This window comes from Aplidium turbinatum, chromosome 7 (genome assembly GCF_918807975.1).
Source record: "Aplidium turbinatum chromosome 7, kaAplTurb1.1, whole genome shotgun sequence".
Lineage (NCBI taxonomy): Eukaryota > Metazoa > Chordata > Ascidiacea > Aplousobranchia > Polyclinidae > Aplidium > Aplidium turbinatum.
In genome coordinates, this window is record NC_137478.1 from 3,143,912 (window position 1) to 3,216,000 (window position 72,089).

The window sequence follows — 72,089 nt, forward strand, 5'->3', positions numbered from 1 at the left end:
CATTGTTGTGTAGCCGCAGATCTGGATATGTGCTATCAAGTTCATCTAATAATGAACGAAACTGTCGGTGGTTTAATCCTTGTGCAATTATTTTGTTTAATACTCGAATGACGAGATTCATCATTTCATTGCACTCTCGGGGAAATGTTTGAGTGCACAATGCCTCCTGATGTAACATACAGTGAACGGATTTGTAAGTCATAATTTTCAACAAAACTAGTTTAAACTATAGCCTAGAGCAGTTATTAATTTACAACAAAATTTTTTTGTATTGCCCAAGCTCGCAGTGTTTAAAGTCACGGGAGCCAGAGCAGAGGGCTGAAAGAGCCGCATGTGGCTCCGGAGCCGCAGGTTGCCGACCTCTGAGCTAGGGGAATAACACACATCACTGGAGCACCATACCATCCAGCTACGAATGGTGCTGCCGAGCGTTTGGTGCGCACTTTCAAGCAGGCTTTAAGAAAATCATCGCTACCGCCTAGAAGTGCGACCACTCAATTCTTGATGCAGTTTCGCCGTACGCCTAATGCTAGTGGTTACTCTGCCAGTGAGTTATTAAACCACCGCCAATTACGTACTAAATTAGACATTTTACTTCCTTCTTCAGCTCAGATCACGAAAACGTCGACGAGTTTTCCGCCTCGGAAACAAAACCGGAAAACAATTAATTTCGACGTTGGTGATCCGTGTTACGCTTTATACTTTGGGTCCAGGCAAAGCCGAAGTCCTCGTTGGGTTCCTGCCGTCGTGGTGAAGCGAAACGGGAGTCGGAGTTTGCAGGTTCGAGTGGACCCTCGAGGTCCAATATGGAGACGCCACATCGACCAGCTACGTCCGAGGTACGTCTCGCCGGAAGACGGGGACCCAGGGAAGACTACTTTCACGTCGTCATCGACAGCTGACAAGATTCCCAATTCATCGACGCCGAACGCGACCGAGGATTCATCGACGCCGATTGCGACCGAGGATTCATCGACGCCGATTGCGATCGAGGATTCATCGACGCCGATTGCGACCGACGATTCATCGACGCTGATAGCGACCGACGATCCATCATCGTCATCGCATCAAGAACAAACATTAAGGCGATCAAAAAAGATGCCAACCACCCCTTCGTTATGGGTGGTCATAAAAATTATTGGGGAGGTGCTATGTATTAGTTTATTTGCATTGAAACGATGTACTTTTTTTTCGTTTCCCAGGTCTTCTCTTTTGCTTTGTATTCATTCGCATGCTTTTGTTAATTGGCACTTTTCGTTTTGGGCTTACTTTGTAGGTTTCACACTATATCTTGGTTGTACAATTTTATAATAAAACAGAACTCCAGTACGACTCTGGTTGAATGAGTTAGAAACACAACAGTTATATAAGTTATAGGCTATCACCGGATGTGATAAGTTAGGATATAAGTTATCTGCTTTTTCCTTTATAAATTAAAACATCTAGAATTTTTGTAAAACACAGCTGTGTTAAGAATAGAACTGAAGTGTTGATTTCAACACCCAGGTCAAATTTAGTTCGAGAGAACTGGTTAGCAGTGGACCAGCAATCAAGCATAAATATGTTGAGCTAAACAAGCTCAACATTTTTGTTTTGTAAACGTTCGCATTTTTGAGTTTTTTTTTATTCAGCTGTTGGTAAAAAAGCATAAGAGAAATATATTGCTGTCGACTTCGGCACTCGACCTCGCAGTGAAGCCCAATTGGCTGCAGATAAGCGCTGAAGTCTCATCAGGGTTCATGCAGAAAGCAGTGCATAACAATAAGTTCTTTCAATTGCAACAAAAGCCGACTAGAAGTAATAGTCTACGCCTTAGGCTATAGCTTTTTAGCCAATGAGTTTATTGTATAGTTACTATCACTTGACGCAAGTAGGCTAGCATAGACGAAGTAGAGCAGGACTTCTCCAGCAAGGAGTTTCTGTGGCCACAATTTACATTACAAAGCGTGCGTTTGATTCAGCGCCGGCGACAACACCCGAGCTTATTTTAGACCTCTGCTATGTTATGACAACTGACTAATATTCGTTTTCGCTTTGATGGTGGGAAATATAAAACGCAGCTTAAAACCGGCCTTATTATTTCTCACAGATTCTAAGTAGGCTATCGAAGAATTAAAAAGTAAATACCTCAAGACTATGAATTGCATTGCGTATAACAATCAACTGATTTTGCGTAAAAATTGACACTGCATTGATTAGGGCTTAGGCTATAGGCTATACGCAGCTTTCTAAACTAAACGTTTCTCATCACAACTGATAACACGGTTGAGATGACAATAGAAAAGATACTGTGGGATTCTTTTCCAACTCCGCCTGTGGTGCTTTCGAGCCCCTCTGTTACTTGTTGGGTTGGTTGGTCGCTGTTGGGTGAAGCTGTTCCCAAGTCAGCGCTTGTGGACGAAGTTGTTTTTGGTTGCTGGGTGGTCTCGCTTGACTGACTTTCAACAAGTGTTTCATACAAGACGTCCAACGACCCGTTATTTTGGGCAGGGGTGAGGCCCAGTAGGTGACACATTAGTGGATAGATGTTTACATTTTCAAACCCTTCCACTGTCATTCCTTTCTGGAATAAAAGTGAAACGATTTTTAAAGTAAGAAACAAATAGGTTATAATTTAGAAACTTTGCAAAAGCGTTTTGCACACAACTACCTTATTTCAAAAATCGCTGTGTAAACTGAAAGCTGTTGACAGACAGCTTATATTTTTGCTTCAATATTTAAGTCAGATGCCATCACAGAGTCAATTAAAATGTTTGTCTCTGAGGCGTTTACCCATCAAACAAGTGATGTAACTTATGTTGTGGGAGATGTTTCACCGGCGATCATTTTTTACATACTTGTTTTCTCCCCTTTATGCAAAGCTTATGCGTCCTCTTTTTCTGGAACAACACTAGGCCCCATACCCTGGTATAATCAGCCAATTTTTTCTTTTAATTTCCAACTAGGCCTACTAAATGCCGAAAATTAACTATTAAATTATTGAAAAAAGTGGCCCGTTGGCCAAACCAATACAACAACCAACAAGCCACTGCTATTTGACCAATGGGTCACTTTTACATGGCAAAAAGCTGATGCAATGGAGCTTAATTTTAACTATTTAATAAATGAGTAACATAAAAACAACACAATAACATAAACAATGAGCTAGTAGCTTACACTACAAAAACGTTGGACTTTAATATGAAATTCAAGTGTATTTGGTGTTCATTTTACTTCTTTTAAATTCCATATTTTTCTAAATTTTTATTAAACTTTAAAACATCAGTCAAGCGTTTAGTAGATGCCACAGGTTAGTTGTGCAAAAAGAACAAACAAGTCTTTTCGACTGATAGAAGCAATCTCTTTCATATCTGTTCCCGACAATTTTCACCAAATCAAACGTCATATAAAGACCGTTCAAGTCTACTGAATATTACGTCATGGAAATTCCTAAAGCATGTGCCAAAATTGCACCAGCGTTCATAAGAATTGAGTCAAACCTGTTTGGGCCTGTTTGGGCCTGTTTAAACAGGAAATATTACATCAGCTTTAAACACCTGTTGGAATGACTTCATAATTGTCTTTCATTATTGCGTCACAGTACTGCATACGTGAATTTGAGATATTGCTATCTATTCTGGTCATTCGTAAAATGATTGTTTGAAAGTTGGCCGCACCTTTAACTGTTGGCTTAGTGCTTGCTAGCTGGACAAAGGTTCCGTCTTTTATCCAAGTAATCTGTTGTGTAGTGACAGTTTAAGTGGTGTAGGCGTTGCACCCCCTCGTTTTCGGTAGCCTCGGGCTAATTTTACAGGAATACACTGTTTGAAAAGAAGTTCAAGTGTGTGTTTCTTCGGTCATTATATACAGACGAACGGATTCGGGAACTTTATGTTAAAATTTTCCCAAGAAGAGATTATGGTTTACCGCTGTGACCAATATCAGGAAACACAAATCCATCTTCAATAATTTGTTTTCTGATATTTTCATGAAGTTCGCCTCGAAATCATCTTCATCTGAGCCATTCGACAGGAGTTCACCAAACCTCTTGTGGGATCTTTCCTCAGAGAAAACATTGGCAACAACATAACAGCCTACTTTCAATATGAAAGCATCATGTTGTAGCCACCTCATTCTTGTCCAGCACAACTGAAGAATTGTTAATTTTTATTTTAGCGTTATCATCTAGCACAGGGGTCACCAAATGGCGGCCGCGGAAAGTATCAGCGTACAAGTATAACCAAAAATACTTTTCTTGAGGGAGTTAAAGAGCACGAAGGCAAAAAATACTTTCCTGGAAGCATATTTTCGCTTTGCATACGATTCCACCGACCGACCAATCAGATTATAGTTCTAGGTGGGGGTTGCTTAAAGTTATTCCAATGCGATGTCCAGCCACACTGTCCCAGTGGTTGATTAAAACGTTTGTTTTCGAATTTTGAAATTGTCTTTGATCATAGGGTTGCTTATTTTAAGTTTGCAAATGTCATGTAAACACTAGTGCGAGTTTCACCGTTATTGTGTTTCACGAGCAGTGTTCTCTTTATGCAAGTTTTTGTTGGCAAAATGGGTCGGTGTGCCAACTCAATTTATAATAAATTGGCAATATATTACATATAAATTTAAAGACTTTTTCTGATTGTATTATGAAAATATTTAGCTTAGTAGGCCTACTACAAAACGTTTTTTTTTTTAAGAAGTATGGAACGCTTCACGATTTTGCGTGTCATCCTTGCGCAGGAGCCATGCTAATCTGTATCGTTCCAATTATAGTATATGTACTGCCGAAGCAAGTACTGCAAAATGTTGTTAATCAACAAATTCTTGCCACGCTGATGAGCACCGCAAGTGACAGTTGTCTATAATAAAAGAAAGACGGTTTTATAGATTCTCACAAAAAGGATGAAAAACCAACTCATTGCTTTTTTAGAGGGAAGACTGTTCATAAATTACGATTTTTCGGTGATTTCCACAAGCGTTTGTTTAATGGTATCTGGTGTGATGATGTCTAGTTTAGCGTTGGTGGTGCCTTCAACATTTAGTTGCAGAATGGTCACTCCTTGACCTACAACAGCTGGTGTTGGTCGCCCTGACAAGGACGTTGTGCTTGGTCTGGGGGTGCCATTCTGATGACTGTTCTTCCGCATAACTTTATAGCGACAGTTGTAGCAAGTTTAGTTTCCCAAAGTCAGTACTTGCGGGGCGGCCACGTGGAGGTACTTGCTTTCGTCGGCAGAGAGTGCTGCTTGTGAGTGTGGTGAAATGCAGACGGCAGCACACATTATCAAGGATTGCCGGCTATACCGACCTCCTCATGGTATGGAAGGCCTAGTTTTCATCGATGACGACACCAGGCAGTGGTTAACCAACGGATGCCCTGACATATAGCGACAACACGAGAGAAGAGAAGATGGTACCTGGTTTCTTTTTCCTTGTTATTGGAGCCTATTTTTCGCTGATATGTTTGCAGGTCACTATTGTTGCCTGTATTGCGATGTGTCAAACATTTCCTTGTTTACTGAAACTGTTAATTGCAAGATATCTTTTGCGAAGCGAAGTAACAACACCACTCTTGCTTGGCGATGAATATTCTGATGAAACTGCTCGCCTCGCTATAAGTGCACAAAACAAGTGGCCTCTATTTATTAGGCATTGTTAAAAAAGTTAAAAGTGTTGTAAAAGAAGCTTGGCCTGGCAGTAGCGTTGTTCGATTAATTTTGTTGCTACGGTATTCTAACATAAATATGAACAACATGTAACGCTGGATACTGGGTACGAAATGCGTTCTTTTCTAGCATAAGAGTCAACCTACCTAACATTTTATTAGTGCGCCCGCCACAGCTCTCCTTAGTGCCAAAGTGGCCCGCATGCAAAAAAGGTTGGTGACCCCTGATCTAGCATGATAGAAGATTCATCCTGGCTACTAAAAGAATGCAGTTTAACATTTGGCGCTTTGCTATTTTGGATTTGCATAGATGAAAGATTGCCCCAGTGCAAAAATGGCCGTTTGGCATATTAATAAAGAAATTTAGTTCTCACAGCGTAGGCCTACCACAAGCTGCATCCACCTCTGAAACAATTCAATCCAATGGAGCCAAGCGGCAGTGAATCAAAACTGAGCATACTGTCATACAACTGCAAAAGATTGAATTCTTCAACACATGATATCCACACACTATGCCAATCCTATGATGTAATATTGCTTCAAAAAACTTTGATGGGAAATCAAGATTTACACAGCCTCTCGTCAATCAGTAACTGTTATTATAGGGTAGAGTGGGGCTAGTCGGAAAGTTTTTTTTTTAAGTGAAATTTAAAAAAATTGGTGCATAACCTGACAACTTGAAGTGGCTTAAATTATCACCTATGGTGTCCTCTATCATGCAACCAAAAATAAGTATTGAGTCAATTAAGCTTTTAATAAAAATTTAAAATAAACAAACATACAATTGATTTTTCAACTAACCCCATTCCTGGGGTTAGTTGAAAAACGTCAGTTTAATGCCCACTAATGAACTGGATACTCTTTTTTTAACCAACAAACATTTACATGGGGTTGTAAGCAAATATGTTTACTTGCTTTAAAATCAAAATGCAATGAATTCGACATCTGATCGTCGTAAAAACATTTTTTAATAAACGCATTGATAAAACTTGTGATGCCACATATATAGCACTTTCCAAGTTATTCAAATTAAAATTTTACAATGTATGTCTGCTTAAAACAAGTACATTGGAGCTTATACTACTTATTATCATACCACGACGATATACTCGTATCATACTTGTTCCCGACAATTTTCACCAAATCAAACGTCATATAAAAACCGTTATGGTCTACTTAACCTAGCTGGCATCTTACGTTATGGAAATTGCTAGAAAATGTCCAAATATTGCACCATCGGTCGTAAGACCTGATGAAATATTGCATTAGCCGCTTGAACACCTGTTTGAATGACTTCATAATTGTCTTTCATTATTGCGTCACAGTTACTGTCTACGTGCATTTGAGATATCGCAAATTATTCTAGTCATTCGTAAAATTGTTTGTTGGAAGTCAGTCGCAAGTTTAACTGTTTGCTTGGTGCTTGCTAGCTGGACAAATTTTCCGTCTTTTATCCAAGTAATCTGTTCTGTAGTGACAGTTTTAGAGGCGTACGGTGTTGCGTTCCATTTTCGATAGCAGCGGGCTAATTTTACAGGAATACACTTTTGAATAGACGTTTCAAAAGAGTGTTTATTTTTCGGTCATTACATGCAGACGAACGGATTTGGGAATCTTATGTTACAATTTTCCCACGAAGAGATTATGGTTTACCGCTGTGACCAATACTACATAGTCATACCGTTATCAAAACATTTTCCAACTAACCCCACCCACAATTTTCCAACTAGCCCCATTAGCATATGACAAACTATTTTCCTAAAATATTCAAGCATGGTGCATTGGACTAAAATTTTTTTATTTCTTAGTGTTGTAGAACACCTACAGATGACACACACCAAAAAACTTCTGCCTGTCTTTAACGATATCGACGCATAAGATGTTTTTTAATACGCCAAAAATTTTACTTCGAAAGTAAGAAAATACAAAATTGTCAGCCAAACAGGTACATTTTGACTTAACAATTCGAAACTAACATGGATTATGTGTTTTTATAAACTACTTCACATGTTGGCAGTAAATATTTAAAAAAGTTATCAAGAGTTAAAAAAATGATCATTTTTCAACTAACCCCGCCTTCCAACTAACCCCACTCTCCCTTACTTATAGCATTTCTGATGTAGACTACTCAGAGAAGATCCTGTCAGGTAGACCACATGGAAGCTCTGCTATTTTATGGAACAAAAATATTCAGGCTAGTCCACTCAAACGTCGACAATACTATTATAGATTTGAAAGTTAAAACCTATGAATCTCATCTTTTTATTATAAATGTAGCCTATATTTTCCATACTGCTGTGAAGCCAACAAACTTGGTATTGTATATTGAATACTTAAGCAAAATTTCCCATACGTATGATGTAATAGGAAATTCTAATGTGTGTATTCTTGGAGATATCAATGCTAGAATAACCAACACCTTCCGGAAGCTTCTGAACGATTTCTGTAAAGATCAAGACTCAAGAGCTTATTGCTGCTAATAACTAGTGGATCACATGGTTCAAAAAGTTGGATAGATCATTGTGTTAAAACCAGCTCTGTTTTCCATCAATCTGTCATATGTCAGTAGTGCACAATTGCATTATATCACACAACAGACCCATCTCTGTATGCCTTGACTGCAACTTGCTTCCAAAGTGTGATATTGATGATAGTCCCCATCAGCACATCCAATTTTAACGGAAAAACGTATCACATCATCAAAAACAAAGAAATTTCGAAGTGACCAGGATCTTGTTCGTGTTTCCGAGAAAAATGAGAATAGTGTGTCTGCCACTTGGGGTGCAGTTGAAAAAGTTATTAATCGATATAAAACAAACATATCAAAACTGAGCGCTGATGTTTTCATTTTCATGGTTAATGGGTTCACCAAACAAAGCTAAAATATGTCTTTTCGTTCCAACCCTACGGAGCTGTTTTACTAGTTTTCTCTGGCTTGGGTAACAAACCCTGGTGGTAAACTTAAAGTCTACCTGGGTGATGTGCTAACACATCACTAGCTAATAATATTAATATTAATGCAATGATAAAGTAGACGATTTGAATAACATTCTATACAAATAAGGTACTGAAGAAGTCGCCTTTATGATGGCGTAAGTTTATCAACAAATTAAACAAGTTGCCAAACCTGGCTGATTTGATTTACTTGATTATTACGTGTTTTCATATAGCAGGTAGGCTATTATTACCCAACTTTCAACGCTTATGACGTCACTTCATATCAATTGCTTTTCTCTCTGGAGCGAAGAACTCCACTCACCTTGAAAGAAGGCCCAATGCTATAGTACGATGCACGCATATTTTCTAAAGTATTGTCGTAACCATGCTCTCCGGCATTGATATGAAATCCAGGAAAAATCTATAAATTAAGAATTAACAAACTTTAAGAAGCAAAATAAGTTGGCTACTTAAATTATTCATGTTTATGATCAGCCAATAAGGACTTCTTTAACTTGTTTATTGTGCAACCCCATTTCAAAAAAAAAAAAATTACAGAGTAAACTACCCGCTGTAGGCCCATTGGTGACCCTAAAATTACAATTTGAGACCCTTTTTGAAATTCAATTTGGGTAGAAAGGTAACTCTTTTAAACCATAAACAGACATAACTAAGCAACAACACTACATTTAACATTATAAAAACAAAAAACAACAAGCGAACGTTTTCGGCTAGTCATATAGCCCTTTTCAAGCCTATAAGAAAAATACATTATTGAAAGAAATGCTAAAGAATCATATAGTATCACAGCAAAAATATGGTCAAATCTAAACATTTGAGAAACTGCCTCGCTCACACAAAATGATAACTGAAAATTACACAGCGCAACGGGTCAAGTATTTCAGAGGTAAAATTAATTGATTGTTCAGACAAGGACTCAGGCAGATTACGCAAGATTACTCTTGTGCTTCTGTCTTTCTTGCGTAATCTGCCTGAGTCCTTGTCTGAACAATCAATTAATTTTACCTCTGAAATACTTGACCCGTTGCGCTGTGTAATTTTCAGTTATTATTTTGTGTGAGCGAGGCAGTTTCTCAAATGTTTAGATTTGACCATATTTTTGCTGTGATACTATATGATTCTTTAGCATTTCTTTCAATAATGTATTTTTCTTATAGGCTTAAAAAGGGCTATATGACTAGCCGAAAACGTTCGCTTGTTGTTTTTTGTTTTTATAATGTTAAATGTAGTGTTGTTGCTTAGTTATGTCTGTTTATGACTTTTTGAAATTGTGACCAATAGTTTGAGAAGCCCTGCTCCAGATGGCGCCAAATACAGTATAACTTAGTTGTTTGAAGTTGTAACGGTAATATTGATGACCCTGTACCTGTATATCACCAACCTCCACCAAGCATATGGCTGTGTTCTGTTTAATAAGGCAGAGAAAAAATCCGGCACGTTACACATAGGCCTAATATTGTTGAAATAAGTTTTAGTCAACCAACTAACCGGATAGACAGAATATCCTGGATCGGATAAAATCACAATCGAAGTAATTCGATCATTGTTTTTGTAATTGAAGCGTTCTGGTAAATCTTCTTTCAGGTAAACTTTCATGTGAGGATTTCCCTCTGTAAAAGATTTTAAGCAAAATGAATAAAAACATTGATTAGTTTTGATTGTGGAAATTGGTATTCTCCGATTTACAAAACATACCTTAGGTATTGCAACCACCAAAGCTCTTTTCTACATTTTAGGTATCTTAAAGTAATGCAAGCAGTAAGAAAATAATTTACGTAACCAAAACTTGAGGCAAGTCTAGCTAAAAGTACAAGCTCAGTCTGGCCTTGAAAATTTGAATGGTTTCACTAGGGCTTTAGGCGGAGGGCTGTGGTAAACTTTTCAAGAGTGAAGCCTTCAGGGATTCCTTAGTCTTGCAGTGTTTCCTCTCGCCACATGATAAACACTTCCTTTGCAGATTAAATATTTAGATTAAAGAAGGCAAGGAAGCTACGCTTAGAGTCCACCTTTAAGCATGCCCTTAAGTGTCCTGCTGCAGACACAGCCGCATGCTCTTAAGTGGTTGCGAACCGGCGCCCTTTCGAATGCCGTACCAAGGCTCTCATCTCTTGGCTATGCATTTGACGCATAGAAAAACGAATTGTGACTCACTTGCAAGCTCTGCAGCAACATATTCAGCTTTTCCTTGAACTGGTTCCACAAGACCGAGAGGCCCGTAGGAAAACTGAAAGTTTACGTAACTTTGATTGACATAACGGGCGATGGAAATGGCATCTTCTCCTCTCACCGATGTATCAATAGTTTGAAATCCATGGTCGCTGGCAACAATAGTAGGCTATCTAGTAAGGACATGATCACAAGAAGTCAAATGTTTTCATAATTAAAATTAAAATTGTTTTAATTTTTAATTGTTTAAAATTAAAATTGTTTTAATTTTATCACATCAGAGTCAACTCTCCTTTCAGAATCATTGATAAACTATTGGACGAAATAGTCAATGGCAAAGTTTGTTTTTGTTGCCAGCACAACTTCATGTTTTCAATCACCATCACTAAAATTGCGGTGCTCTTGTAGAGTCACTACTTTCGCCTATTCAGTTTACAAAGGTATAAAATTGCTAAAATCAAGCTTCAGAAAGGGATTCTTTCTTTCGAAAATTAATATTGTAAAATCTCTAGAAGCTATGCTTGTTGCCGACAAAATATCATGATAATTACCTGACGAATATGATGTTGAGGTTATCCGTCAATCCGTAATCTTCCACTTTTTGCAGCAAATACATTATTGTTCGGTTTACCAGTGGGAGGGTTGACGTAACAATTCGCTCGTCATCTGGTCCGTAGTCGTGGCTATCCACGTCCGGCTTCGAATATATATCATAAGTTAGGCCGACCTTATTTTCATCTCCAAAAAAGAGAACAAGTTTAGTTAGCAAATAAAATGCAAGTATAGTTTTACGTTTGAATTTTTTTTTGCATCTATTTAGATAATTGGACTAATAGTTTCTAATTCAATTTTTTGGACATAAATTATTACACTCCTCAGAAATTCCTTGAAAATCCTCTACGATGGCTCAGTTGGTTAAGCGTCTGACTTTATACACAAAGAAACTTAAGATCAAGTGGCACCGCTTCATCTCTCGAGGTGTATGCTTGAGCAATGCATTTTAAGGACAGCTCTCCATTCAGAGCAGTCCTTAAAATGCGTTGCTCAAAAGAGCTTTCTTAGTCCGATGGTAAAAATTCCCACAATCGCAATCAATCAGAATTACAACCAATGACGTCTGCTGATTAAATAATTCACTTTGTCTCACAATGTCGGCAGCCGTGGCCGAGTGGTTAGCGCGTTGGGCTCGCAGTCGAGAGCCTGCATGTTCGACTCCAGCCACCCGCACTTGCTGTTGTTTCTCTGGGCAAGAAACTTAACGATAATTGCCTCTACCTAGTGATCGATTTCGAGTAACGGGTAGTACCAAATTTAAGTCATAAGTAAAGTAGACAACCAGAAAACAGACATTGCCGTCGGCTGCAGCGTGGGTCAGGTGTATGTCGGAAGGCGTACACCGATGCATAGCGCTCAAGTCCGCTTTCCCGCAATGCAGGATAAAGATAAACAAACAAACAAACAAACTTTGGCCACTAGAAAAAGCATTGATGGGATTATTAATATTTGTGGTGTCATTGCAAAAAGAAAATTTGCACTGTTTCAAAGTTGGTAGGCTTAAAGCCTTAGAGCTTAGACTGATATTGGCGTGCTTTAGAAATCATCAAGCCTTTAGAATTGAGTCACTCTCAAGGATCTAGCCTATTCAAGCTTGGCATTACTTTTTAATTACTGTACTTTTTAATCAATATACTTGATGAATATCTCCTGGATAGTGATCTACCTGTTCAAAATACAGCGCCACGATATCTAGGTCATTTGTTGTGAACCATTCCATGGTTCCATCAATCCTGTCTCTCCAGTCGCTTTCCTCTGTTGGAGTGGCAAGAGTTTCCAGAATTTTCATAGTGGCTCCAACTCCACTCATGTTGGCATAACTCCCAGGAAACAGGTAGCCTCCACTTTTCAAACCCTGGAAATTAAATTACACAGAGATCCTCAGTCAACAAAATGTGTCTTTTTTACATTGTTTCAATGTAGGCTATACAGATGATTGAATGTTTCACTAACATCAGTTTTTTCCTTCTTATCAACATAGCGTTATTGATGCAGGCTATTAAGAATTTACATGACTTCAAGTTGAAGCATACTTTTAGATTTTTAAATATACTCATTTTTATTCAATAAATTGAATTTCGCTTTTATCAACAAGATCAGGGCCATTGAGAGAATATATTGGGCCAAGCACTAATGAAATCCTTAGACCTCAAATCAAGACATTTATAAGAAAATCGCGCTGCATCCATTGTGTCTTCATGTTTCCAGGCCCCTTGAAATAGTTCGGACCCTTAAAATTATTTCGGGTCCGTGTTCAAAAGTGCCCCTTTGGACTCCTCTTTCAACGCTACTGTTCATGGTTGTTACTTATTTTACAAATGTTGATTGAACTTGTAGATTGTGTAGTGTAAATTGACCAGTCATTTGCACACGACTAGGAAACTGTTTCGAAAGCTGGTAAAAAAACACCATTACCACAGCAAACCCGCAGCATTATGTTAAAAAGAACGTTCAGTCTACACTTGTGAAATATTAAATTTTTTTCTGTTTTGGAGGCTCCAGAGATTTCATTGGTACCGACCCCAAGATATCCTCTCAATGCAACTGCTTTTGAACTTAATAGACATTTGAAACTGAACTCCAGCGGAACTTGAACCACTCGAAAGAAAAGTAGCTTGTGAAGATAGACACACAGACGGATGAGTTGACTACGGTACTCTTCCAAGCAGCCGACAGCTATGACAGAGGCAGCTTAGATTGATAAGACACATCATTAATATTTGTTTCGAAATGGGGTTATCCAAGGGTCACGATGGCGTACAATACGATTTGTTTGCTGAAGCAAACAGATGAGTTTATAGAATGCTTTACTAAGTAGGCTAACATCGTGGACCGTTTTCACCGAGATGATCTTATCTCAATGGTAACACAGGGGCTTGTACAGTAGATAGGTCATGTTGAAACAAGTGTGTCAACGAACAAGCTTAACTTGTCGGTTCAGAGTTCAGTGTGGCGACACAAAGTAAACCAATAATTGCTTGTTTTTTTAGGAATCTAAGTCGTTAGCCTATATTTTCGTATGGAAAATATTTGCATCAAGTCGTTACTTCTTGTAGCAAATATTTTCCAGGTCAATATTATCCTAATTATTAAGGTTCACCTGATTTACAGCGGTTATCCAAATTGGTTCTGCGCCGTTGTCCCACCATTCATTAACTTGTAGAGTGCTGTAGAATGTAGATCTCGGTGGCCCACCAGTAATGTTGTAATTGCAATTGTGCACCACACCATGGGATTCAGTGTACAAGCCTGTGCATTGAAGAAACAGCCTTGCTTCACTATGCTTTGCTACATTCACATCACAAAACAAGTTAAAATGTAACTAGTCTAGAGCGATTTAAACGTACAACTAAACAAGTTCGCTATAAAGGACTAATTTTGTAGTTTTCTGCAATGCACCAGTAATGTTGCCTGCAGCTGCACACTTGACGACTCATTCTCTCAAAACTATTGTTTGTTTGTCGTATCCAGGCTTACGCCAGTTGGTTGAAGATTTAGTTGAAGTGGATGAGAAGGCAAGGAAGCCAATCTTCGTGTCCACCTTCAGGCATGCCGTTAAGTGCCCTGCCAAAGACACAGCCGCATGCTCTTGAGCGGTGTCCAACCGGCGCCCTTTCAATTGCCGTTCCCGCACTCTCACCACTCGGCCATGCAGCCGACAAAACTATTAATTATCGCAGGAAAATTGGAAGTTTTATTAACTGAAAAATTTTGTGTATACTGAAAAGTTTGGGTGTTCATCAGGACAATTATCGTTTCTAGCACTAGTTGCAACGTTCATCTAATAAAATTGAAAGTAAAAGCAACAGCAAACAGGATGGTTTATTGCTTCACTGACGTTTCCCGCACCATGATAATGCGCATCCTCAGAGCGAATAACATATCATACAAAATAAAATTTCACAAGGTTATATACTGCAGTGCGATTGAAGGCAAGAAAAAATAAAACACACAATATTTTAAAACATTTGGCGAACGATGTGTGGGCGGTTACTTTCCACGTTAAATTACGTAAAAACTTCCAACAATAAACATAACATTCGAAGCAGTGACGACCAACAGAAAAAATGCGATTGAAGGCAAGAAAAATAGAACACAAAATTTTAAAGATTGGCCAATGATGTGTGGTTACTTTCGACGTTAAATGACGTAAAAAACTTCCAACAATAAACATAAATTCGAAGCACTGAAGACCTCTAGAAATTCGAGACAGTCATATGGTTTATTGCTTCACGTAATAATCGCACATATTACATCAAAACATTGCAACGTACTCAACCGGAACGACGGGAACCTTTTTACCAAAACCTTATAAATCATTATTGTCTCGACGTGCAGGCTTCAAGCCTACTTAAACACACTTGGAAATGTTATTGCAATCTAATTTTGTCTCGAATTTCTAGTGGTCATCACTGCTTCGAATTTATGTTTATTGTTGGAAGTTTTTTACGTAATTTAACGTCGAAAGTAACCACACATCATTGGCCAATCTTTAAAATATTGTGTTCTATTTTTCTTGCCTTCAATCGCATTTTTTCTGTTGGTCGTCACCGCTTCGAATTTTATGTTTATTGTTGGAAGTGTTTACGTAATTTAACGTGGAAAGTGACCGCTCACACATCATTGGCCAAATGTTTTTAAATATTGTGTGTTTTATTTTTTCTTGCCTTCAATCGCACTGCAGTAAATAACCTTGTGAAATTTTATTTTGTATGTTATTCGCTCTGAGGATGCGCATTATCATGGTGCACAAAACGTCAGTGAAGCAATAAACCATTTTGTTTGTTGTTGCTTTTACTTTCAATTTCATCAGATGAACGTTGCAACTAGTGCTAGAAACGAAATTTTGTGTACTTGAATTTCCAAACCAATTTATTTCTAGAGCACTTGCTAGTGGCGTAGGCCCGGAACAAGTAGGCTAACTGTTGCCGGATGCTCAGACACACAGGGAGACTTTTTAGTGTAATACTGTAATGTGTATTTATTATCGTCACATCTGATGAAATTGATGGTGATTTGTTGTAGATATCATTCTCTCACCGGTTGCAATTGTGAAGTGATTCGGTGATGTTTGGGTCGGAAATACACTTTGCATATAGTTTGCTTTAACGCCATTCTCTTTCAGATATTGAAAAGCCTCCATATTTCCTGCTTTGTCTGAATAATCCCATCTTAAATAAAACATCAAATAAAATGACGTATTAAATGACATCTTACATAAAATGACGTAAGACCTGCTCAGTGCTCATAACCAGAAGCAATGATAAATTGTATCCTATCCGCCCTACAAGCTTAATAATGATTAAAAGACGATGTAATTGAACTAAAACAAAATTAATTATGAATTAGGTTATGAAGTTCGATTATATTATGAATTATCGTATTGTACTCTTTCGTGTATTGTAGAATTGTTGCGAAATATTCCATCTGCTATGGGTTCCGTTAAATTGGGAGTAAAGGTAAAGTGCGTTGTTCAAACCTACACGTCAAGATTTGAACCCTCGTTATATAATCTTGGCTTTTTCTTTCGAAGGATAGAATGTTTATCTATTGTGAGCTATCAAACGAACGCCAAACTTTATTGTTCTGACCCAGAAAAAGGGGAACATTGCTATTCGATTCGATTTTATTTTAAGCATTGCAACAACAACAATAATTGAAAAAAAGCTCAGAGAAAAAACCGCAAACGCGAACATGAAGATTTAAATAATGAAATAATGAACAATTAAATTAATATAAATCTTAAGCTTTTGAGGTAAGAAGTAGGCTAATCATAGCTATTGTCCTTCGATGTGTTAGTATGGTGGACATCATTGAAGGTAAACGAGAAATTATAGTATATACGCTGTAGTTTTGACTCCTTTTGTCGTGTTTCAGAACACTATTTGTAAAATATATTGCTTACCTACCCACCCCTAGTCTCAAGCCAGAACCGGACTGAACTCTTTTAATGGCCCTGAGCACTTAAGACTTTAGAGCCCCATATACGCGTGATATAAAACATAAAGCCTTTTCTTAAAGCTCAAAGGATAAGATTTTTTGAATTTATGGTAAGCCCAGCCCTACATTGAGCAACAAATCTGGACTTTAAAGTGTCGATTTATTGAAAGATAATACAACTGACCGACCGTGGATCGAAGTCGATTGGAGCGCAGCATTCATGCGTCATTGGGTTGCGCTGGATCATTAATTGTTAGTGATAATTAAATATTTACTAACCTCAGTCCATCAAAGGACACAAGGAGTAGCTTATGATGATCTGCCTTGCTTTGTTTGTTGACCACATACGAAAGACCATTTTTGAAACAAAACAACCACAAACAAACCAAAAAAGTACAGCTTTGTCCATTCAGTTTCATTTTTTCACAATAGTTTGCAATTCTCTTATTAACAACTGGAGAAAGTAAGGCATAGTATTTAAGCCTTCAACTTCCAAATGTAAATAAGCCACAAACTCATTCAAGGTTATCCCCAGCTGTTAAAAATTTAGATCAACTGGCCGAGAAGGTGGCATGCAGCAGTCGATATGCGTAAGCCATAGTATGTCTTAGTGAGATAGAGTTCTTATAGTGGACAAAACTTTTTGTCGGAGGCAATAGATGTCCTTTAGCACTTGGTTGCCTATTCAACTGCACTTTTCAGGAAACAGGTAAAAATAAACCCAAATCCTGGAAAATTCACTGCAATATCTTCTGGTGCTCTTTTTTGGTTGCCCATTTACAAGAAAAATAAGTATTTACCGTTACATTAAAATTGTCATCAGAACAGCTCCGGTTGTTCTCAAGCACAAAGTTCTAAATGGGTCAGGCTGATAGGCCTATCAATGTTATATGTATATCTCTTCATGGTTTACAACTATCGGCATTGCCAAAGTATAAGTCTTATCGTTTGTCATTTTGTCAGAGGTTTGTAGGAACTAAGTTTCATAAACAAGACTTAACTAAGCATAAAGACATAAACAAGCCATAAAACATAAATAAGACCTTGTTCTAAATCAAATTTCCGCAAAGGTAAGATTGCACATAATGAAAGATATAATTTGGAATGCTTAAATGTTCTAAAATGCTGAAACTAAGCAAAGAATAATCAAAAAAAGTAAAACAAATTTGATTCACATTATCGCTGAACAAAAGTTCTCCACCAATATTGGTCCTTGTAGCCTAATAAGCCTACTATAAATCTATGGAAGAGTAGACTGCTGTAACTGATAGACAACTGTGTCGACCTGACAATCCCAAAGTATACTTTTTTTCTACTTTTGATTGCTCAAAATAATAAAACTAATAAGATTATAATATGACTAGACTACTGAGATAAAAAAAATTGTCTTGTTCCTATCATACTCTACAACCGCTTTTCCAAGAATCTCGCCAGTTGCGTGGGTTGTAACATTTATTGCTGTACAATCATCAAAATGTTTTTCCAAGAGTTAGCATCAGCCTAATGATCGGTCGTAAAATTACAACAACAAGGCAATGTTGATTTTTTATAAAAATCGATTACAATAAAAAAACAACTTCCACCGCCTGGAACTAATTGATTGCGAAAATTTTAATTCTCTGACTGAGAAAGTTTTTTTGAGAACTTAATCCTGGCAGTTTCGTATATTTGTGAAGGCACTGAACCACTGACTCATGTCAAGTCGAGAAGTTTGACAGAGTGAAGTTTCTGATTGCTGTTGAACTGTTGTCTGTGAATTATGCCATCCACTAAATGCCGCTGAGAGAGCTGCCCTTGAAATGACCTGCTCAAGCGCACACCCCGAGAGTCTAACCAAAGCCGCTTGATCTTGAAGTCTCTTTACTCGAAAATCTCATATTTTTCCTTTCCTTAAAGTAGACTTTATTCTCTTTCAAAGTTCTTTTTTGTTTCAAAAATGTATTTTTTGTGTGTTCGGACGCCGAGAACTAAAAGGTGCTTGGCCCAAATTGCCCAGCACTCAACAGCCCTGCGTATTCCAAGCAGATGCTTATCTCAGCCGACAAATCAATCCTTTTTTGCATTGATTCAACGTCTGTGGAAATGGGATTGATTTATGCTTGGAATTATGGAAAGTTTAACTGTTAAACTATTTGTAAATATGTAAAATATATTGTTATAATGCTCAACCCTGTTGTATTGTTGTGTCTTGCTTGTGTTTGCTACAAGAAAGCAAATTCTCTCCCTAAACTAAATTATGGAAAGCTACTTCATAAAATTATCGGGGCAATGCTAAAGAGGATAAAATGGGCTGGCTCACAATGCTTTCAATGAAATAAACAATTCTAAATAAAACAACTGCTTCTTTTTGAAAGTTAGAAAAGTTTTTGCTATTTGTTCTATTCAAAAGGGCTATGGCACAATGTCCTTCAACCCAGCGTTTTTGTGGTGTACTTTACTATGCAATTTTTAACTTTTCAAAAAAGCTTTTTGTTGCGATGACAAGCACTCAAAATCAAATCAACATGACGTCTAATTTCACACAAATCCATAATTTTGAAAAATTCACAATGACTAACTCTAAATAAACAATGCAAACAGTTGAACATTTGCTGACTATGTCGATACTGCTCGACTGCTTGATGTAATTCGTGGTTGCAAATATTACGAAATGTTTGATGTTATAAATTTAATGATTGACAATGCGAATGATGTTCTCATCCAGTAACGGGTCTAGAAAAAAGTAAGGAAGGCATTTGAGCAGTGGTTTCCAACCTGGGGTCCGTGGACCCCTTGGGGTCCGTGAGAAAGCATTTGGGGGTACGTGATTACCTTGATGAATTTTGACCTACCCATTCTTGGCAAAGCAAGCGATTATTGTTTTGTTAACATTCATAACCGCTTACCTTTGCGAGGCAGGATTCTCAGCTCTTGCTACAATAAAAACTAAACATCGAAATCGTCTGGACATTAAAGATGACATGCATGTTGCATTGTCAAAAACTCAACCACAGTTCAGTCGTTTAGTTCAGGAAAGGCAACAACAGCCCTCTCATTAAATTTGCTTACGTTGAAAAAGTTTCGGCATGGTCACCTTAATATTCAAATACTGCTGACATTTCTTGAACAATTCATTCATTTTCTATTTGAGCAAATATTTAACCTGATATTTGCCGCAGGAGTCATAACGGCAATGCAATGTGACACAGTAGGCCTACAGTAGTTGAGTAGCATAATTACTACAATTATATAGTCAATAGTAGCCTATGTCAATTGAGTTTCAGGCAAAATTTAGGTGGGGGTCCGCAGAATTAACAATTTGTCTAAAGGGGTCCGTGACAACAAAAAGGTTGGGAACCACTGCATTAGAGTTTCAAAATCCAAAAAACTAAGATGATTGAATAAACAATAAAAAAAGTTGAAATACGATAAAGAAGTATGAAAGATTTGTGGGCTTTCCCAAATGATTTTGATAAATTTTGTTTTGATCACTTTTTGCTTAGGCCTATGATGTGGCCCAATTGGCTACACTGTCTTATGGCTTAAACTGCAAACTTTGTCTTATACTAAAAGCATGAAACAGCATTGGTTTGGTTTTGAATCTTTATCCTCGGACTCACATCTTTATCCTCGTACTTGAATCTTTATCCTCGGAATTTTTTGGTTAATTCCTGGTAGTTTCGCATACTTGTAGAGGCGACGCAGGGCCGGTTACTGAGATTGGCAGAGTGAAGTTTTCCGATTGTTGAAGTGTTGTTGCCAGAAAATTATTTCATTCACTAGGTGCCGCTGAATGGAGAGCAGTCGTGAAAGGCGTTGCTCAAGCGCACACCCCGAGAGTCGAACTTGCGCCGCGTGATCTTGAGCCGGGCGCGTAACCACTGAGCTAACAAGGCGGACAAGCATCGTGCTGTAAGAGTAAAACGAACGCTATTTCTACTGTGAATAAAATTGAAAAACTTCAAGTTGTTACCACTTTGGTAGCTGGGCTTGCGTTATCTGGACAAAGTTGCTACAATATGCGAAACTGTCAAGATTTAGCCTCAGAACGACGATTTCAGCACGAAAGCATTTCATCTCCAGACCTGCACTGTTTCCACAACAACGTATGACGCAAATGGGATTGTCGCTAAACATATCATCAATAAATTGGAAAAATTGAATACAAATATTTAACAGTCTAGAACAGTCTAACTCAGGGCCCAAGAGTGTCCAAAATTTTTCAGCCACATGTCGCATTTCCCGAGTCTTGATTGGCAGCATTAAACGTTTCACTAGTTTTTTCCCTGAAATTTGGCCTAAGCATAAAAATTGTGTTTTCTAAAGCCCAGACGGAGACTGCAGGTACTGTTTACGCGTGTCGCATGCGGCCTACTTTGGGCACTCCTGGCTAACTAGTAACTAGTGTAGCCTACTACATGTAATGCCACTGTTGAAAGGAATTCTTCTAATATTGCATAGCATACCAATGTCTTTAAGATAAAGTTTCCTGTCAATGCACAGCGGTCAATGTGTGATTTATTTTTCTGCACTAACAAACAAAATGACTTTAGCACTTTGCGATGTTATAATTCACAAAGCAACAAATCCACAAAGCAAAAGACCTGATTTGCTTGACAATTCAACTTTCATCTCATCAGTTTAATTTGCAAATTGTGATAACGTTCTGTATGGTAAACAACATATAAAAGTTAGCACATGTCTTCTTCAGTAATATAAACTACAACAATGAATAGATGTAAACACATAATGGAAAATATAAAAATGCAGAATCCGTACAATTAGATCACAAAGGAACATATTAGAGAAGATTACGATTGCTTTTGGAGTTGTCAATAAATCCGGAAAAACACATTCAAACGTTTAAAAATTGATTAACCCTAAATCTATTGCTGTGGTTGTTTATTTTTGTTTGAAAACTTCAAGTAGGCCTAGTCCAATACAACTGCATGACAAAGTTATCGAAGTGATGTAGCTCAGGACTCGCCAACCACGAGGTCGCAGTAACACTCCATCAAAATGGTTGTTAAGTGTTCGAGTTGGTTGAAAGTATGTCCTTCGCCATAATGGATTTAAGGAATACAGTAGTAGCCTACCGGTAAAGTTCTAAGAGCCCCTCAAAAACTAGGGTACGGCACTACTGTATGTACTAATAACGTTATAAATGTATAAGAAACATCAATAAACAACATTTATCTAGTCATACTACTGTGATGATAACTTATAAGCATCAACAATTACTGCACTCGATAAAAATGTCACGTGGTGTCAATATAGTTTTAACATAAAACAGGAGGAAATCGAGCGATCTCTGAAGTTCATGAACCTTTAAGAAATATAATAAAAATAAAAGTGTTGAAATTTTTTGCAATAATCAGCTACAGGAGATGACTTAATAGTGAGTAGATGTCCGCTTCTGGATCGGTAGACATGAGCTCGATACTGTGTAGGATCACACCAGCAGCAACCTCTCTGACCCTATCTTCTTTAAAAAACGATGAAAGCATACGATAGACCTAACTGCGATGGATACAAGGCTATAATGAACACATTATTATTATTACAAAACATAAACTTGCAAAAGATACGTTTAAAATAAAAACTTTTGCAAACTTTGTAAAATTACTGTATTAAGTCGATCACACGATTCATTGGTCAAAAAAATTAATAAAATAAAGAAAAACGATATTTTTGCGTCATATACGGGCAATTGACAACATATTACGTAAGTTGAAAAATGTTATTGCGACAATACCGGGAGCAAGACAATAATAAAAACAAACAGATTGAAGCCTTTTTTTAGGTGAGCGTTTTTCTTTACGAAAATGCAACGCTTGGCCAACATTTTCGAATTTGTTTTGCTTTGTAGACCTTGTTATATTGGAAACAATGTTATTTAATCTTACTTTACCATGGTTATAGCGCGACTAAAGTAAAACTTACTTTTATTTTTCTAAAGCTATATTAATGACCCTTAGTCAGTAATAGTAAAAAAATTACGTATTGATATTCAAGGTGATGTCAATATTCAATAGTAATATGTAGCCTACCATCAGTTACCACCAGTTACATGATTGGTCTGTAGCCTATACAGTGGTTGCAACATAGAAAATTGTTTTTAATATTCATCATTTTTGTATAAGTGAAAACGTAAAGCAGGGTCTGTGTGTCCTTTAGGCGAACTAGGCAGTCGCCTATGGCACAGTCTTCAAAGGGGAGCCGATGTTTCTGTTTCTTGTAATTTCATAACTTTTTGAAATTATTCTTTGTTGAATAAGCCCATTTTCGTGTTTCGAATCTTGTCACACGAACTGCAGGTTTATATTTTAAAATATAAAACATAAAAATAAGAAAGTCAGACTGATGCATTGAAACCACAATTGTGGTGAGACATCTGGAAATACGAATTTTACAAACTTAGATTCGTGGTGTTCTTGCTTGTTGGTAAAATAGTCGTTTTAAAGTAAACTTCACAAGTAAAATGCACCAGAAAGATAATGTTGATTTAAAGGCAAGGAGGCTTCAGCACAGTTTGCCCACAGTATTTTGACGTAAGCTTTATTAGTGCACCAGCATTGTGTAAATTTTGACTGGAATTTAATTTTGTACTGCTGATTATTCCTGTAAAGTAATTTGACTAACAACCATGTGAGTTAAATGAGGAGAAAAAAATGACAACTTTTATTGTCCACTTACAAAAACCGAAAAATATTGTAGCCTAGCTTTTATTGTTTAGTTTAGCCTACATATTCCAGTAAACTATTGAACAATGAAGCGCAAAAATATAATTTTGCCTATGGTGCAAAATATCCGTGCGCCAGCCTTAAACGAAACCGTTATTTGAAACCAAACTAAAAAAAAATTTCTACACAACAAAAACACGCAAAAGAAGTCATTTATCAAGTTACGATTAGTAATTTTGAGCATCACTGTTTGTCTATTTCATGTTTGGAAATTGGCCTATCATGCATTTGATGATTGGAAATATGCATTTAATTATAATTATTATAATAATTAGTACATAATTGTTGATATTCTGCACTAGAAGTGAACAACAAGCGGCCAAATAAAATCAAATAGCTTCATCTAAAACAAGATATTATTTTCAACAATAATTGAAATGAATCATTTGATTCCAAGCATTCGTCACAATACAGAAATAAATGATAATGAAAGAAAAGACAAATGATTGCTACAGTTCTATCCAGATTTTAGCAGGGTTAAAATCTTTTATAAATTTGAAACTTTTTGGGACTTTTGAAAGCAATTCTTTGCGTTGGAAAAATGGACCAAACAAAGTCACAGGCAATGGCATTTGCAAGTAAATATTGTTTCTGATGTTCTGCTCATGAGAAGATAAAACGACTATTTCCACAACAGTTCTTAGCTACATGGTTGTTTACTTTTTCATTGGGTGACAATCGTTGGTAAATTTGCAGTACACTTCGGTGACAATTAATTGTTTGCTTCTTTGTATTAATTACTTTCAAACAAATAATAACTATTCAACTCAATACAAAAGATGCATTGCATTAGCATCTTTACTGGAAGACAAGTGTTTGACAATTTTCCGAACTACAAGGCATGTGGACCAAATAGACCCCGACACTGAGACAGTACACTGGTTGCAGCAGTTGAAGGGTACCGTATTGCCTGAATTGAGAATCGTGAGCAAGAAGAAAAAGGCAATTGCTGATAGATTTTGAGTTGCTCTTTAAACAAATTCTTGCTTTCTATTCCTACATTACCATATTCCTGAATGTGCTGAATCACTTTAGAAAAAATCGAGACAAAGCCACTACAACGAACTGATTATATCTTAGTCAAGATCATCATCTGGTGACAATCGTTGATGGATACTTAGTGATTTGTCAAAATAATTCTTTGCTTTCTTATATTGACTACATTGGAACAAGCATCTACCAATCTGAAAGCAGACATGGGCTACTTCAATGTCAAAGTTTTCATCTGATGACAATCTTTGATGAACTTTTAGTGCCTTTTGGAAACAGTTCTTCGCTTTCTGATATTCTTTGCTTTCGAACAAGCATCTTCCAATTAGGATCCATCTATTAGCTATACCAATATCAGTATCTTTGTCTGATGATACATTTTGACAAATTTTCAGTGATTTTTCAAACAAGGTTCTTGCTTCCTGATAATCTTTACGTTTATACAAGCATCTACCAAACTCAAAACACGTATTAGCAATCTTAACATCAACTTCTTCATCTGATGACAATCGTTGATAGATTTTCAATGATCGTTCAAAGTAATCCCTTGCTTCTTGATACTTTTTACTTTCAAACAAACATCTTCCAATCTGGAAACAAGTGTTGGTCACATCAATATCAGCATCTTCATCTGATGACAGTCGTTGATAGATTTTCAGTGAATCTTGAAAACAACTTAACGCTTTTCGGTATTCTTTGCCTTTCTGTGACAACATACCATAAGAAAAATATTTTTCTGCCACCATTTTATCGGAAAATAATATAGGAAATAGATGTTGACTTGGAAGATTTGTCACTGTTTGATGAGGATGTATCATTTCTTCTTCATATTCGTTACTTGCATTTGCACAAACCTCTATCAATAAGATATTTATAGACAAAAGCGTAAAAAGTGTAAAAAGTGTACCACGCAATTCCTTCTCCGTGTTTTCAGCAACTGCCTGCCGTAGTGCAATATTTTGTGCTTTTTGAAAATAAAATTTTGCTTCTGAGTATTTTCTTTTCTCAGATGAAGATTGGCCCATGGAGTGAAAACTCACAATCTCATTCATATTAGCATCACCACATGCTGAGATAACTTTGAGCAGACTGTATACGCTTGTCTGGGATTTTGACAATCCATCTAACACTTTTTTGTATTTTGTAGTTTCGCACAAGAAACGTGTAGGTTTATTCTTCTGCAAAATCGCATTTATTGCTTCTTGAGGAATGTTTAATACATGTTTCATCAAATTTAAAGCACTCCAATAGTCACCTTTGAGGAACCAACTCCTTGCAATGTACATTGCTACACGTAGAGTTTTAAAGAGGCGTTCTACTTTATTGTCAATGGAATTAGTTTCTAAACTCAAGTAACGTATTCCATAATCAATCGCTTCATCATAATGCCTCATCTGAAAGGCAACAATGACATCCTCAAAAAAAGCGTCAGGTGACATGTCATTGCTCGAACTCTCCATTATTCTTCTTGTTTCATTAAATGTTTCCACTTCTTTTAGATTTTTCTCTAATAATTCAAGGCTGCAATCAAAACTTTTTAAACGAGAGCCAGTTGTTGGAATAGCCAGTAAACTTTGCAAAACTTTGTGTGACATTTCCTTTAATTTAAGGAAGTCACAAATGACCACATTCACCAAATTGGAATTGGTGTAAAAATGAGTCTGTTTTATGTTTAATTGTTTGCAAATATCGCATTGTATTGAATATGCAATTTGAAAGAAATTGATGCAACTTCGTTCACCTACAGCAGCAATCAAAGCAGAGGATTCAATGTTTGAATCATTGGTGGAGTGGATGTAATCTACCCAATCAACTTGTCCTTGGTTGTCCATGTAAAGTTTCAATCTAATCTCACATGCTAGTGCCACAGCAAATGACAACTTTCGTTTTGCATAGTCACTGATCATATTTAATTGATAAAGTCTGTCGATAATATCAAAGCAAGAATTTTCGGAAATTTCATGTAGTCTACCTAACGCCGATATGAAAAGCGATATGCTTCGATAAACAGTTCGTTTATGATTAAAATAGTTTTGATCTTTTATTGTGGAAAGACTTGGTTCGATTGCAAAGTTTTCCAAGTCTTCTTTGATTTGTTCAATTATTTGATCACGCACTTCTGTGCTGGGGATCATGTTCAAAGTTTTCTGCACACCATCAAAGAAATCATCATATATTTCTTGTTTTCCAGAAACAAAAGTTGTTTTAGTGAGAATGTCACTAAGATGGTAGCCATTCTTTAACGATTGTTCAGTGTTCAGATATTTTAACATTCCACTCACTGGTTTTATCAATTCTGTTGTCCAAGGTTTGTCGTTTGTCACTTGTTGTCGTCCAAGTGGGGATTTGCATGCATGTGGCATCATTCCATCGAACGAAATGCCACGTGGTGTGAATGCATCAAAAAACCAATCTTCATCGTTCTTGGTTGTATCATTCAGACCAGGGATACACACACTTGGTAATATGGTTTCTTGCATGTTGATCAAAATGACTTGAAAAACTAAAGCGAACCATCGAAAATATTCCAAAATTATTTGATAATTGTCAGAGTGTTGGCATCCTTCTTGTAAAACGATGATGTTTTCAAAATCGGAGAACGGAGTGATTTCCTTCCTTGCCAACGACCCCATACCAACGAGAGCATATTCACAAGGGGGTTTTCCCATGACGGCTTCACAATATTTACTGACGTCATTCATAATGCATGTATACTTCTTTGCAATTTTATCTTGTAAAGTTTTCACGGTCGTAATTTTTTCCTCTTCCTGTTCAACCAATTGATCGTCTTCGATTTCATTGGGAATTTGTTTAATCTTTTCTAGATTGTTTTGCACTGACTTTCTGATTTGTTCAAAGCTTTTCTTGACACTTTCAGCTTTTTCAACTAAATTGGCATCTTTGTTGTCTGCATCAGCGTGATCCAATATTTGTTTGCAGAGGCTTAGCAAGTCTTTTTGTATCTGTGCTTTGTTATCAGGATTTCTTGCAATTGCAGAATTAAACAATGCAGCAGACTGAATTAATGATGTTTTATCTGAGCTTTTATTTTGAAACAGCAATGCCAACTGATGTAGAATCTTTGCTGATTCTGCAAGATTCTTTTCTTTGCCGTTGGAGTCACAACCTCTTTTAAGGTTTTGTACAATGTCTAATATTGCATTATCCGTCATAATGATACTTATTGTAACTTATCATACAGTTAAATATTTTTAGAAATGCTTTAAAAATTGTTGCATATATTTCTCTATTCGACCAGTAACAATCACCTGTATTTTATACAAACATTTAAAAATTTACAATCAAAGATGCTATAAAATTTCTAGCATTAGTCGCTGACTTACAAAAGAAATGTTAGGATTGATATATATTTGCAGCCCTCGAAATTAGCTTCCATCTACGACGGCAAAAACATTGCCGTCGCCAAATCAACAAACCTTGGATTGCGGCGGCAATTGCCGTATGCTTTAATCAAACCAAATTTTATGCGCTTCTTCATCGTGTGTCACACGGCGGTAGCCCAGAGCATCACGCACGCTATTTTATGCGCTGACAATGCTCTTGTGAACTGTAAAAAGTTTGCAACCTTATAAATACAGGCTTAATTGTTACGCAAAAGTTATTCTTTTATCGAATGCTTATTTTTGACCGGTGTCGTTGCGAATATAAAAAGTGGTACAAAATTGGATAAATGGTTCTTCGGCAGTAAAGGAAAGTAATGCTTCCGATCATATGGCATCGCGCGTTCATGAACGGGCAGTTTTGCGTCTTCAAGTATTCCAGTGACGACGCGACAATCTCATCCTCCGATGATTCCGATTCTGACTAGTTCTTTATCCAATTGACTAATAAAACTTTTCTGTTTTTAGTGAACCACCCAGCAAACTTTCCACTTGAAGCGGTTGACTGTCTCTTATCAGTAGTCTCGTCCTGTTGCTCAACAACAACAAACAGTGTACCAGCCTCATTTTTGTAATCAAATATCGATTTCGCTTTTAAAACATTTTCAGTTTAATATTGTCAACAGCAAAATTATAATAAAAAATTCAAAATAATAATAAATAATAGTATCTAAACTTTTAACCTTTGAAGAATTTTTTATTATTTTTTTGCTCTTGACAATATCAAACTGAAGATGCTTTAAAAGCGAAATCGATATTTGATTACAAAAATGAGGCTGGTACACTGTTTGTTGTGTTGAGCAACAGGACGAGACTAGCTCTTTATCCAACAGACTTTGTATTGCTCGCAGTATCCTAATTGTGCCGAAATTATGTTAGTGTAGCCTACTGTATATGTAAATCGAGGCAATCTTCTCGCAGGGAGCTATTGATTTGTTATCGGTACCTGATTGAGCAATTAACGTTATTTCATGATAATTTGACGTCGCTAGATGTCGAATTAATGTAAAACAAACGTAAATTTCTTATTGGGCATTGTTGTTACGCGATATAACTCTACTCGCCAGGAAAATTAAATCGATTTGTGCTGACTCGAACGTTGAATCAACCCAAAATTAACTTACTTTCCCCCCCAATAAGTTATAACGTGAATCACCGTAACAGCGTGCGTATCGCGTTGATCGCTTTATCACTACTTTTGGTATTATTACATCACAACAAATCAAACCGTGCGGTCGTGATAGACTATTCGATTATTTTTTTCTCTTGTTTTACATGTTTTGGTACAATTTTTTCGTAATAAACGTTCACAGCAATTGCCGAGGCAATTTCAACTTTTGCCGTTTGGCCTCGTCAACGTTTTTGCATAGTAAAAATATGCTAATTTCGAAGACTGCGTGAGTGCTCACAGCAAGTAAAATGGTCCGAGGTGAGGTCTTGGTGCGATGTTTCTGCTGATTAAACTCCCGCTGCGAGTAAATCAAACAGGAAGAATTTTTGAACAATTTTTGTCCAAATTAAATGCTCATTTTGCGACGGCATTTTTAATGCCGTAGCAGAATGGCCATTATGACGTTTGCGGCGGCATTTACCACGGCAATTGCCGTGTGCCGCCGCTAAATTCGAGGACTGTATTTGTTGTTGGGTCATATTATGTCTCTAAAACTTTGAAAGCAATGGAGCTTGTAAGAACAAATCTTCGCCCTTACCGTTGTCCATTGGCAACTATCGGTGAAGCAGCTTAACACGCCTGAAAATGGTGTCCAAGGAACAGTCGTGTTCCATTGCTTCTCAACTTTGTGGAGTGGAGAATTTCCAGGTTGTTCGCGTATGCGCATTGACAATATAGACCCTGCTTGGCAGGTCGTGGATGTAGATGAGGAAAAACCTAAAAGACAGTCTGAGCCAAGACATAAAACTCCTTTTAGCTTATCTCCAAAAATGGGAACTGCAATTCAGCGAAACTAAAACTGTGGTAATGTACCGCGAAGGAACACCAGACAGATCGCTCACATACTGACACTAGTTGATGTCACTGCGCAAGCAACTGTCAACTATTGATCTATCTGCACCATTGATCCAGGGATCTCTCTGTAGAGATCCCTGTATTGATCTATCTGGCAGGCTCCAGCTAGAGATCGAGGTGTGACACTTTGCATGCAGCAGACTTAAATATGTCTACTCTTCGGAAGAGTACTGTGTACCTGTTTGGTGCCGCAGTGGTTACTGTCACAACATCGACACTGGCGTCGAGTTCTTCCGTTCAAGCCTCCATCAATAGAAATGGCATCTCTTGAATAGCTATGGAGTCGGGCGAAATATGCAACTTCAGTGTCGCAAGATTTTTTAGGGTTGACAGACTTTTTACAAGTTTACTCCTTTATTATTTTTTAAAATTGTAATTTCATTTATGTTGTGTTAATACGTCGACTTTCTCAAAAACTGACAAGAACCAGAACTTCTATTTTCTGATAAAGTTTTGAAGCGCAATGCAGAAAACAAGAAACATTATTTTGAAAAAATGATTGTAAACACAAATTTTATTGTTCATTGTTTTGTATCAAGCCAGAGTCGGAATCTGCCTTTTTTAACGACTTTGACTTGGGACATGCGAAATTCTTCCGAGTTTGACTCCACAGCCTTAGTTGAAACATCTTCAACCCACTTAACGGAGTGGAAGGTCTGTGCGTTTTAGATGATAAATCCAAAGACTAGCTGCTTTTTTATAGCATTTCAATGTAGTCTTGGAACATCGGAAACCAGGGGTGGTACAAGGAGAAACCCTCGACACCACAAACTCAAACTAAGAAAATTTAACAATCAAATTAATCTTATCCAGTGCTTATTCAGCAAGCTATAGCCTTAAGCACTAAAGCAGTGACGTACGCAGGATTTCACTAAGGCGGCAAGCCATTCGAAATGCCTTTCGAAACGAATTGAAAGCAGACTAAAAAACGCCCATTTGCTTACAATAACCAGTAGCCTAAGTTATGCTGTATAGGATTAGTTCACCATACTCAGCTTGCATTAACGATAATTTTTTAGTTTGCAGTAGCTAGGCTACGGTACTCATTTGGATAGATTTTGTATTGATATCAAACAATACGATATCGCTGGCATTCCTGACGTCGCTTATAATGTTTTACGTAGACGACTTAGGTTTACTCAACCCTATAAACCACGCGTATTGAGGGCAGGGCCGGATTTAGCTGATGGGGGGCCTGGGGCACTTTTAGATCTGGGGGCCCTCGCGCAAAAAAATTTTTCGCGCCTATGGCGCGAAAAACCACCTCTGCGTCTACAGCAGCATTAATCCAGCACTGCATTGCACAACATTTTGCAGAAACTTCAAAGGCTGAAATTAAAGAATAATAATAACATAAAATCACATTTTTCCACGTAGGGGGGCCCTTCAAAAGTCGGGGGACCGGGGCACCTGCCCCCTCTGCCCCCCCTAAATCCGGGCCCGATTGAGGGTACGTTCAGTGGCGTAGACTACGCAGGGTTTAACTACTGGGGGAGGGGAGCATTCGATATAATTTGACATTTTTTTTATCAACAGTAGTCTAATGTACTTTATAATCTAATCCAGGTTTAAGGTAGGCTATAGGCTTAGACCAGAAGATGAAAGATAAACTCTCTCGGTCTTTGTGTATGTCACTGCATTCACGGATTGAATTATTAGATATGTGAATATGAAAAGCATGATATCAGGCTTACACAGATGAAGTAAAAACTGTAATAGTTTGATTGACAGGCAATGTCGTTACCTTAATCAAAGCATAAATCGAACATCTCTGAGCAAGTTTAAATATCGAATGCAATTTATTACGGTACCGTACGGTACTTTAAAAAAAAATCACGGCACTCTGAACATGTATAACGAAAACGAAGTCCTATACGACCAAGGGCCGTGTGAGCACCATCTCGTCTCCGCCTATGTTTTAGTGACGGTATCTAAAATGTTTTTAAAAGTACGGGTTGTGAATTCGGATCAAAAACACCAGACTGACTCCATCATCTGTTAGGACTCCATTTTTGACAACGTAACAGTGCAAAGGGCTATAGTTTTCACTAAAAAAAAAAACTAACTAGAAGATAATAACGACCTGTTTTTAGTTTACATTGTGACGTAAGCAACGATCAAGCTGCTAAAAGCGAAACTCAATCAATTGAAAAACTAGAAGACTTTACAGGGCCATTTTCAGGGGATAACTTGAGCCTGGGCCTATAAAAGAAGTCACCTCCAAAACTTCTATCTGCATCTCTCTTGATCTACAAAAAAATAAAGATAGGGAAAAAAATGACACAGTGTTTGTCTTGAAAAAAAGTTAGACGCTAGGATGTAAAAGTACTTCAACATAACAAGGTAGCTCCAAAATATTTAGCATTGTGAAGTTTCCTTTCGAATGCAAGCCCCTTAGTGTCCCTTAAAAGTTTTTGAATTGATAAAATTACCTCGGATTCAAGGATAGCCTACGCTGGATAATCTCTGCCAAATCTTCTGGCTGGCAATATCGAACATTTTCGTCGTTTCAAGACCATTTAATGTTGTACAAGTCGTATTTGCTATTTACCATTGAAAGACATTTTCTAAGAAAGCAGAAGGTAGGCTATAGCATCATATCTTGTATAACCTTTAACAAAATGACATAGATTTACTGGTTTCGCTGATTTAAAGTAATTCTTCATGGTAATCAAGAACACAAAACCCAATGGATGCAGCCTTAGCTATGAAATGTCGAGTTTTGCATTAGTTTTGTGTGTCACACTTTTTATTTCAAATATCCGAAAAACACTGTACCAACTAAACTTGAATAAGGATGAACCGTTACAGAAGTGGGACCCTCAACCCGGAGTTTTGAAAATGATATTATACGGCCTTACGTGATTTAAGTTATTGAATATGAAGTTTCTGTTGCAATATTACAACGTTTTTTCATTTTAAATAGCCGAAAAACATCAAACAAACTGAAAAAAGTGGACCCCTAAAAAGCCGTGTAAAAAACCCTAACACTAACCCCTCTCCTCGCCCAAAGGTAAGGGGGCAAATTAATATGGCCCTATGTTTCTCGGCAGCCGATTGTAGCAAGAATTGATAGCGATAGACACCGTGTTTCGCCCATGAGGCTGGGGTCAGTATCGCACCATTAATTCTTGCCACAAGGGTATTCTAGTCAATCTAGTAAGTGCTCAGCCTTGTGCTGATAGCCAGAAGAACGCTCCTTTCTTCACAATGTCCTCCCCTGGCGCTTTTTGGCTTTGCTGGATCTTTTCTTTCCACAAAGATAAGAGTTAACGCTTGTGGCAAGAATAAGTGGTGCGATACTGACGAGCCCAGCCTCATGGGCGAAACACGGTATCTATCGCTGTCAATTCTTGCTACAATCGACTGCCCTGAAAAATATAGTTGATTGAATGGTCTAAAAGGCTAGGGTGGAATCTGCAACCTTTGTGGAATCTGCAACCTTTATAGTTAGCGAATCGCAACTGCTCGCTGTTCTAGCAGCCTTGTGCTGAAAGCCAGGAAGAACGTTCCTTCATTAATATGGCCCTGTAAGCCAAGACCACAGTTTGCTGCCGCAAGCGTTGATTTACTGTGCATGAATAGACGTAACTTTTTGTTGCTTAACGTCGGAACACCGTTTATAATCGCATACAGCTTGTATTGTTTGGGTGATTTCCATAAACCTTCTGTTATCTATCAGAAATTTTGGTTTCAACAAATCATCGTTATGGTTCTGCTTTCTCAGCGAAAAGTAGGTCTGTTTACAAGCAGTTTTGAGAAAAGTCTGTTCAAACTGGCTTTTCAACGAGTCTTTTCACATTGAGTCAAGGCCTAGACACGTTGAATCCATGCATAAGAAGCTGATTACTCGATGCGGACTAAATTGCTCAGCTGAATTCGTTTCACATGAGTTCACATGCCTTGAAGGAGTCTTAAAAGCGGCCAAAAACTTGTATGTTCAAAACTAGATTTTAAAAATGTTGTTTTACATTGATTAAAGGCTTGAATATGTTGAATCTATGTAAAGGAGGCTGATTTACTGTTTGAAGTAGAAAATCTGCTATTTGAAGTTGTTTCACATGAGTTTACAAGCCAATGGCAAGGCCAAAAGCCGGCAAAAAATTTTCCAAAAAAAAAGCCGTGCAAAAGCCGATGCGGACTGGTAGTTGTTAAACAATAACCTGTTTGCTTTACACGATTACAACAACGCTAAAAAACATATTTTTAAAGAGGGGGAGGCATGGCCCAATGCCCTCCCTGCGTACGCCACTGACCTTAAGAATGACTGTAGGCATTTCTCTACTGCAGGGGTCACCAAATGGCGGCCCGCCACGCTGTATCGCTGCGGCCCGCGGAAGGTATTAGCGTACAAGTATAACCAAAAATACTTTTCTTAAGGAGTTAAAGAGCACGAAGGCAAAAAACACTTTCCGGGAATCATATTTTCGCACTGCATACGATTCCACCGACAAGGCCGTTGACAGGATTTCTCGGGCCCGGTACCAATTTATTTTCGGGCCCCCTTCATGCACAATGTTATGAATATAAAGGTTGTGTACAAACTTTTATTGATGTGTTGTTAAAATGAGGATGACATATGCCGTTCAAAGTAGAAAATTAAGAGGAATATCATTTATATATAAAAAACAATGAAAACTATCAATACTACAAAAAAGTGCTCAATGCTAAGCAAAAAAAGCAAAGCAGAGCAAATTAAATCAAATATAGTTATTACTATCTGAAGCCTTTACGAATTGTTTCACCTAACGGATCATCAGAAGGTCTGCAAAAACATGCAAAAAAAGTAATGAATCGATAATTCCTGAAAAGATATTAAATATTACAACTGTAATTTAATCTGCAAAAAAAAAACTTTAAACCTGTACTTCCTGAAAAGATATTAAATATTATAACCAATATTTAATATCTTTTCAGGAAGTACAGGTTTAAAGGTTTTTTTTGCAGATTCATTTATATATATATTATTATATTTTCAAAGATTTGTTGCATCCACGAATTTCCCCAACTGCGCAATTACGCATTAGGAATTTCTTCGTAAATCGCGAACTCCTTGATCTCAATCACAATCTTCGTCGGTATGTTTAAAATTGTTGGAGTTTGGTTTTGGCTTGAATGTTTATCCTCGAACTGACAAAGCCTTGATAAATTATTCCTGGTAGTTTCGCATACTTGTAGAGGCTCTTGACGCACGGCCGGTTACCAAGATTGACAGAGTGAAGTTTCCAATTGTTGAAGTGTTGTTGCCGGGGAATTATTCCATCCATTAGGTGCTGTTGAATGGAAAGCAGTCCTGAAATGCGTTGCTCAAGCGCACACCCCGAGAGTCGAACCAGCGCCGTGTGATCTTGAGCCGGGCGCGTATCCGCTGAGCTAACGGGGCGGACAATCGGCTGAACTTAATTCTTTGTAAAGTAGACGCAAGTAGCTAGAAGTGATTACCACCAAAATATATATATTCAGAATTAAAGAGTGGGTAAAGAAAAATATTTCGTGTTTTCGAGAAAAAAATTGTGGTTAGGGAAATTACTATACCCGGAAAGGGCCCGGTACTTTACCATCTGACGGCTGAAGTGGCTGTTTTAACCTCTGATGGCAGTTCCTTTAAATCTGATTATATTAAGATCTTGATAATGTTTGAAGTCGCGGGGATTCTTTTAAATCCGGGCCCCCTAAATATTCCGGGCCCGGGTCCAAAGGTACCACCTAAATCCCTGTCAACGCCCCTGTCCACCGACCTACCAATCAGATTATAGTTGTACGTTGGGGTTGCTTGAAGTTATTCCAATGCGATGTCCAGCCACACTGTTCCAGTGGTTGACTAAAACGTCTGTTTTCGAATTTCGAAATTGTCTGTGAGCATAGGGTTGCTTATTTTAAGTTTACAAATGTCATGTAAACACTAGTGTGCGTTTCACCGTTATTTTGTTTCACGAGCAGTGTTCTCTTTATGCAAGTTTTGTTGGAAAATTAGGTCGGTGTGCCAACTCAATTTATAATAAATTGGCAAAATATTATATATGAATTTAAAGACTTTTTCTGATTGTATTATGAAAATATTTAGCTTAGTACTGCAAACTGTTTTTTTTTTAAAGAAACATGGAACGCTTCACGATTTTGCGTGTCATCCTTGCGCAGGGGCCATGCTAATCTTCTCTCTTTCGTTCCAATTTTAGTATATGTACTGCCAAAGCAAGTCCTGCAAAATGTTGTTAATCAACAATTCTTGCCACGCTGATAAGCACCGCAAGTGACAGTTGTCAATAATCAAAGAAAGACGGTTTATAGACTCTCACAAAAAGAATGAAAACCAGCTCATTGCTTTTTTAGAGGGAAGACTGTTCAAGAATTACGATAGAATTACAATTTTTCGGTGATTTCCACAAGCGTTTGTTTCATGGTTGCCTGGTTTCTTTTTCCCTGTTATTGGAGCCTATTTTTCGCTGATATTTTTGCAGGTCACTATTGTTGCCTATATTGCGATGTGTCAAACATTTCCTTGTTTACTGAAATTGCTAATTGCAAAATATCTTTTGTGAAGCGAAGTGACAACTCCACTCTTGCTTGGCGATGAATATTCTGATTTTTTTGTTTGTCGTATCTAGGTTTACACCTTGTAGTTGAAGATTTAGATTAAGTGGACTGGAAGGCAAGGAAGCAATCTGGGTAAGAAATGCGTTCTTTTCTGGCATAAGAGTCAACCTACCTAACATTTTATTAGTGCGGCCCGCCACAGCTCTCCTTAGTGCCAAAGTGGCCCACATGCAAAAAATGTTGGTGACCCCTGCTCTACTGTAAAACAGCGTACTGTTTATACATGAGCGAAATCAAGGGCGATAGTTGAAGGGGCGCCACTTCTAAATCGACGGCGTGCCTTTAAGTGCCTTGCCAAAAACTTAACCACATAAACTTGAGTTGAGCGGTGTCAAACCGGTAGCCTTACGAAAGTCGAACGTAGCCTACGTTTGCCACATTTCCAACAAGTTTCAAATGCGTAAATAGACAAAGATTTATGTGTTGAAAGTCTCTACGATTCTCACATTTTAAATTGCTTACTCTCACGTAAACCTTTTGTTTCTTTAAACTGTGGCGTCACTCTTTTTTTCTCTACACTCGTTATTAATTAGGTTCCCTGGTAAGACTTACAGATCGCAATTAGGCTACTAGCTCTTTTTTAGATTTGCTTCAAGCTAGCTATATTTTAAGCCATTCAAAATTAAATGTATTTATTTTCTAACATCATATAATTACTGAAGTTTTAGTTTTCAGTGCCTATCAGATAGGACAACCTAGGCCCGACTTAAAATCCTGGTCTGTTATAGTCTTCACAACAGAACTTTCAGCTAACACGTAACATGCTTGAATAGTGCAGCTTTGACTTGTCCGAAACCTGCATTGATGAACTAACTGAGAACCTATTTCATCAATTAAGATCACTGCTAAACATCAGACTGTTTCTTACAATAAATTTGTGTTGAACAAATACAATTGCAAAATATTGAGTTTCGCGTTTAGCAGCATGATCGTTATTTATTTGACAAGTGTAGATAGAACGATCTGTTTCAGCACAATGCTGTGGGTTTCCCTGAGGCAGATTCTGCTTGTCACGAGCTTTCAGAACACAGTGTCATAGTCATGTGCTATGACACCAGCTCAGTGGCCGAGTGGTTTCGCCTTCGGCTCTGGTGCTGGTAGATCTGAGATCGATTCCAGGTCGGGTCAAACCGAAGACTTTAAAAACGGTACCGATTGTGTTCTATCCTGCATAACGCAGTGAGAATAAATCGGGTAATAATGTGATTACATCGTAAAACCTGATATACAATTAAACATGAGCCCTGTCGCTAAAAGACCTTAGCTGTTGTAGAGCGACAATAAATAAAACCATAACATTATTATTATTATGTGCTATGACGGGTGATGTAGGAGTTAGAGTAAAACAAAGGTGCTATCGTCATAGCACATGACTATGAAATTGTGTTTCGAAAGCTTGTGACAAACCACTATTACCACAGCGAACCCACAGCATCAGGCTTAAAAAGAAGGGTTTATCCACACTTGTGTGATAAGTAGCCTACAACATGTGTTTGGTTGCATGTATTTTGCATAAGTTTGCAAAAAAAAGCTTTCTTGGTGACTAAAATCTTCATTTTCAAAAGCAACAATCAGTTTCATCAGACAATACTTCCCGAACACAAGGCTATGCACATGACAGGAAGTAGTAACGTCACCGCTGGCTGCAACAACTGCTTGTTTGCCATAAATTTAATGACGCATGAGGAAGAACTAACCCAGTGGTTCCCAACCGGGGTGCCGCGGCACACTGTGGTGCTGTGGGTGCTATTTACATTACTCTGGGGTGCCGCGAGCTATTTCTCGTATTCATTTTTATCTGTCTTCAAATGGTTAACTAGCAGGGGTGGGCAAACTTTTTATCTCGAGGGCCGCATTTAGAATCTGAATTTATTCGAGGGCCGCAGTATAGTACAATCAGGATTATATGCCAAAACATAAAGTCTAAAATACTCAAAACACAAGCTTTCATTTATTTTTAAAGTGACAAAAGAAACGGAGATTTTATATACAGTAGCCCAGTGGTCTCCAACCTGTGGGTCGCGACCCCAAGTGGGGTCGCCTTAACTTTTCCTGGGGTCGCCACAACTCACCATATTCAATTTGTTACCGTTTCAATTCATTACCGAAAAAAAGACCGATACTTTTTTGTTGTAGTTCGCATCCTTTGCCGGTGTTTTGGAGTACAGCTTGCCTTTTCATGTCACAAATAAACCATTGTGGTGCAATAATCAAAAACAGAATAGTTGCGACAAGTAGGACAGATCAAAAGCATTCGCGATGCTAGTTTAGACTAACTTTTTATTATTCAAGGCATGATTCAAGGTGGATGATTGAGACCAGAACGAGCGAATAGGTGTTTATGCACGTGCAGTGTGCAGACATTTCATCGGCTGTTTACGGTTTGCTTTGCAGCTAGTAATAGTAATTTGTAGCTAGTAAGTATAGCTAAATATTATACAAAAACGGCAGCAAAAAATACCAGAAAAAGATCTTTATGACGAGGCTTCAAACGTTTTCGAAACTCAAACTCAAACGTTTTCGACACGTACGTGTGTCCTCATCAGGGATTCAATCGGCAATAATATACATAAAAGAAAAATTGTAAGATAAACTTGACTTTGCACTACAACTGTAACGACACTCTGGACTGAAAAGCATCTTTTCAGTCCAGAGTGTCGTTACAGACAGTGCAAAGTCAAATTTATCTTACAATTTTGGGAAAAACAAAATGGGGTCGCATGTAAATGTTGAAAAACATTTTCATTTAAATTGGGGTCGCTTCTTAAAAAGGTTGGAGACCACTGCGAGTAGCCTACATGTGTTACGTAAAAGATATAAAAAAATGTTTGTCTCAATTATTTATTTGAATACAGCCCTCATCAAGATAACACTTTGCCAGACGCACTTTGAGCGAATTAAACAGAATACATCTTTGAGCAAATTAACATGATCAGAAAAACTGTCGCAACCGTCGATTTTCTCTCTACCAACACCAAAAGTCTTGGCCTTGATCCAAGACTAAAACAAAAAAGCTCATGTTGCGACAGGCCGAAGTCAGAAATTTCGATTGTGACTTAATCGGCTGTTTACCAATGGCTGCTTTGACACTAATAATAGCCATGCACCCATGCAAGATCACAATGTGGCTGGGGAAACAAACTACTACAATGCGATAAAAAGACTATAATTTATCTTTGTCGAGATTAAATAGATGAAGAAAAAGTTTAATTAAGTCATTGTAGTAATTAAAATTTTCAAGCAATTTTAAGATTATTTTTTCATATAATTGCTTCAGGTTTTCGTAGGCAGCACAGAAACTTGTTTCGGGCCGCATGCGGCCCGCGGGCCGTAGTTTGCCCACCTCTGAGCTAGGATCATTGTTGCTGATAAAAATTTTCATGAACAATTATTTTTGTTACATCATAAAAGACAATTTTTTGTAACAATATGTAACTTTTTTACATCAAATATAGTTATTACTATCTGAAGCCTTTACAAATTGTTTCACCTAACAGATCATCAGAAGGTCTGCAAAAACATGCAAAAAAGTAATGAATCGATAATTCCTGAAAAGATATTAAATATTACAACTGTAACTTAATCTGCAAAAAAAACCTTTAAACCTGTACTTCCTGAAAAGATATTAAACATTATAACCGTAATCCAATCTGCAGAAAAAAACCCTCAGAATTACTAAGGGCTACCTTCATCCATTACTACAAAGTTTCAATTAATTTGTCCATCTGGAAACCAAGCAACTTGATGGCAACCTCTATGACATCACAAAAAAGCAAAATGCAGTTTGATGATCAATGCAACCTGTAGTAATCTAAACAAAATAAATGGAAATTGTTTGTTTAAAAACCTGTAAAAATTAAATGAGCTTTATAACCTGTAAGAATCAAATGAAATTTAATTTTTTCAAAATTATAACCTGTGAAAATCACAAAGAATTGTGATGATGTAACCTGTAGTAACCTGAACAAATGAAATGAAATCTGTTTTAAACCTGTGAAAATTAAATGAGATTTATAACCTGTAAAAATCAAATGAAATTTTTTTTAAAAATAACCTGTGAAAATCAAAAGGAATTTATTTAGGCCACAATTATTACGAACACCCTTGTCCTTGGTGTTGATCCTAAAATAACTTGGTCCATCCACAGCTGTGCTCGGCCTTATAGTGGAGGTGGTCGTAATAATTGTGGCCTATGTTTGGCTGAAAAGCTGGCCATTCTGAAGGCTGATAGTGGCCACCTTTTGAACAAGCGTTCCGAACTGGTGGGTAAATGTCGTCATAGAAACAAATTTAAACTCAAGTACTTCAAAATAAAATAAATTCCTTTTGATTTTCACAGGTTATTTTTAAAAAAAATTTCATTTGATTTTTACAGGTTATAAATCTCATTTAATTTTCACAGGTTTAAAACAGATTTCATTTCATTTGTTCAGGTTACCACAGGTTACATCATCACAATTCTTTGTGATTTTCACAGGTTATAATTTTGAAAAAATTAAATTTCATTTGATTCTTACAGGTTATAAAGCTCATTTAATTTTTACAGGTTTTTAAACAAACAATTTCCATTTATTTTGTTCAGATTACTACAGGTTGCATTGATCATCAAACTGCATTTTGCTTTTTTGTGATGTCATAGAGGTTGCCATCAAGTTGCTTGGTTTCCAGATGGACAAATTAATTGAAACTTTGTAGTAATGGATGAAGGTAGCCCTTAGTAATTCTGAGGGTTTTTTTCTGCAGATTGGATTACGGTTATAATGTTTAATATCTTTTCAGGAAGTACAGGTTTAAAGGTTTTTTTTGCAGATTAAGTTACAGTTGTAATATTTAATATCTTTTCAGGAAGTATCGATTCATTACTTTTTTGCATGTTTTTGCAGACCTTCTGATGATCCGTTAGGTGAAACAATTTGTAAAGGCTTCAGATAGTAATAACTATATTTGATTTAATTTGCTCTGCTTTGCTTTTTTGCTTAGCATTGAGCACTTTTTTGTAGTATTGATAGTTTTCATTGTTTTTAACTTTTTTACATATGCAATGCCATCAGTTTATCTAAGGGAGAGTACAGCTGTATGGTATGCACATCTCATATACGGTGCCTTTGGCACTTCCACCAGTGTTTAAAAACGTCATTACATGAGTATACTGCTCCATATCGGCCATTGATTTTGGTGGCTGATCAATTCATGACGAGGTAATCTACGTCTTGAATGCTGGATTTGTAGTGTGGGCATCCAGGGCTGCTGAAAGTTCCCCAACAAGGCTTACGAAATGTTTGAGCAGTGCATGCGTATCTAAGGGTGGCATTACTGGATGAGTCAAGTTATGTGTGTAATATCTTTTACATTTGTGATTTCTTTTTAAGTTGTTTACTTCTTCAGGGATGCTCCAACTCTTTGTGTGTGCATTTGAACAACTCACTCCAGTTATTTATCAAAACAGACTAAGATAGAGTAGCTTAAATACATTCTAGGCTAACAGATTTTTGCAAATCCGACTTCGGCTGAAAAACTTGAGTCATGAAATTATTCTTTGTAGCATACTTTTATTATTTAATGCAGTGACATGTTTCGACAAAATGATGGTGTAACGAATACACGCTCAAGTCAACGTTGTACTAGTAGGATTTATTGAGTTTAAATTGTGTTGTTTTCCTACACTAGTTTTAGTTGTTTTCCCAACAAGCAAATCAGTTCTTTTTTACATTGATTCATGACAAGAAATAGACAAATTAAACGTACTGCATTTCAATCAAAGTTTTGAAAATAAATTTTGTTTTTAAAACAAAATGGGGAAATTTTAGTTATTCATTGGATCTTTTTGTTATTCATTGGATTTTGAAACTCAATCTATTCAGTGTTTTCATTAAATGCTCCATATTGCACAAATGCTGATTTTGTGCTCCTTAGAAATAAATTGGAACATCTTGTTATAAAACAAGTGAAGCGATCATATTCCTTCCTAGCCATTACCAAGTGTAACGCAACTAACTATTGAGCATAGAAGGCATTCCTTCGGTATAAGATGTCGGCATATTGTAAGTTGCATATGAAATAGTTCTCATGTAACAATGAACGAAAAGTTCAAGGTGTTTATTTTGATAAGCTGCAGTTTAAAGTTCTACAAATATGCGAAACTGTCATGATTTAGCTTCAAAAAGAAGTTTTCGGCATGAAAACGTTTTATCTTCAGACTTGCACTTTTTCCACAATAATGCATGACGCAAAATGTAATAACGGTAAACAAAGAACCAACGAATAGGTAAATTTTAACACTAAATACTTACCACGGGACGATCTACTTTACTGATATGGACGGCGGAGAGTTACTGAGAAATTCAAAAATTGGCAAAACTACCAAAAGGTTTCTTCAATTTTTGCATAAATGCATTCTCATCAAATAAATTGCTAGATCTCGCTTGAAATTTTGGGTGCTATAGAACATCGACAGAACGCACTGCTGCATTGCGAGGCTACTTCCAGTTACCACTGACTGTAAAGTCTACCGCTGCATTATCACGTAAACAGTACTAAATGAACAAGATATCGCATATTTTCAAGCATTTATTTTTGCGATACACACTTTGTACACACATGGATATGACACATAAGCTGCACCTGGGTATGCGACATACGTTAAGTCATGATCAAGCAAGAAGCAAAGGAACTCATTTGTTCATCACGTCAACTTTCATATCATCAGTTTAATTTCTATACTGTGAAAACCTTTTGTCACCAAAACCGTGCAAGATTAAAACAAATCTTTATTATATTCAATAGATAAAAACTCAAGTCACTTAAGATGAAAACTGGACAAATACAGAGTCCGCCTTATAACTGATTTAGTACATATACACTGGTGGGTATCAGAGTAAGTAACAAGTAGCCGTCATGACATTAAAAAATATCCTATATAGGTACACACATTTGATCTTTGAATATACGTTAATCTATGATTGTGGTCATTTATTTTTGCTTCTAACACTTTAAGTGGTCCGATACAATCGTATGACGAAGTTATCGAAGTGGTGAAGTTGATCCAATTGTTCAATAAAAGCTTAATACAAAGTCAGATAGCAGAACTAATATAAGAGAGTATTGTGATGTGACAAGTGTCTTGGTATGGTATAAAGACCATTTAAAATAATTAGTTAAAACTTTAATAGCATTTGATTTCGTCAGATGTGGGCAACAATATCCATGCTTGTTGGAACTGATAATCTTGCAACAAGTAAAATTCCTTAGTTAACGTATTGAAACAATACACTACAATTGTGTGACCGTTTCAAAAATTACACAGGTCAACAATTTGAAGCCAATATTCTGGTAGCCTACATGAACAAAAGATTGTTTTTAGGGTAAATTTGGGTGGCTGAGTTTGAAAATGAGGTCCGTTTTCCCGTATTAAACGTTTTGTTTTTGCTGCAGCCATCACACTTTAATGTGGGATGGCTCCAGTATTAAAACCAGGCTTGATACGGGGAAAAAACTTCATTTTTGGAATCCCCATCCTCGAAAACCCATCTTATCTTTGTTGCACAAAACGTGTGTGCTCCAGTGTTATCGGTAAGATTTTCAACAAACCGTAGGCGAAAGATAAATACAAAGTCATATGAACATAAGCATAATAAAGTAATAAACTTCAAAGAAAATGAAAGAGTGTACCAGCAAACATGTGTAGGATTGGCCCATGATACAAAAAAAGGATCCACAGAGTATACAAACTGATATGCACAAATCAACAAGTGACAAAAAAACAACAGTAACCTCTCAAGTACATGTAGCTTCACACAATGAAAATTACATGACTTTTGACTCTTTTTTTATTTCTTTAAGATAATGTCTAAAAAGTCATTGTTAATAGTTAACTACGTAAAAAATAAAAACTTGAGAAAAAAACAGGAATGTGTCATTAAGCTAGGACATAACAATCCTCTGAGATGGATCCAAAATACAAGAAATTGGATACTAGCGGCACAAATAAGTATTAAAAATCAAAGAAAATGAAGGGGTGTACCAGCAAACATTAATAGGATTGGCCCATGATACAAAAGAAGGATCCACAGAAGATACAAACTGATAGGCATAAATCAACAAGTGAATAAAAAATAACAGTAACCTCTCAAGTACAGTAGCTCCACACAGTATAAATTACATATGACATTTGATTATTTTTTTATTTCTATAAAGACAATGCCTAAAAACACAGTGTTAAAAGTTAACTACGGACAGTGGCTAATGTTTTCATCTTCCGATGTCTTCAGCGTAGTGTAATGAAAGCAGAGAGTTGTTTTGAAGTTTGAGATGATATATTTGCAGAGATGTACGTATACGCCGCAGACTTGCGGCGTAGACTTTTTGTTTACGCTAACGCTTGCGGCCACATTTTTTGGATAGTTTGCGCTTGAGGCTACGCCGTAAAGTTTTCGCGGTTTTTTAGCGAATAGCGTCAACGCATACTTTTTAATGTATTTTTTTCGCTACAACACGCCAATACCTTCCAGCGCTGCAGTTGAAAGAATGTTTTCAATGGGCAAAGACATATTGGAACCAAAACACTGCAAAATGTCAGATGAACAGTGACGATCGGTGAGGGAAAGCAAGGAAAGCAGTGCTTACCTTAGCGAAAACTATGCAAAATATAATGACTGAATTCTAGGTTTAACTTCTTATTATTTTTATCACGTCTATTTTAACTTGAAAATTACTGTATTCGTGACTAGAATTACTCGTAACGCTTGTGAGTAGTCTAAGCCCTCACCAAACCGCATGTCTTGCCTATAAATGCCAATTGACGCAAACGCTTCAGTCAGAAACAATCACTGATGAGGCTCCAGGTAAGCAACTATCAAACTTGCTTTCCCAGATTCAAAAATGTCAAAAAAGCCTTCGTTTCATCCAATCATCACTCGTTTTGCAAAACGTCACCAGCTGCTTAGCCAATCAGATGTGTTATGGTTATGGTAGGTTAGTTGTGCTTTCCCAGTGACGTCAATGCGAACATTCGCTAGAGCGACTAGACTAACTCGTCAGAATGGTTTCTCGTCACGGTATACGCACAGCATCATAATGCCAAAAAGCTTGTTGCTGTTTTTTAATGTCTCCTCGCCATGTACTTTAGCCCATAGCCGTACGAGCCAGGGGGGCAGGGGGGGCAGCCGCCCCCCCTGTTGTTTCAAAACGTCGCGAATTCGGGCAAAATCTTGAAATTATTAGGGCAAAAATTGCTATATAAAGCGCTACAAAATTGCATAAATTAAGAAAAACTATAAATTAATATCTTTTACCTATCAAACTAAGTACAGCCTCTTATTTGCACAAGAAATGTGCCGCAAAATTTTCATTTGGCACACCCATATTGATATATTGTATTGCATGGTGACCAAACTGCAGTACGAAATGCATTTAACCAACTGCATCATGCCAATTTGGGCAGCCACCAAAATATGTCTCTAATACTTTTGTGAAACTGCCCAAATCAAAACGCAAAATTTGCTATATAGCTAATTTTATTAATTTTCACAAATGCATCGTGTTGATTTGGGCAGCTGAAAACATGAAATTATTTGATGAAACTGATTAGTCTGTTTATGCAACTGCCCAAATTAGCGTGAGGCAGTTTCCCCAAAATGAACAAATTCATTAATTTTCCAATTTACATAACTAGCCTATATCGTTTAGATTTGGGCAACAAAAGAATATGAAATTGCAGTATCTGATCATCATCATTAGTCGTTATCTCCGCCTGAGCAGATTGCGCATCAACATGGCTTATTTGTTTCCAAGAGTGGCGATTTTGAGCCAACTCGCCCAGTGTCGTCAAGTGGAGTCCGGTCCATGATTGAATGTTGTCTTGCCATCGTTTTGGTTGTCTGCCACGTTTTCTTTTTCCTTCTACTTTGCCTTCTGTGCAAAGTTTGCTGATTCCGAATTGTGATCTTTTAGTGTGGCCGAACAGTTTTAAAACGTTTGATTTTATTATTGCTGCAATTGGATGTAATTTTGTCATAGTTAAAAGATCTTCTATTTTTATGTGATCAAGTAACCTTTTGTTGGTCATGCTTCTCATGATGTGATTTTGGAAGGTAGTGAGTTTTTTCATTGTTGATGATGTCCAATTTACGCATTCTAGACCGTACAGCACGACTGGTAAAACGTAGGTGTTGAAAATTTTTGCTTTCAGTTTGATTGGGAGTCTATTGGATGTTAGAATCTTTTTGTTCTTTTCAAAAGCTGCCCAGCCTAAGCCAATTCGGTGTTGCACTGCAGTCTTTCCATCGTTGGTTGCGGATAGTCGGTGGCCAAGATATATGAATTCTGGTACTTGTTCTATTTGTTTTCCATAGAGAGTGAGATTGAGTGTGTTGTTAGTTTTGTCGGTTGTCATACATTTGGTTTTGGACACATTTATTTGGAGGCCGAATTTAGCAGCATTTTTTGACAGAGCATCTAGGTATTCCTGCATTTTCAGTTTAGAATTATTCAAAATGGCCATATCGTCTGCGTAGCTTAAGTTGGATATTACATGACCGCCGATGGTGAATCCAGTTGTACACTTATTTTCTGTTTCTGAGATTATTGCAGCCGCTACGATGCAAAACAGGATAGCAGACAAGACATCTCCTTGCTTAACACCTTTTATAATATCAATTCGTCTGGTTGTTCCGATGTCTGTTTTGATTAGTGCTTTAGAATCGTCGTACGTTGCTTTCAAGAGGTTGATGTATTTTTTGTTGATGGAAGTTTTATCCAGAAGTTGCCAAAGGTAGGGTAATTTAACACTGTCAAACGCTTTTTTGAAGTCAATGAAGGTGATATGAACGGGATTGTTGAATTCAATAGACTTTTCTATGATTTGTTCCAGCGCTAAGATTTGCTCGATTGTTCCTCTTCCTGGTTGGTAGGCTGCTTGTGTAGGGGGGAGGGATGCATATAGGTCATTTTTTACGCGTGCCGCAATGATAGTGATAAAGAGTTTGTATACATGACTGAGTAGACTTATTGGACGGTAGTTGCTGCAGTCGAGTCTATTGCCTTTCTTGTAGATTACAATTATTAGAGCTTCTTTAAAATTGCTGGGTATCTTTTTCGTTGTTAAGATAGAATTGAAGAGATGAAGCAGTGCTGTGATTAGAGGTTCGCCTCCTGCTTTGAGGTATTCCGAGTAAATGCCGTCTATACCGGGAGATTTGTCATACTTTAAGTTGCTTATAGCATTAGATATTTCGCTTCTTAAAATAGATGGGATTTCGTCAGAGGCAGAGTCATCGATGAGTATCTGTTGCGGATTGTCGTGATAGAGTTCTTCATAGAATTTTGCCCATCGTTCGAGGATACAGCTTTTGCTCGTGAGGATGTTTCCTTTTGCATCTTTAATTCCCCAACTGATGTTTTTAGGTTTTGCTTTAAGTTTCTTTATGGCAGCATAATAGATTTTGTGTGGAGGTAAGGTGTTGAGTTCATCGATTTTATCTTCTAATTGCTTCATTTGGTCTTTTTTCACGAGCTTCTTCGACTCAGATTTAGCGATTTTATATTGAGTAGATGAGGATCCATGTTGTTTTCTAATTTTGTGTTTAGATTGGATGGCTTTTTTAGTTTGTTGCGACATCCAGTTCGGTTGGTCTTGGTGCATATATCTGGGAAGAACAACTTCTGATTCTTCCCGTAGTCCTGCGGTTATAGCTTCTTGTATGGACTCTGGGTCTGTCATTTGCTGTAAGGTGGCATATCTGTTTTGTAAATTTACTTGGAAGTGTTCAGCGACTTCTTGTTGTTTCATAAGGTGGGGTCTCTGGATTGGTTTCCGCTTCTGCTTCTGAGGCCATGAGAAGCTTATTCTAAATTTTGTACGTATCATTCTGTGGTCTGATATGTCAGGAGTGTTCAAGGTAGAGCTGTTCAGGACGTTTAGTCTAGAAGACGAGGTGCGTGATAGGATAAAGTCAATTTGGTTTTTTGTCTTCCCATCAGGAGAGGTCCAAGTAAACAACATTTTCTTTTTCTTTTGGAACCATGTGTTAGTGACTTGGAGGTTGTTTTTTACGCAGAACTGGCCCAGTAGTTCGCCTCTTGTATTTGCGGTCGCCAGAGTGTGTTTTCCAATTGATGACGGGAATGTTTTATGTAGTTGACCTAGTTTGCAGTTGAAGTCTCCCATAATGAAGAGGTGATCTCTTTTTGGTACGTTGTCAATGATAGCTTGGATTTTGTCATATAGTTCTTGGACTTCCTCATCGTGGTGGGATGAGGTAGGGAAATAGCACTGTATGAGAACTAGTTTTGAGAATTTTCCTTGAAGACGTAACACAGCAAGTCTGTCAGAAATAGGTTGGTATCCTTCCACAAAGGGAGCATAGGATTTGTGTACCAGGAAGCCGACTCCGTTAGATCGAGAGGTTTCATTACTTGATAGGAACAGTTTGTGATTAGAAGTGTTATCAGTTGTAATTTGGCTTTTCATGACTTTGGTTTCAGCTAGGCCGACCACATCCCAATTCACATTTTCGAGCTCATGGAACATTGTTTCAAGTGCGTGACTGTTTAAGTCATTGATTGTCCTTGGGTTGTATGTGCATAGGTTGAAAATTTGTTTATTTTTCTTCTTGTTTCCTCTGTTCACTTGTCTTACATCAGTCCGAGGCTGCTGATGCAAACCCCTGGTCGTAACTGTCTCATCAGTCCGGGGCTGCTGATGTGCCCTCCTGGTCGACATGCGAGGATCCGGAGGTAGCCTCCTCTTAGTGGCGATACTAGTGGTTGACATATTATTCCATGTGATTTCACGAGCCGTACTGCTTCCATGCTGGCTCATGGCAGGTTGGAAGAGAGTGGTTTGATTTTGTGACACCATCACTAGGAGATAGTCTTACTGGACTAGAGGGCTCTCCTGCCCTGGTCGAGGGACTACGTTTTGTCTGGCCTCTACCTTTCGACCAACCTGGCATGGGTGACCCTACCAGGAGCAGATGCTCCTGCCAGTACAGCTCTAGAGGTCATCGAGGCACTGAAACTCTCTCACCGCGTTAAGGTAGTAGTCCAAGAGAGAGTTGATCATAGTCTATCATAGTATCAGAGTATCTGATCATAGTCTATTTATAAAACTGCCCAAATTGGCATGATGCAGTTGCCTCGGCATCAACATTTACAAAGTCTTTAATTTTTTTCATAATATCCATAAATGCATCATCTTGATTTGAGGCAACTACAAAATATGAATTTGTATAAATCTGGTAAATACTTTTATAAAACAATTCGGGTGGGGAGGTCACAGTACTTTTTCAACCATAAACGAACATAGCTAAGCAACACCACAACATTTAACAAAAACATGTTATACCTGTTAAAAGTAATGTTAAGGTGTTGCTTAGCTTTGTTTGGTTACTTTTATAAAAGGTTCTGCTACTATTCGGCGAGTTCCCTATTTGGCGAGAGCCTTTTTCGGCGAGTTTCCTATTCGGCGATTTTTTGAAAATCCAACGACGCCTTCTGCAAATCCGATGATTGAATATTATTTAATATTCAGACATTGAATCAATGTAAATACGTACTGTTAGGCTAATTGGGTTCTTTGAATCCTACATCAACGTCTGTATGCAAACTTAGAATATATCAAGCTTAGTTATTTTTGTCATCAAATTACCTAGCCTAACTATATTTTTAGAAGTAGTGCTGCCAGACCATTTTATTTTTGTACTAAAATTCGTATCATCAAAACTACTTTAATTGATTGAACAAAGTTTATTTGAACAGAAGTAGTATGTCTGTGTTTTATTACATTTAATTATAATTTCTCTATTGTAATGTACTTTTTTCTGAATCTGCATGGTCCCCCTGAGCCGGTTTCCTGCAATGTTTATTTTTGAGTCTTTTATGATATCACAACTGAATATTTAAGTGGCGTTGTTTATTATTTGTGGTGTGTAAAACAATATTTGTTACTCCTATACATACTTACCATGCCAAAGTGCAGAAGCATCGAGCAATGCACAAGCAAGGTATCTTCAAAGATGAATTCAGTTGTTCTATCTTGATTACTTTGGTAAGAAATTCTAGCTAGCTGGTGATCAGTGGCGTACTGGCGTAGCCAGGGGGGTGGGTGGGTATTGCAAAGAGCGAGTTTTGCCATTACCAAACATTCAAATATCTCAGCCAGGAATTAACAACAAGAAAACATAGAAAATTGTAGCTTTATTTCCGAAAAATGCCGAAGAAAACATGATCTTATCCTTTTGCTATGCCACCGCACAGTACCATTATACAGGAATATTCATAACCACATTTTTGTTGAAAATACTCTCAGAATGCACCAAATTCAAAGTAATTTTTCAAAATTTTCTGGGGGAGGCCCCCAGACCCCCGCTGCTGGATGTCGCCATAACCGAAACACGCCGTCAAAACCCCCCTTTCAAAATTACTGGCTACGCCACTGCTAGTGATCTTGTTATGTTAGTTTTTCACTGTTATCATGCACCGCATACATTATATTTGGGCAATTTCTATAAAAGCGTGCACATTTGGGCAGATTTACGTTCTGCCCCCCCAAAATGGTTTGGTCTCGTACGGCTATGCTTTAGCCTACTGTACTAGCTTTCATAGCCATGCCTTTGCCCTTTTTACAGCGTTAATATAATGTTACTTCGCCAATGAACGTTCAGGTGCGGATGCAATATTTAGTTTGTTAAGCTTCTATACGCAGGAGGCAAACTTATCCAGCTTTTTGTACAAATTGCTTGCGGTTGTAATGTTTAGGCTTAAGTGTTAGTTTTTGTAGTGTAGGCTTAACTGAATATCTGAGAATGAACATTCATGACGAATTAAACATTTAGACAACTATTATTCCATGTCTAACCATAGTTAATAAATATACCTAGTTCGCAAGCTGCCGTTGTTTTAAACTCGGCACGTACGCCCTCTGTCGGTGGTTAACACGTTTTGCTGACTCAGCAAAACCACTATGGGAAAACCTGTAGAAAAATTGGCGAATTGATGGTTGCAGTGTTTGTTAGGTGAGTTTGGGCTGCTGAATGAGGGAGAATAACGCTAGAAAGAAGAAAATGTGCTACAGAAGTGCTAAACCTTCCTTTTAGGCCTTCACAGTGTAATTTTAATTAATTCTCTTAGGCCTAGGTTAGCATGAATATAAGTCATAAAATTGTGGTTTGAGTTTTCAATTTACTAAGCAATTGATAAGTTTAAAGTAGTGGTCTTTAAAGTTAATAAGTTGCAATGTACCAAGTACAGTGACCTACTAATTGAAAGGTTTAATTAATAAATATTTGTGGAAGCTTGAACTTTAAGCTGAATTAGGCTTGGAATTACCGTAGTAATTGATAGATGCTTCTTAGCCAGCATCATTTAAACAAAAAGTATTGATTGATCAACTAATTCAGTTGACAGTTATTTTAAAAAGGTGTTTAAAGTTGTTTTATTTAGTGATACAACAAAACAGTCATGGGATTCAATCTGTGACACTCAAAATAGCCACTCCCAAAATAATTTATAAACAAAAAGAGCATTAAGATAAATTTGAGTACCGGTAAGTATACTGTATAGGTTCATTAATTTAAAGCACCAATGTCATAACTAAGGTTAAAAGTCCTGAGATTTAACTCAAAACTAGTTAGACTGAATGAAGCACAGCAGAATCAGATAACTTGTTCCATTTTGGGGAACCCGCTTTGCGACATAGCATCTAAATTGGTTATGTACCGTAGACAAAGGTTATGTTTTGTCTATTTCCTTTGTGTTGTAATTTTCTATTAATTAGCAATTATATAAATATTTTTTATTGTTCAAAGTCTTTGCACATTACAGTTCATAATCAAATGCTGAACGCTATTTAGGATCTTGTGAATTATCTTAGTTACGATTATTTAGTTTCATAATGGCACAAGTTAAGCGTAAATGTGATGAAATAAACTGTTGTTTACCACAATGTAACAACACCACAAATATGGGATTTTGTTCCAAAGTGGTGAAAAGTTCCAAGTGGTGAAAAGAAAAGGTTTGCTGTTTCAACAGCACAGTGGGCAGAACAGTTTCATCAGGTAAGATCAACACAATAAAATAGTGTAATTTTATGTTGTACATACCGTATGCCATAATGGTTGACGTTGGTAAATATTAAGAGCTTATGCCTAGTGAATCACGTAATGTGTCACACACGTCATGTTTATTTTTTGTAATTTAAGCAATAAGCATATGGTGCTTACTGCTAATGTACTCGTACCTATATAGAGAAGATTCACTGATCTATCATTCCTGTGTGTGTATAGTTAATATAATTAGTGATGAACACGTGTGCTAATTGTAACATACATTGTTAAATGTTATTTATGATATAGGTCATTGATTTTCAGATTTAGTCGGAGATGTCAATAGAGAGAAGATGCTACTAATTGAAGCTTCTCTAATCGTCCCTTTCCTTACCAGCGATAAGTTGAGAAACGTTTGCTGCTCGCAGATTTTATGTACTTGCAAGAATAAAGCAGGATCCTCTTGGAAACTACTTTTCAAAAAGTTGCATGTGATACCATGCCTACAGTTCGAATGTTTAGCAGTACCTCCAAAACTTTAGATATTGTAAAGCAATCTGCAGTGAAGGGATCTAATGTCGTGAGTGAACATTAGACTAACCACCCCGGCATACTGCACTTTACTCGAGACTGCATAAAACAGTGATTGAAATTGGCACTTTGAGAATCCGTACCTACATTGAAGGAACTTCGTATCCACAATGCATACTGTTATGCTAATTTCCGGTGCAGTCAACCTCACATATTACGTACGGTATGGGTTATGGACGAGAATTTTAATCCTGATGGTTTCTTATACTTTTTAGTTCATTCGGATGAATGGGAGTTATAAGAGTGGTTTACTGTACTTTCACTGCAACTACATCATTGCCGCATTGGCACCTTCTGTGTACTTTTTACAGTATATATTTAAGTTATGGTGTTAATAGAAAGCCTATTTCATTCTTTAAAGTAATGTGTTGTGAAATCAGCTTGAAAAGCATATGTACAATCTAAGTATGCTACGATTTTATTGTACAAAATAAAATACAACAGGAATCCTCCTTCAATGTTTGCTTTTAGAATTGTTTATACTTTTCAGAGTGCTACATAGTGCACTGTTTGGCTTATACGACTGTTTTGCTGTTTTGTTTCTACCATGTAAGAAGTCTTATAGCACTGGCAAAAAATATGACTCCTCATACGCATGACATATCTCTCCAGCACTTTTTTTTATAAGTTCAGTTTTTTTATTTCTGACCATCACAGCAAAAACAATACACGTCAACATAGCAAGGGTCCAGAAAAGTTCTTCAAAAGCGCATTCGTAGAGGGTTTCCAGTTAATAGATTGCCGTATACCTTGCACAGTCCAAGTCCGGCAATAAGCTTCCTTCACAATAGTCATGATATGCAATTATGCAGATTAAGGTTGTTGATTTCATTGCGCAACATGTCGGTGTAATACCACACTTTTCGAAGAGAATTTCCACCTTCCAAATCTTCATTCAACTGTAAAATACAAATAAATTCAGTAATGCACCATCTTCATCAGGTGCCATTAATCTGTCCCAACTTAGGTGACCATGTGATGCCATTGTTCTTTAGCATATGGTACCAGTAAAGTAATGCATATGGGTAAAATAAGTCACGTTCAATTGCTATATGTATATACAGCTACCGCAAAATGACTTCGGACCTTTTTACCAAAATTTACGCCAGGTTTGTAGCTGTGCGTTTTACATCAGATCATACCACTAACAATAAGCATTGTGACTAACAATGCGAAGATTGTGAAAAATGTGAAGAAGGTTATAATAATGCAATGTGACAAATTATTAAGAAAGGTCGATAGTTTTTATTAAAAAATTTCATTGTATACAAAATGCTTCTTTTTCTTGAAAATTTAGAAAGGTCCGCAGTCATTTTGCGGTAGCTGTAGTAAACAAAAAATGGCATCCAAAGAAGAACGTTTATTACCTCAAAATGTAAATATAGCTACGGAATTATTGAATTAATGCACTTCTAAAGTAGCACCATCATAATGGATTAATAGATTAAAAAATATTATTTTTTGTTGTAACATTGACTGATTATGTCTATCCAAAACTAATATGTAACGACAACAGAGGAGCAGTGCCAACATGAGTCAAGTAAGTTTGTATGCAAATAATTTGTTGTCTCATAGCAATGTTTTGTGGCATTATGATTAATGCTAAGAACAAGCTTATTTAAAACATATATATTCATTCAACTTACCTGATAGGAATTGTCTCATGCTCTTGGTAATAGTCTTGCGTAATAGTCCATTTACAACAGGTGGATTTAGCAGCATTCCTTTTGTTCCAAAAATGCAAAAACATCACACAGTTCAAAACACTCAACATGGGAAAGAAGACTGTGCACAGAGTCAGCATCATCTCCATGCAGCTTAAAGGAGTATCATATATACTGTGATTTTCCGGCAAACAACAGCTTTTGATTGTGGAAGTAAATTTCAAATCACTTTTGATAGAAATGCTGTATTGTGGCACACCTTTACATAATTGCATTTGCATATATCATTAGCTTCCCAGTACCAGTAGGTAAAATGTAGCCATTCAGATGCAATGCTATTGCTTGAACCAGCAGAGGTTGAGGTAGTATGTATTCTCCATTTGTAGCCAGTACATATAGTTTTTAGTGATATAAAGCTCAACTCAATATCAGATAAACTGGAATATAATTTTTTCTTGTGGGATACTGGTGATACTTCATTGTGAAGCACAATTCTACGCCTCTCTGGAACTATTTTGCATGGTATCAATTTCTCAGGGACATTCAAACTTGGCAGTGCACCAAACTTTAACCAACTTCTTTGTGAAGTTTTACAAATATCACCTTCATTGAAATGCATATTACAAACGAAAGCTTTACCATCATCAATTCGTTGCTTGAAGGAAAGGTTTGTAGGTGGCCTGTATTTGAACAAAACTTGCAAAAACTTGTTTTTACATCTGCAGCCCTTCCATAGCGACCATGATTTTTTTCCGTTCAGAACAACAAAGAGTGAAATTTCAGGGTATGAAGAAAAATTGGTACATCCTGGCATACAACAATATTTTCCAAGACAAGCCATAGTACATACATACAGCTTAGCTAGAGAAAAATTAAGAGAAACTTTAATAGCTGTTTTTACCTAAGAATACACATCGATCAAAAATGCACTAAAAGTATCCAAATGCTGATATGCTTTAAAACTAATTTTTAATATTTACATTGCAAGTCACTCTTCGTCAGGTAGGAATCTACTGTAAGTATGCAACACTGCTAGCAGCTGAGATGGGCTATACTAAAATGTGTAAGACTGCATGGTGCAGGTTTTCGCGTGGTTTACCAGTAATATTGGCCATTTAATTTCTTGGCCATAAGACTGTACTAAGTCGGCTATTCTGAAAACCACACTAGCCTTAGCCCAAAATTTAATAAAATGTGTATAGCTGTTAGCTATGTTGCTGGTAACCTAGCATCCTGCTGAAATAGTAGCTGTGGAAAGCTACCGGTGCCTTTCTGCCTATATGACTCAACTTGGTGCTGCAAGCATTCTGAGGAAAACGTGCTCATGGACTGTTATATTTTAATTGAAATTGCACTGTGAAGGCCTAAAAGGAACGTTTAGCACTTCTGTAACACAGTTTCTTCTTTCTAGCGTTATTCTCCCTCATTCAGCAGTCCAAACTCACCTAACAAACACTGCAACCATTTAATTTGCCAGTTTTCTACAGGTTTTCCCATAGTGGTTTTGCTGAGTCAGCAAAACGTGTTAACCACCGACAGAGGGCGTACGTGCTGAGTTTAAACGGCAAAATTCGTATTCAGTTGGCGAACTAGGATGGTCTAACACAGGATTTTGGTCCTGCAACGTTAAAATTAAGATTGTTTATGACATCTAAACATTAAATGGATGTATGATCACTAAGGCGATGTGAAATTTGAATGGACAAAATCGAATTATCACACAGGGTGACTACTGTTGTGTAGAGTATTTTTGTGAAGTTTTATGCAATAAAATCCAGTATCCGTAAACATGTAAGCGTTTTAAGGTTAGTATTTTCTAATTCTTGCAAGGTGATTTCACAAAAAATGCTATCACAACGCATCAATCCACGTGATCCAGATAGCGCGCTCTGAATGGCTAGTTAGGGAAAACGCGTTGTGTGCCGCACACACGCGCGCGCGAGCGATTGCTGTCTGCTGCTGAGAGATTTATAGCTTGAGATGCTGAATTGCTGATTATTATTGAAGATAAGGCTGCAAAATTCAGATAAGAAGTTGTGTTCAGCCGAAATATTTGCTATGATTTTATGCTTGGTTGTAAAATAATCATTCAGGCTTCGGTTCAAAGTTAGTTTAGGTTAGGTTTTCCAAATTGTGTAAAGTAGGTCTAAGAGGCAGTGTCTGTAATTATCAGGTCTGCTGGAATAAGAACTGCTTATTCAGGTGAAGTTGCTGTTTGTGGTTCTGCATTTTTTATATGTAGCTTTGAGAATGACACTAATAAAGTTCATAGTATTACGGAAGGCTCAGACAACTAAGTTTTCAGCACTTAAATTCTTAGTTCTGTGTACTGTAAATGGGCTATGTTTATTTTTCAAAAAATACATTAGGCTAATCTCTTCACATATTATCTTTAGTTCATTAAGCTGACCTTGTTGTGGGTAGCATTGTTAACTGTTAAATCATGCCTAAAAGTTCTAAAAAGAGAGTTAGAAGCATGGAAAGCTCTTCTGTCATTGGACCCTCCAAGGAGCTTCCCACTGCTGATTTACCAACACTACGATATGTTCTTGCATTCTGTACTTTGTTAAAGGTGATACTCAAGTACTTTATTACTGCAACTTTTTCTCTGACCGGTTTTAATTAAGCTTGGTAGTGACATAAAACATGGACCAACTCGTATATCTTCGTATGGATCAAGGGTATACATAGTTGTTAAAAATACTAATATGTAGCTTGCATGAATGAACAGTACACGTAGGCTATAATAACCAACTAGCAGACACTTTTCGAAACCTTAATGTGTTGAAATAATTAATTGCACGTTTGCAGAGACAGAGCACTCATAAGAAATTAATTTTTCAGGAAGCTGGAAAAAAAGCTAACTATTCTCTTTTCAAATGAAGATCGCATTCCTAAAACAATTGAAGTTTTTCCTCTCCCAACGTTATCATGGAGTAGAAGCACCGTTATACCAAATTGGGCCTCTTGACAAAAGGACAACGAAAACGCTTCAAAAGAGAGTTAACAAAAGGTAAGTTCTTACATACGGTATCTTTTCAAACTTTTTTGTTTAGTAATTTTCTATGAAATGTAAGGCTTTTATAAGTATATTCTTTGATAACAGGGTCAATGGGTCATGCATAGACATGTCCCATGTTGTGTACTGGGGTCGGTCAGTTGTTGTCATTGATATGACATGGCTCTTCTAACAACATTTGTTGAATGGAGCCATATGAGAAGGAGAATGGGTTACTGCCAATTCTACAACCCCACTTCATCATTGCAGATGTAGTGCAACCAACTCTAGATAGTATATAGGTGGTTTAAGGATTTTTCGCTTTCCTAAAGCATTTCCTCGTGGGAAAGTGATTCAGATGTTCTGATTTCTATGTCTGTAAAGGTAGGCAGCTTGTGCTTTCACTAAAGCTAGTCGTGCTATGGCGAGAAGATTTTTCTTGACTATCACTGATTTTTACTGCCATTTGTCCGAAAGAGTATTATTTGTTATGTTTGGCATATATTGTTTTTCGTTGTGATAGTCAGAAATAAAAACAAACTGAACTGATTTGCATGGATTATTTTGTATTCTTCACATTTATCATTCACACAAAAAACTTGTTTTTCAAGAGCCTCAAACAACAGCAAGGAGATGATTTCGCTGCAGCAAAGAAGTCACAAGTGATAGAGGAAGAGAACTGGAAAAAAACAGCAGTTTTCTGCAGCAATTGATGAAGAAATTGACTCTCCTTTCGAACCAGCTGCACCTGGTATACATCTGAATGTGACAATGCCTCGGTATCCAGTGATGATCCTGCTCTGCGATCTTTTGCTGTGAACATGTTAGAAAATATTCGCAAAGGCAGTAACTCTTGTGATGTTTCTGTCCGCACTTTTACCCAACCAAAATTAAATTTGGATGCCAACTCACTGTTCTCTTTGATTGGGACCATGCCACGCTTACTGAGTCTATCCTTATTTCACACTTGACCATAGATGGGCTAAAGGGTTTGATAAACACAAAGTTTGAATGCCCTCATTTTCCTGCCCATACTCAGGCTGTGCAGCGTATCATTTGGGAAGTCACGAACGACTGTGGAAGTGTTGCTGGCCATCAACGACGGTATGGTTTCATTCGGGCGAGAATTGCTTCGCGTAGGGTCTTGCCGAAAGCAGACACGAAATCTGACTTTCTTTCATTGGCTGCAGTACAATGTTTTGATATTCACCATTGTTTCTTGTTCATTGTCTTTATTCTGCATTCGTTTGTGCACGTTTTACAAGCACATATAAAGTTGGTTGGTTGATGTGTAAGCTAGCATTGGAGAGTTGCAGTTACTATATCTGTCAAAAAACAAATGTAAATCGGCGAAAACAATCGAATATTAATGCAGTGATTATTGATTGATTAATGATTATTTAATACATATTACTACAACAAAATCAAAGTGTCATCTTATGCACAGTGCATTCCTACTCAGTGCAGGATTAAGGTGGATGCTATTGATGCTGCAGCATTAGGCCCATTCCTGAAATAGGCCCAGACGAATACAGACGTGAATTTTCCGGACGCTGAACAGTTTTCCTTTGCTTAATTAACCCACAAATAATTCTTATTATGAAATTTGTAGTCCGACTTTCGCACGCCTAGGCACAGTGTTACGCCTAGGCACGTAAGATAAAGCAAGATTTTGGCATAGACTACTTATTTAAGATGAAAAATTATAACACTTTTCGAGCTGTTTCAGGGCCCTTCATTACTTCAGCCGCAGATAAGATGCACGGCTTTATTAACTCTTCCCCAATCGTGTATGCTTTTTTTGGTTTTAACTATTCGTAGAGAAACTAGATAGGATTCATGAAGAAAGGATTTTTCGGTAGTCGTCATCTTTTCATTTGCTTTTTTTAATCGTTCATATTCGTCCAAAATATTCAAGTGGCTTGCCTTCAAGATTGTTGTGCTTTGAATGAAAGTGACGAACAACTTTAGAAGGTTTCATAACGTCATTTGGCAGAATTTGGGAGCACACCAAACATTAGGGCCGTGACGATTGTTCACTATCCGGAACTATTGTAAAACCAAGCTCCAAGTATTTTTATTGTATTGCCTGACAAATTCCCCTTTTCGTTTCTTACTTCCCTCTGTGACACTCAACTTATCTGCATATGCCCTTTTCGTAGTTTACATTTGCACCTACTGATACTTGGTTCATTTCCATTTTGAGAATTATTTGTTTCAGAAGTCTTAGTTTTTTCCTTCTTGTTAAAATACACTTGTTGGTTCGTTGATTCCATATTAATCCTTCTGTAGTTTAACAGGACAAGCTATTGCAGCATCTGAAAAGTGAAGAATGACCTTGTATTACAAAACTTTTTGAAAGCTAGACGCAGTTTATGACGAAACAATCATAAACGGCACAAAATCTAGGTCATCGGAAGGTTAACCTTTATTATTAAACAGTTCTGCTGTATCAACGAAGGAGAGATAGGCTATGCCAGTTTTAGCCTACTGCTGTGAATCGGCCAAGCGTAAAATGAGTTTTACAGGAAGTATCAACTTTGCAATGCTTATGATTCCAGATTAAAATTAGCTTGGCAGAAAGTAAGATACGGTACTTCGCGGACCGGCGGTTGAGAACCACTGAGTTAGGCTAAGCCTTAGGAATAGATTAGGTTAAGGCAGTAAGATTAGTACTCATTATGGTTGGGAAAAGAGTTAGCAATCATTATTGTTGAGTTCAATGTTGTTTCATTGCCGGTTCACAAGCTAACACCGTGCAAACAACTGCCGGTTCACAACAAAAAAGGATGGAAACCAGTGTCAGTTTATAACAAAAAATGATGGAAAGCATTGGGGTTCACTTGGACGCTAGCGACTGCCTTAATTCTAAGACAATTGCTAATGTTTTTTTTTTGCACTGTGACGTAGGCTAAATATACGGCGTTGTGTTTATTGTAACGGAAGATTTCAAGTTAATGCGATAAATTTTACGGTTCCACAATTTACAAATTTAGCTGCGTTTTGTGCACGCTTGCTATGGCGTCTCAACTCAGTGGATGGGATAAAGCGAAAAAGAAAAGGAAAGAAGCAGCAGAACAAGAAAAGCTTCTGGCGAAAATTCCAAAACTGAGTTCATACTTTGGAATGCGAGCAGCTTCGTCTCAATTGCCTGCGTCGGATGCGATTGCGAATTCGAGCGCTCCTGAAGACCAGGCCAAGCAAGATGAACCTGATGAGGAAAGAGAGGATAAAGAGCGGGAAAGTTCAGCGGAGAGAGCAGAGGTGAAAGGAGACGCTATCACTGGCGAAGCACTGGCGCAAACGCTGGAGGATATCACCAATGATTTAGGACAGTGGGGTAAAATCAACGCTGACACTCGAGAATATTGGGCCAAGAAAGGTTCAAAACACTGCCAACACACTGAATCGATGTTTGAAGAGAGCGCCAGACAATACCTAGGTGAATCATTCCAACGTCGATGCACTATAAGACCTTCTTCGTGCGTACGCATCCGCTCAATGGTGAAAAATCCTATAGACAATGGTTGTGCTACTCGCCTTCGACCGGGAAGGTGTTCTGCTTTGCATGCAAGTTGTTCGGTGGTAATGCTGTTCAAGCAACCAAGTTCGTATCCGGCGGTTTCGACAATTGGAGGTCAGGCGAATCCAGAATAAAAATGCATGAAAGCAGCGATGGTCATCGCAAGGCTATGTTGTCTTTTGCGAGCCGACAGAGGGAGGCCGGTCGTGTTGACTACCTAGCCGCTAAACAGGTCGAGGAAGAGCGGTGTTACTGGCGCCAGATTGTAAAGCGGCTCATCGACGTTCTGATATTCCTAGCTAAGCGTGGCCTTGCTATAAGGGGCGCGGATGAGATCATAGGTTCCCCTCATAATGGTAACTACCTTGGCATCATTGAGTTGTTGGCGGAGTACGATACTCTGCTGGCTAGCCATATTAGAAAATATGCGAACCGCGGGAAAGGTCACATTTCTTATTTGTCATCCACAATTTGCGAAGAGCTGGTGCAGCTCATGGGACAAAAGGTGCAGGACACCATCCTGAAAGAAGCCAAGAAGGCGAAGTATTTCTCTGTCTCGATTGACTCTACACCTGACGTATCACACCTCGACCAGCTAACGATTGTTATTCGATATGTTCTGCCGTTGGGTCCAGTTGAACGGTTCCTGACATTCTTGCCTATGATGAGACACACCGCTACGCACATGGCTAGCATACTTCTGAACTTTCTGAAGGAAAATGGCTTGGATGTTACTAACTGCAGAGGCCAGTCGTATGACAATGCGTCAAACATGTCAGGACGGTACAACGGTGTCCAGGCAATTGTGAAGCGAGAATGTAAATATGCTGCTTTTATTCCATGCTGCAACCACAGTTTAACCCTTTGCTTTTCAACGTTTTTTGGGAAGTTAACTGCTCAAGGGGGGGCCGTTTTTGGATCAGATTCAATCAGCTGTTACGTGTTATCCGCTGGTGCTATTTCAACAGAAGTTGCACTGGTGTGAAAAAAAATCATTTGTCTATAAGTTTGAAAAGTCATTATTTTAAAATTTTATATGTTAAACTTGATATTTCAATTTTTGCAAAGGTACCCAAAAACGACAATTTTGATTTATCTTGCCGCTATTTAATTACCGTGCTAATCCGATTTCATGCAAAGTTCTGAAAAACAATGAGCTCGATCGAAGGCACGAAGTGTGTGTGCGGTGTGCCGAATCATTGCATTGATAAAGATTTACTTACGACTTGCAAGCAAATCTTATTGTAAGCTACTCGCTGATTCTAAAATAGTTACAATCAGAGTAATATTGTTACACGAATTTGAAAAAAAACAAAACTGCGTTTGTTGTCTTACATTTTTGTCCTAAACTAATGCATTTCCAAACTCATGGCTAGCTTCTAGTTTTATGGAACCAAATTTCTCATAAGTAACACCTTAGCCTGCTTGAATAGCTGTTTACATCTTCGTTTGTGTATTTTAGGTCTACAATTGAGTTTGTAGTATGAATATTTTTAGTTGAGAGAGGACAATTGAACAAGTTGTTGAAATTATCTGAAATTTTTAAGTTCAAATTAGATGCTTTTGAAACTGTGGATTTGTGTCAAGTCGCATCACAAATATCATGCAGGCTACATCATAAGTCATTTCGCTTACGGGTGTTTATAAACATGACTCATAAATTACATCCACAAACAATACAGCATTTACATCAACAAAGCTAAGTTCGAAGCTAAACTTTTTATTGAAGATTGTGTCAATCAATTTGAAAATACATTTTTAGTCCGCCAGCGTCGAAACAATGGAACAGCGAATTGATCAACATGCGTAAACAAAGGAAATGTGAAATAACCCACAGTCAGCAAAGCTACATAAATTTAACGTTTACAAATGTTGAATTCATGTAAAAGGACTGGTTTGCTGACTGGGTCGTCATTGTTTGAAACACAAAAAATACGCGTAAAGGCGACAACATCAGCAAGGCAGCGATTATGTTTCTGGCCCAAAAAAAATTAACTTTTGACTTCAAAGATAAAAATGATTATAACGAAGCTTCAAATGTTGTCGTAAAAAATATTGCAGAGATACAATAAACATAATCATTTTGTGCCAGATTGTGAGAAGATTTCCTAGATTCTTTCCAAACATTTTTGCAGGATTGCAAATTATTTTCTATAACTTTATATTGCCAAAAAATGGCTTCTTTGTTGAAACAACGTGGCTACAATTCTATAAAAAATTCTTAGGCCTACTGCATTGAAGTAATGAAATTTTTTTTTGTGATTTTGCTGATGACGTTTTACAATATCCGAGAAGTAAAAAATAATAATGATGAATTATTTTACAAAACCGTGGTTTGCAAGCGCTTCACAAAAAATTGTTGGGGGAAAATTTACTATTAGACGTAAAACGTTTGTAAAAGAAAATTGTCGATTTACGTATTTATAATGTTTATTGCGCTGTTCTAATTATAAACTGCCTGTATTGTCTACCTTTGTGGTTGCCGGCCAGCTTAGAGCAGCATGCAAACTACGCGTTTATGGTATTTGCATCGTGTTATGATTCTCGAAAATTTCCCACAAGGTCTTTATTTTTATCATGATATTTTTGTGCCTTTTCTGTCCTAAACTTGAAGTCAATGTGCAGCACAATCCACATCGGTTTTTAGACTCAGTCTTCATTGAAAATCTTTTGTGTGGTGCATCATTTCAAGTAGTGTCTTCGCCTAAGCTGTTACACAAACCGCCCAGAACCAGAGTGATTATTATGTATCTTACAGCCGTTGAGAGCCCGTTATTGTATGTGTGGAATTATTACTGTAGATGTCTGAAAGTCGAGCAAATTCTGCTTTCGGGATCCTTGCCGTTATTTACGGTATTTTTTGTTGATAAGTTTAGGCAGCATTTTTCAAAGATAAATGAAGACATCGGTATTGTTGGTCACTTAGATTTAGTTTTCTCAGCATTGTTTATTCATTCTTTGATCCACTAGTTTGTCCCACTTTTGGTACAATCGGATCGTTTATAAATGGCGGGTCTTTACAATAGCCGGCCTCTTATACATTGGCGCAACGTATTCAGATGTTGAATCAATGATGAAAAAAGCTGATTTGTTGTTTGTCTGATGTGACGCCTAGCTTTATGTTCCAAAGAGCGCAAAATAAAGATGATAATGCCTCATCTACATTACTAAATATTTTGTAATGTAGATGAGGCATTATCATCTTTATTTTGCGCTCTTTGGAACAACACACAGTGCGCTGTGAAACAAAAATGCAGGACATAACAAGAAGTAGGCAACATAAAGCAGGGAAGGGACATGTAGCCATCGAGTTAGCTGCTACGTATAAATGGAGCCTATCTCATAATTTTGAGTGTATCTCACAATTACTGTTTGCAAAAACGCCATTTCTTCGGCCTCTCCCAAAAGCATTTGCAGTGATACATTTCCTCAATTGCAAGTTTTGTCAATGAGAGCATTTCCATAGAACGTTTATTTCGAAACCAGGTTTTCGTGCATTTACCCAAGAGAAGATTTCTTATTGTAACGTTTTTTATTCGTCAATGAATATTATCTGCTTGAAACAACTGTTTTGAATAGTTTGTGGCCTACATAGCCTACTATTTTGATCGTGGATTGCTATTCTTCTTTGTAGAGCTGATAACGCAAAAAACGTTTGCTATTATTGTTTCTAATTAACAGCTTTGTGATCACTGGCTTTTCTTTTGTGGCAAAAGAAATAACGCGCTTTGTATTATTGATGTCAAACCAAACAAAGGAAAACAAGAGGATGTTTCTCTCTGCTCGCGCATATCGATGCACGAAGCAATTATGAGCTTATGGCTTGTTATCGCAATGTAATCCATTTCACGCTTTGCTGGAAGTGAGCTAGAAATAGCAAAACTTCACCAAAATCTTGAATTTACAAGAAAACTACACAACTTTTAGCATTAAATTTAATATCATCAGATCCGCCTGGCAATTTTAGGAAAAGTCAAGAAAAACCAAGTGCATGGCGTTACTGTGCTTCAAATAATCAAAGGAAATATGAGGGGGGGGCCAAATCTGGCCCCCCTTTGAGGAGCAAAGTGTTAAACCTGGTAGGAGACCAGGCTGTTAATAGCTGCGCTGGCTGTACCAGGTTTTTTCATTTTGTCAATGGACTATACGTTTTCCTGTCTGAATCGACATATCGCTGGCAGAAACTGAAGAATCGCTGCACATTAACGCTCAAAGGTTTGTCTGGAACCCGATGGTGTGAACGTGCAGATGCTGTCAAAGCGCTAGTAGAAGGGTGGAAGAGCATTCAAGAAGTCCTGGATGAGCTTGCGGCAGATAAGGAGCAGAAGGCCGATACGAGAAACCAGGCCGACGGATTTTCGCGCAGGATGGACGAACTTGAGACAGCAGTTATGGCGACTGCCTGGAACGATATCCTATGCCGTCTCAACAGTACGAGCATTAGCCTCCAAGACCCTACAGTCAGTCTGAATACGGCAACTAGTTTATTGGCATCACTGGTCGACACGATTCAATTTGCACGGGACAGATTTGACGTGTATGAGCAGATGGCGATCGAAAAGGTTCCTCACGGCGAATACAAGGCTGAAGAACGTCGAGGCCGTAAGCGAAAGCGAATGCCTGATGAAGGAGCTGCAAACGAAGAAAACCTCACCCCTAGGGAAACATTCAAAACCCATATATATCTGGTCATGATCGACAGACTGTTAGCTGAACTGGAAAAGCGAATGAAGGCGTATGAGGATATATCTACAACATTCGGATTTCTTTCGGAGCTAACGTCATTGAGCATAAAGCAGATCGAGAATAAAGCTCAAAATCTCGTTTCCTCGTATCCAGATGACTTGGAAGACACGCTGGTGGCTGAGCTCATACAGTTTGCTGCATTTATGCGCACCCAGACATCGGTGAGTGTGAACGAGTCAGCAGAGCTTACCATGTACAAGCTTTTGTCGTCGTTGAACCTTTCTCAAACATTTCCAAACGTCGAGATTGCTTTGCGCAGCTATCTGTGCTTGATGGTGTCTAATGCCTCCGGCGAGCGGAGCTTCTCAAAACTGGGAATAGTCAAAGGAGAGCTGCGGTCCTCGATGAGGGAGGAAAGGCTAAACATGCTGGCGCTTATGAGCATTGAACATGAGGTGCTGAGCAGCCTTGACTGCACTGACATGATCGAAGATTTCGCGCTTGCTAAGGCTCGAAAAACAGTAGTATAAGTAAGCAGCACTAGCGCAGCATTGACAATATGCCAACGTTAAGTTGATCTGGATTAGCCTTTTCTTCATTAACTCCGCTTTTCAGGCAATATTGGTATTGAATTGTGTTGGTGTTACATAGCCTGATGTTACTCTCGAGTTTTTACGATAACACGTCGTTATTATTGTTAATGTTCATTAAAATTTGGCTGACTGCGTCGAAAGCAATAAAGGCTCTTTGGTCGGTCTGATTACGCGTGTACGGTGGAGTCAGAGTGTCGAATGCATATGTACCAATGCCTAGAAAAAATAGGCCTGTTTTTGCGCTGCAGCATCAGGCCCAGTTTCGTCTTAATCCGGCCCTGTTCCTACTCTTGCCATAAAAGTGAAAAAGGCTTTAATATCATCAGTTTTTGCTGACCAACCAAAAATAGGGTTGCCAGGTGATTGTTTAATATCTTACCATACACCGCCAGCCTTTACCTAAAAGGGCATCTAGCAGTCGCATCATATGTAATTGTTGTTGTGGTTGTTAAAGTTAGAAATTTTTACAATTTAAAAAAGATAAACAAAGTTTTTTCTTCAAAAAATTTGTACCTGGCAACTCTGTGCTGGCAACAAATGCCAAAGACAAAATCGACTACATGTTTAAGGTTACTGAATATTTTTGCGTGAAATTTTATAGAAATACTCTACATAGCAATATTCACCCTGTGTGATAATTCGATTTTTGATTTTTTAAAATTTTTTGATTTTCACATCGCCTTAATGATCACGACATAGGCGAAGCACAATTTGACAGATTTTTATTTTTGATTTGTTTTGGAAATGCTCTCAGAGCGCACCAAATTGGAAGTGTTTTTCAAAAATTTCTGGGGAGGTCCTCCAGACCCCCCGCTGGAAGTGTTGCCTTCGGCAACACGCCTTCGGGCTTCGCCCGACGGTTACGCCCTTCGTGCCTACTACCTTGCTGCAGCATATTTCCAAGTTGCTTTCCCAACGGTTTAAGCCACCGAACGTCACTGCAGATGAACACTTTCAGATGCTCGTGTTTCTTCGTGGAAACTCAAAATAAAACTTGTTGTTTTGAGTGGTTTATAGTGTGTGAATGTTTGGCACCTAGCAAACAAAATGAGTTTGCGCTAGTGTATGCGCTAACGCTGACGCCGCCAACACTTTTTTACAAGTTACGTTGACGCATACGGCGTATGGTTTTTCGAACGTTTGCGTTTACGCTGACGGCGTCAATATTTTTTGTATGCGCGTACATCACTGTATATTTGTATCCTCTTTTGATCTTTCTCCTGCATCATGCGCCAACCATCTATTAGTCACTGCCCGTAGTTAACTTTTAACAATGTATTTTTAAACGTTATCTAGAAAGAAATGAAAAAAAAGTCAAGAGTCATGTAATTTTCACTTTGTGTGGAGCTACATGTAAGGTTATTATTATAATAAATGAGCTACTTGCGAGGTTATTATTATAATAAAGTAATTTTTTGCATAACACTGGTCAACAAAAAAAAAAATTTTTTTCTTGCATGGGCTTTGAGAACTGATTTAGGGTAACTTTGGGGTGCTGAATCCGAATCTAAGCTCAGATTTATCCTATCACGTCAGGTTTGTGAGATGATAACAGCAAATTGCTATTTTTGTCAAAAGTGGTAGATTTGACGTTGCGTTTATCACCAACATTATGCAGTGCTATAACGAAAGGTTAGTGTTGGACAGGCCAAAACAGCATAAGGTTACTGAACAAGCATTGCCATAGGCCTGTTTAAACCTTTGTGGTTTCATGCAAAACATTGACGGGGGTGGGGGTCAGTTATACTTTTAGCCTCCCTTTTAGCTTGTTACTACTGCATGGTTAATAATGTTGCTTAGAAAACAAATTGGTATCAAAATTATAGTTGGTGGGTGTATTTCAGCTACTTATGTACTACATGGCCTGGATTTCTGGATATAGCACAATGTGTATGTGCAATAAACGCAACGTCAAATCTTCCACTTTTGATAAAAGTAACAATTTGCTGTTATCATATCTCACAAACCTGACGTGATAGGATAAATCTGAGGTCAGATTCGGATTCAGCACCTCCAAATTACCCTAAATCCATTGAAAAACTCCATGCAAGAAAAGTTGTGTTGACCAGTGTAATGCACAAGTATAATAATATGTGAACGTTCATATTATGTACAATAGAGTACATTATTAAACAATATTGATCAAGTCACCATAAAGTTAGGCTGTTGTGAACTATTGTCATTGACTGTAATCAGTAGCAACATCATCATTTAGAAAAAATTGGGTTTCAAACGTTTCTGAAGAAAATCAATACCTACAACAATATATACATTCACAATCATCGACAACCATCGCATTCGATCAATATGTGACGTGGTGTCAATATTGTTTTAACTTGACACAAAGCACAAAGGAACACACAATATGTTCCGAACTGTAGTTTTGAAAAGTGTCAGGTACTTTGTTTCACACAAAATCTCACCAGATTGGAATTCTATAAAAATTCTGCATTTTGTCAGGATCTATATCTAATAACAGTCGTTGATAGATTTTCAATGATTTTTCGAAATAATTACTTGCTTCCTGATATTCTTTATTTTCGAAAAAGACTCTACCAGTTTGAAAGCTCGTACTGGCTGCTTCAATTTCAGCACTTTCACATGAAGACAATCGTTGATAGATTGTCAGTGATTTTTCAAAGCAATTCTTTGCTTCTTGATAATCTTTACCTTTGAACAAACATCTACCAATCTGGAAATAAATATTGGCCTCATCAAGTTCAACACCTTTATCTAATGACAATCGTTGATAGAGTCCCAGAGATTTTTCAAAGTAATCCCTTGCATTTTGATATTCTTTGCTTTCGAAGAAACAACAACCAATCATGAAACAAGTGTTGGCTACTTTATGATCAACATCTTTATTTGATGATAATCGTTGATAGATTTTCAATGATCTTTCGAAATATTCCCTTGCTTCATGATATTCTTTACTTTCGAACAAGCATCTACCAATCTGAAAACATGAGTTGGCCACATTAACATCTTCATCAAGATCTTCATCTGATGACAATCGACACTGATATTTCAATAGTTTTTCAAAGTAATTCCTTGCTTGCTGATATTCTTTGCTTTCGAAAAATAATGCACCAATCATCAAACAAACATTGGCTGCATTAGTGTCATAGTCTATATCTGATGACATCAATTCAAAGATTTTTATTAACTTTTCTAAGTAATTCCTTGCTTCCTGATATTCTTTACTTTCAAACAAACATCTACTAATCTGAAAAAAGGTTTTGGCAACATCAACATCAGAGGATTCATCTGATGACAATCGTTGATAGATTTTCAGTGATAGTTCGATGTAATTTTTCGCTTCTTGATATTCTTTACTTTTGAACTCGCATTTACCCACCTCAAAGTACGCATTGGCTACATTTCTGTCAATATTTTCATCTGATGACAATCTTTTATAAATTTGAAGTGAGTTTTGGAAATATTTTTTTGCTTCCTGACATTCTTTACATTCAAGTAAACATTTCCCAATGAGAGAACACAAATTGGCAATGCTAATATCATCATCTTCACCTGATGCCAAACATTCAAATATTTCTTGTGAATCATGAAAATGCTTCAAAGCTTTTTGGTATTCTTTGCGATTTAGTAGGTCAATACCAACTAAACAATTATTCATAGTTTTCATCATCATTTCGGCAAGGGTTGTGGGAGTGTGTTTCAGATGTTGAAAAATATTGGAGGATTGCAAAAATAGTATCATGTCTTCGCATTCGTTACTTAGAAGTGAACAAATCCATATTAAAACGATGTTTGTTGTGAAAATCAGACTAAATGCCAATGTAAAGCTAAATTCTTCCTGAGACTTTTCTACAGGCACCTGCTGTTGCACAAGCTCTTGCACTTTTAGAAACTTGCTTCTTGCTTTTGAGTATTTTCTTTTCTCAAACAAAGATTCGCCCATCAATTGAAAAGTAAGAATATCACTTGTATTATCATCACCGTATGCAGAGAGCATCGAAAACAAACTGTGAATGTTTGCCTGGGATTTTGAAAGACGATCCAACGTTTTCTTGTATTTTATTGTTTTGCACAGAGATTGTTTGTTTTTTGGAATAAGCATATTTATGTCTTTGTCAATTCGTCCTTCTTGAATGTTCAGTAGTAGTTTAAAAGTATTCCAACTACTCCAGATGTCACCTGTCATCAACCAATAAAATCCAATAAAACTAAACATACATAGACGCTTAAAGAGCGTTTCAAATTCATTATCAATCCAACAGTTTTCCGAATTCAGGTAACGCATTCCATAATCAAACGATTCATCATAATTTCCTGTTCTAAACAAAACAATAAATATATCAATGGTATCATCAGCTGTCACATCTTTGCTTAGATTGTCCACTTTTTTCCTTGCTTCAGGCAGCTTTTCCACTTCTCTTAAACTTTTCTCTAACAATTCAAGGTTGCAATCAAATTGTTGTAAACGCGGACCAGCTGTTGATTTCGTTGAAAGTTGACATAGTTTTTGAACAAGTTTGTGTGACACTTCCTTTAAATTAAGAAAGTCACAAATGAGCATATTCACCAAAATGAAATTAGAGTAAAAATAAACTCTTTTAATGTCCAGTTGTTCACAAATATCGCATTGCAGCGAATATGCAACTTGAAAGAAATTTATGCAAGTTCGTTCACCCACAGCAGCAATCAAAGCAGAGGTTTCAATATTTGAATCATTGGCAGAGTTGATATTTACCCAATCGACTTGTCCTTGGTTGTCCATGTAAAGTTTCAATCTAATCTCGCATGCCAGTGCCACAGAAAATGACAACTTTCGTTTTGCATAATCACTGATGATATTGAGTTGATGAAGTTTGTCGATAATATCAAAGCAAGAACTTTCGGAAATTCTATGTAGTCTGCCCAAAGCCGATATGAAAAGCGTTACGCTTCGATAAACAGTTCGTTTATGATTAAATTGGTTTTGACCCATCAGTGTGGAAAGATTTGGTTTGATCGCAAAGTTTTTCAAATCTTTCTTGATTTGTTCAATTATTTGATCACGCACTTCGATGCTGGGGATCGAATTCAACGTTTTCTTTACACCTTCAAAGAACTCATCATATATTTCTATCTTTCCAGAAATGAAAGTTGTTTTAGTGAGAATATCGCTAAGATGGTAGCCATTCCTTAAAGATTCTTCAGTGCTCAGATATTTTAACATTTCACTCACTGGTTTTATCAACTCTGTTGTCCAAGGTTTGTCTCTTGTCATTTGTTGTCGTCCAAGTGGAGATTTGCATGCATGCGGCATCATCCCATCGAATGAAATGCCACGTGGTGTGAATGCATCAAAAAACCAATCTCCATCTTTCTTGGTTGTATCATTCAGACCAGGAATACACACACTTGGTAATATGGTTTCTTGCATGTTGATCATAATGACTTGAAAAACTAAAGCGAACCATCGAAAATATTCCAAAATTGCTTGATAATTGTCAAAGTGTTGACATCCTTCTTGTAAAACGATGATGTTCTCAA

General features: G+C 37.4%; 3 protein-coding genes and 2 non-coding genes across 5 annotated transcripts; 1 reads left to right on the forward strand and 4 right to left on the reverse strand.

Annotated features, from left to right (window-relative positions):
- Nucleotides 1-1,156: 1,156 nt before the first annotated feature.
- Nucleotides 1,157-17,206, reverse strand: LOC145774344 (ectonucleotide pyrophosphatase/phosphodiesterase family member 7-like). Its single transcript, XM_082585571.1, has 9 exons — nt 17,042-17,206; nt 15,863-15,993; nt 13,923-14,071; nt 12,489-12,677; nt 11,320-11,465; nt 10,754-10,920; nt 10,091-10,212; nt 8,904-9,002; nt 1,157-2,563 (listed from the first exon to the last, which is right to left on the reverse strand). The coding sequence occupies exons 1-9, from the start codon at nt 17,179-17,181 to the stop codon at nt 2,234-2,236; spliced, it is 1,473 nt and encodes a 490-aa protein (XP_082441697.1). The 5' UTR covers nt 17,182-17,206; the 3' UTR covers nt 1,157-2,233.
- Nucleotides 4,675-4,776, reverse strand: LOC145774952 (U6 spliceosomal RNA). Its single transcript, XR_014290120.1, has one exon. It is a non-coding gene; the product is annotated as a U6 spliceosomal RNA (small nuclear RNA).
- Nucleotides 17,207-32,039: 14,833 nt separating the features above from the next.
- On the reverse strand, nt 32,040-49,351 carry LOC145774524 (uncharacterized). The gene is made up of 2 exons (XM_082585785.1): nt 47,483-49,351; nt 32,040-32,150 (listed from the first exon to the last, which is right to left on the reverse strand). The coding sequence occupies exons 1-2, from the start codon at nt 49,349-49,351 to the stop codon at nt 32,040-32,042; spliced, it is 1,980 nt and encodes a 659-aa protein (XP_082441911.1).
- Nucleotides 35,995-36,101, reverse strand: LOC145774931 (U6 spliceosomal RNA). Its single transcript, XR_014290103.1, has one exon. It is a non-coding gene; the product is annotated as a U6 spliceosomal RNA (small nuclear RNA).
- Nucleotides 49,352-61,447: 12,096 nt separating the features above from the next.
- On the forward strand, nt 61,448-66,527 carry LOC145774525 (zinc finger MYM-type protein 1-like). Its single transcript, XM_082585786.1, has 2 exons — nt 61,448-62,129; nt 65,560-66,527. The coding sequence occupies exons 1-2, from the start codon at nt 61,448-61,450 to the stop codon at nt 66,525-66,527; spliced, it is 1,650 nt and encodes a 549-aa protein (XP_082441912.1).
- Nucleotides 66,528-72,089: the final 5,562 nt, after the last annotated feature.

Excerpts from the sequence above, each read along its gene's own strand:
- LOC145774525 (XM_082585786.1), top strand. The coding sequence starts at position 61,448 with ATGCATGAAAGCAGCGATGGTCATCGCAAGGCTATGTTGTCTTTTGCG. Across the intron at positions 62,130-65,559 it reads GGCAATTGTGAAGCGAGAAT|ATGCTGTCAAAGCGCTAGTA; the intron begins GTAAATATGCTG and ends GTGAACGTGCAG.
- LOC145774524 (XM_082585785.1), bottom strand. The coding sequence starts at position 49,351 with ATGGTGTCACAAAATCAAACCACTCTCTTCCAACCTGCCATGAGCCAG. Across the intron at positions 32,151-47,482 it reads CAATAAGTCTACTCAGTCAT|ATCAAGAGAGATGCAGATAG; the intron begins GTATACAAACTC and ends ATTTTTTTGTAG.
- LOC145774344 (XM_082585571.1), bottom strand. The coding sequence starts at position 17,181 with ATGAAACTGAATGGACAAAGCTGTACTTTTTTGGTTTGTTTGTGGTTG. Across the intron at positions 14,072-15,862 it reads TCACTTCACAATTGCAACCG|GCTTGTACACTGAATCCCAT; the intron begins GTGAGAGAATGA and ends TTCAATGCACAG. Across the intron at positions 2,564-8,903 it reads GCATTGGGCCTTCTTTCAAG|AAAGGAATGACAGTGGAAGG; the intron begins GTGAGTGGAGTT and ends CTTTTATTCCAG.